The sequence below is a fragment of the Rutidosis leptorrhynchoides genome, chromosome 5 (assembly GCF_046630445.1).
Source record: "Rutidosis leptorrhynchoides isolate AG116_Rl617_1_P2 chromosome 5, CSIRO_AGI_Rlap_v1, whole genome shotgun sequence".
In the NCBI taxonomy this organism is placed as follows: Eukaryota; Viridiplantae; Streptophyta; class Magnoliopsida; order Asterales; family Asteraceae; genus Rutidosis; species Rutidosis leptorrhynchoides.
Genome location: NC_092337.1, coordinates 191661463 through 191733551, shown reverse-complemented (window position 1 = coordinate 191733551; position 72089 = coordinate 191661463).

Here is a 72089-nt window from a genome sequence, read left to right as displayed (position 1 = left end):
CACAAATATGCCCCTTTTAGTCTAGTAATCTATGAATTAGGGAACTGGCCCCTAATTGACGCGAATCCTAAAGATAGATCTATGGGCACTAACAAGCCCCAGTCAGAGAATTTTAACTGAATTAGTACTTCGAATTTATCATGTCCGAAGGGAGTCCCGGAATGATGGGGATATTCTATATGCATCTTGTTAAGGTCGATTACCACGTGTTCAACATATGAATGATTTTTATCTCTATGTATGGGATGTATATTTATGAGAAATGGAAATGAAAATCTTATGGTCTATTAAAAATGATGGAAATGAATATTGATGATAAACTAATGAACTCACCAACCTTTTGGTTGACACTTTAAAGCATGTATATTCTCAGGTATTAAAGAAATCTTCCACTGTCTATTTGCTCATTTTAAAGATATTACTTGGAGTCATTCATGGCATATTTCAAAAGACATTGCATTCAAGTCATTGAGTTCAATGAAGATTATTATTAAGTAAATGACAGATTAGGTTATTTATAGCTGGATATTATGAAATGGTATGCATGCCTGTCAACTTATAATGAAATGAAAGTTTGTCTTTTCAAAACGAATGCAATTTTTTAAAAATGTATCATATAGAGGTCAAATACCTCGCAATATAATCATATGTTATTGTATTCATCCTTATGGATTAGAACGGGTCGTCTCAGCTTCTTGATTAACAATTAGAACATTAACTTGTGGTTCTGCCATTGGTAGTATCTTAACAAACTGAAACATCAACAGAGAAGTTAGAACCAGAAACCATATATCATAAATCATCAAAGCATTCGTAACAAAGTGTCATAAACTCATTAACTGGATGAACGTGCGAGTAACACTGTCACACGTGTGGCTTAGACGTCAGTCGTACGAGTAACATGGTCACTCGTGTCACTGTTGACACATTTGGGCAAGAACATGGTTTCAGATAAGGTACACGGTTGAGGCAACATGTATAAGTGAGTGACAGTCAACCGTGTGGTGACTCGTGCGGTTAAGCACACATGTCAGCTCAGTCATACGAGTGAGAAACAAAAATAAACACAAGTAAAGTCAAACAACTGGGCTCAGGTGTTCACATGGTTAAGCCTTAACTGTGTACTGACTCCTTCGAGTCATGTCCCACGCGTGCGAGTGAGGGTCACTCGTGCATGTCTGATGAAACCATATTAAATGCTATTTTTAAATTAATGGGATTAAATGTTTGTGTGTTTTACGACCCGATTTACATCACGATATCAAGTGTAGATACAGTTTAACACAAAACAAGATCAAACTACAATTAAAACATAGTACAATTGCACAAAATTCGACTTAATACCCACTAGGGTTTCGACACATTCAAACAACAAATTAACTAGGTAAAACACAATGAAATCATACCTAATGAGTGGCGCTGTGATCGGCTTAGGATGCTTAACAAGTTCTACGGTGGAAATCATAAATGATGATGATTGAATTTTGAGAGTAAAAATGAGTGTGGGGTGTAAGTGTGAACAACCGTGCTCAACACTCCCTATTTATACTCTCGTGCTCAACCGTACGGTTGAGCACATGATTCACCTTCCAATCGCTCACTTCACAGTCACTCGTGTGATTGACCTAGAAAGCTATGGACAATTCTAGAACATGGTCACTCGTACGGTTAACCTCAGTCGTGTGGTAACTCGTACGGTTCACTCTTCAAACGTACGAGTGAGCCACTTTGGCAATTTCAAATTTTCACAAACTTAGGATTTCGACTCATTTGACAATCTTAGAATTAACTAGCACCTTCAATTTGAGTCATAAATCACTAATCCATCAAGAAATAATCATTAACACTTAGGCAGTCCAAACATCTTAACCAAAATGAGATTATTACTCCAAGTAATCTGTTTCACAAGAGTAAGTCCTACAGTGTAATATCATCTTAATGTCACTAACACCTTAAATCATTAAAAATCCTTCAAACAATCCCAAGCTCTACAAATTTCTATCTCATGGATTTGTTGGCCAAGAATATCTTGATCTCAACAAGGTTCTTTCAGATGTCATTGTGTATTCAGAGGATAATCAGAAAACAAAGGAAAAATAAAATCTTTATGAATTTTCTGAGATATAATGTCATGCAACTAAAAATATGCAAATGAAAGACATTCTATCATGAAATGCAATAACATGCAAACCAAAATCTTTTTGTTGTTTTACAGTTTTCAATGCAAACTATTTAACAAACAGACAAGCAAAAAATACAAATCCACATTCTTTTTGAGAGCAAGATGATTAACAATTTTAAAAATGGATCAGAACTGACATATTGAATCAACTTCTGTTGTTCATTCCTAATTGTCTAGCCTATGTCTATTATCATGTAATTACTGATATGAATCCTCATTAAACATGAACATATTCCTTCCGGACACTTCGACAATCAAGTTGGCATTAATTGCTTGAACATTAAAGAGCAATGATTTTTGAGATCACGCTAAGTTCATTAATCCTTGATTATTTCATCACTTATGATTGTGCGTTTTTATTAGGTGGTCAATTCATTACATGTAACTTTCCGTTATCTCTATCCATGTACTTCATTCAAATTGAACAGGATGCTTCTCACGGGCATTTTAAATAACCCTTTCAGCCTTTGGCTTCTACCAATATGTTGACAATCTTTAATCTAGTTGGTCGGCAGATATCAGATTATATTGGATTATCCGAATAGGCACATTATTTACCGGGGGATTGGTCTACAGTTAAACCAAACTTGCCTTATGACCAGTCGTCACACGAAATAAATCTCAAGGCCCTTAACTTCTTTATGTTCAAGTTGACATGGAAAACGGAATCGGAAGATAAACTTTCATATTTTTGTATTTAGAGTATATCTAGGTAAGTATCTTCCCAACTTACAGCCTTAATGGGTATAACTCTAAATTAAACAATTCATGCTGCACGGGGGCGTCACACTAAGAATGATCTGAGTTCTTTATGAGCTCTTCATGAATCAGCATTCCTCATTCTTTCAACTTTCAGGACTTTGCCATCTTAATACTCCAATTATTTTTCACTTTGATTTTCTTTTGATATTTCTTTTTCAGCATATCATTGTCTTTTGATATATTGATTTTGAGCTGCATCATGAATGGATTTTCCATATTTATGCTTGAACTCATGTTTCTTTGTTTTGTGCTCAGATCACTCGAAGGTGTTCTCCCTTAAATGCTTGAACGGTCTGTAATAAAGAATTATACTTTTCGACCTTAAGCGAGAAGGGACACTTAATTCGACATAAACTAATTTTCTCAGCTATTTTCGGGGTTTAGTTTTGATTATTAACTCTTAGGCCCATGACGACATGGTATGTGTCATACCCCCAAAAATGGCCTGGGGTAAATATGACTTTTCCAATATCACCACATGGTTAAACAAATGAGAACGACTCTAAATGAGACGCTTAAATAATTCAATAATTCAATTGCAGCGGAAAATGAAATGTTTTACATGGTAAACCCAAAATTAATTAATGTTTAACAAATGATCAGAAATAATATATGCGGACTTCAATGCACCAAAACCGGATCAAGCATATTGACGAATGTTTTAGAAGTATGAATTAAGGAAGAAAATACAGAAGATAGGAGTTGTGGAAATCAGGAAACGAAGGAAGTGGATTTATAGTGAAATATCCGACAGGGCAATCGAAACAGATTATTGCATTTAACCAAAGAAGATTCTAATTTCCATAATTATCGAAGAACCAAATCTTATTATAAAGATTTTCTCTAAATTCCTTGAATTCCGTAAAATCCACCATGACTACGTCAAGATTTAAATCTCTATCTCAATCTTTTGTGATAGCTTCACTCGTACGCTTCGGAAAAAATAATTATTTTATCTGTATTACTCAATAATGATAAAAGTCTATCTTATCAATTCATATTTGTCATGAAAACATTTTTATTGTTAGCCATGACGACTTCACTCAAATTTCAGGGCAAAATTTCTTTAACGGGTAGGTACTGTCACGACCCGGAAAATTTTGACTAATTTTAAATCAAACTCTCGATACAATTTAATATCTTTGACACGATAAGCAAAGTCTGTTAGGTTGAGTCTCAAAAATTTTGAACTGTTTCATATATTCAATTGACCTTCGATCATTCCCGACGATTCACGAACCACTACTTGTAAATAGATACATATATATTTAAATATATGAATATATAATAATAATTTGAAATATTATATGATTTAATTATTAGAATTTATTATGTAAAATAAAATAAAATATGAAATTATAATTATTATTATTTAAAATATATCAATATATATAATTGACGTATATTATATATATATATATATATATATATATATATATATATATATATATATATATATATATATATATATATATATATATATATATATATATATATATATATATATATATATATATATGTGTGTGTGTGTGTGTGTGTGTGTGTGTGTGTGTGTGTGTGTGTGTGTGTGTGTGTGTGTGTGTGATTTCGAATTTATTTAGTAAACGACGGAGAACGAAAATTCAGTCCGTGAAAGGCGATGACTAACTTAATCAGACGTTTATTATTATTATTATATTATATATATTATCATATATGTTTCAGTCTCTTTTGATTGAATTAAAAGTGGATTTTACTGTTTTTCTTTCTTGACTAAATTTACCATGTTATTGTATCATATATGCATAATATGCATACACGCATCCACTAAATCAAATCCAAAAACCCACTTAATAAATCATCACCCATGTAATTCATATCATATTTCTGTTTTCTATCCGATTCATGAACCCCACAATATTCTCTTTCTCCTTTTCTTGTTTCTTGTCAAATTCATTCATCACTGTTTTTGTTTACAATCCATTCCACTATCTATCTAATATCTAAAGTTAAATATATTATTATTTGCTATATGTTATATCTATATATACAAACAAGATGGACTACTCACTTTCTGTTATCAATCCATATCTATCACTATCTCTCTTTATTTATATGTCTTCATCTATCTATGATATAGATATATACATACACATATAAACAATGAGACCACTACACTTCAATCATCACCACCAACTTAAACCTACTTGCTATTTATTTGGTTACTACTCGCGTGACTTATACTGGAGATCACAATTATTACTACTACTAAGTTGTACTCAATTTTACAACTCAAACAACACACCATCATTTAAACATCACCAAAAACCCAACGCTTCTTCCTTCTGTTCGTGATTCTTTTGCTCCACAATATCATACAAACCCATATACTAATCGTTGATCACTTCATGTCGTTATTACTTTCTGTTAAGAGAACCAACATCCACTACCGAATCACCAAATCATCCTCATCCACCTCCACACCCACGAAACCACTTTCTCTATACATATACATATATATAACCGGTCATCTCTTCTATTTTCTTGAACTCACCATAATAATCGCCACCACCCTCTTCCTCCTGACAACCACCATTTAAACTCCTGCAACCACTAGACACCACCATTGTTACCACCATAAACCATCACCACCATTCAATTGAAACTCAACCATCATCACCTCAAACCACAACTGCTCGTTGCGGCTATTCACGTTTCTAATCACTGCAACTCTCCTATTTTTGCAGCTGTGTACTACCACCAGTCACCTCCGTGAGCCACCACAACTGCCACCATGGTGAGACCACTGTTTCTAACTCCTGTTTCTTTTTGTTTTTCTGTCGAACTCAACCAAGAACCAAACCCACCACCACAACTTCTAATCGAACACCACCGGTACCTGCTGGTCTGGTCACTATAACACGTACCATTCAACAACCATTGGACAACACTCATTCTCCATGGTAACCGACGTCTATTATTGCTGTAAGTCGATATTAGAATAAAGAAGATGAAGAATATTTGATTTAGATTAGTCTATCTTGTTCCTGTTTTGCTTCTTTTCCGTTTGTGAACCCCCAAAACTATCATAAACCATCATCACTATAACACTAAACATCCAACCACCATTGGTACTTCTTATTGTTGCTACTACTGCATTTTTTCCTCTCTTTTTGTTTTGTTTCTATAATAAATGGTGAGCTGTAACAGCGAGCATGTTGATGATGAAAACAAAGAAAACGACTGATTGGTGTTTTTTTTTCCTTTCCTGGCTGACAATTACAAGGTAGGGTAACCGCACTTGTTTGTTAAAGAAAAAGGAAACCGAATCCTATGTTAATGAATGATTTTGGGCGGCCATTTAAGTTACCGGGCTGCTATTGGGCCTTTATGCTCTAAGTGGGTTGCAACATGGATTGAATTCTTACTTGGACTTCTTTAATTTAGTTGGATCAAGTTCATAAAACCAATAAGCGATATTGTTATATACATCTAGTTCGCTGGTAATCTGTCTGTTAGATTATGATGATTATTATATATGACGATAGAAGATAACTTTGATGATGATGATGTTAAAATGAAGAAGGAGACAGATACATTAGTTATATAGATGTTGTGTATGAGATAGAATAGAAATGGAGGAGCAGAGGGATGGTTAATTGTGTTGGTGGTAAACAAGAGGTCTTGGGTTCGATCCCAAGCAAAAGCAGTTATTTTTTTGAAGCTTTTTCTTGTGAGGTAGCATTTTTAATTACTTTTATTATTATTATTATTTTTACTATTTTTATTATATGATTATTTTTATTATTATGATTTGGTTAATATGTTGTTAATATTATTGCAATGAATATAAATTTTAAGTATACCTATTATTATTTAGTTTTTCTATTATTATGATTAAATGATATAAGTATTATTATTATTATTATTATTATTATTATTATTATTATTATTATTATTATTATTATTATTATTATTATTATTATTATTATTATTATTATTATTATTATTATTATTTTTATCATTATTATTATTACTATTAGTATTATTTCATTAATATTTTTATTATCTTTATTAACAAACATCATTACTATTATTATTAAAGTATTATCATTATCATTATTATCAATAGTAGTAAAATTATTATTATAGTTATTATTATTATCATTACTACCAAAAGTATCATTATTTTTAAATTTATCATTTTTATTAAAATTAGTATTATCTTTATTATTATTATTAGTATTATTAAATAAAGACTTTCTATATAAAAATATATTTACAACATAAACCATAACTATATTAATACTTTTGTAATAAATATTAATTATCTATTTAAAGTATATAAAAATAAACATATTTAATTAAGTTATTAATGAAACATATAATATATTAAAATAACAATTATATCACTAATAATATGTAAATTTGTTCGATTACAATTATATGTGTTAATATATATATAACTGATATAGGTTCGTGAATCCGAGGTCAACCATGCATTGTTCCGTTCCGTCGTATACATATTTTTACTACAAAATATCCTATCGTGAGTTTCATTTGCTCCCTTTTTAAATGCTTTTGCAATATATATTTTTGGGACTGAGAATACATGCGCTGCTTTTATAAATGTTTTATGAAATAGATAAAATTAATCGAAACTACATTCTATGGTTGGATTATCGAATCGAATATCACCCTTTTTAGTCTGGTAATCTCAGAATTAGGGAACAGAAACCCTAATTGACGTGAATCCTATAGATAGATCTATTCGGCCTAACAAACCCCATCTGGGTTACAGATGCTTTAGTACTTCGATTTTATCATGTCCGATGAGAGTCCCGGAATGATGGGGTTATTCTAGACGCGTTTTGTTAATGTCGATTACCAGGTGTTCACCATATGAATGATTTTTATCTTTATGCAGTTTGTACGAAATGCCTGATATGAGATGATGTTTATGAAAAATGAAAATAGAAATCTTGTGGTGTATTAAAATTATGGAAATGATTGATTACGATAAACTAATGAACTCACCAACTTTTTGGTTGACACTTGAAAGCATGTTTATTCTCAGGTATTAAAGAAATCTTCCGCTATGCATTTGCTCATTTTAAAGATATTACTTGGAGTCATTCCTAACATATTTCAAAAGACGTTGCATTCAAGTCATTGAGTTCAATAAAGATTATTATGAAATAAATGACAAATTAGGTCATTTATAGTTTGGATATTATGAAATGGTATGCATGCCTGTCAACTTACGATGAAATGAAAGTTTCACGTTTCAAAACGAATGCAATGTTTGTAAAATGTATCATATAGAGGTCAAATACCTCGCAATGTTACCATATGTTATTGTATTCGTCCTTATAGATTAGGACGGGTCATCTCATGTGGTATCAGAGCGGTGGTCTTAGCGAACCAGGTCTTGCATTAGTGTGTCTAACTGATAGTTGTTAGGATGTATTAGTGAGTCTGGACTTCAACCTTAGCTGCATGTCAAAGAGTTTTGCTTATCATTTCTTGTCGAAAATTACTTGCTTATCATTCTTAGCCTAGACACGTCTTACTGCATTGATTGCATGAATAGTGTATTGACAAAATTCATATCTTAGTTTATCTGCTAATTCATATCTTAGCGTATCTGTTACTGTAAAATTTGCCTGACATATTCCATAAATTCCCTCCATAATCTACGGGATCTTCTGTACTATATATAAGTATTCTATGTAATTAGAATACCATACGATAGCCGAAAATCTTTTCATATCGAAAAATTCTTTATTCAATCGTACAAAATGGAACTCGTAACTAGTTCAAGTTCCTCGAATTCCGATATGGAGTTTCACTCGAGCTCCGAAAGCAGTGTGACCGGAATGGATCAACCAAATAGCCATCATTTATTCTGGATGAATTGGAGATGGGTTCGTAGCCTACTTAATCATTGGAGACAAGAAGAAGGCGATCCCTTCCATTCACCACATTTCCCTCCTGGCGAAGAACCTGAAGCACTTACTGGCGAACCTGTTCGTAATACTATTTTCTCTCTCATTTCCAGAGTATCTCGACACGACTATATATTATCACAAATTCTAGATCTTATTCATCCGCTCGTCCGAACCGACAATCATCCCGGTGTAATAGGAGAAGTCAACGAGCTTCGCGCTCGCGTAGTGGCTTTGGAGAATATGGTGCAAAGGTTATAAGCACCAGCAGCAACAGTACCACCATCAACAACACCAACAGTAGCATCACCACCACCAACAGCAACATATGCATCTCACACCTCAACATCACAATCTGTACCTCGAGCATCAACGTCATACGCACCATAGATACCAAGGAGTACCAACAACAACAATCGATGAAGTATTAATCTATAACATCATTGGTGAAACATTCTGTGGCAATTATGTAATCTCCAAAGCCTTAGAGATTATTTATTCTAGCTCAAACCGGAAAGAAAATGAGATTAATATCATATTAACTCATTAAATCCATGATTACATCTGAAGAAAATATATATGTATATATGTTTTCATAAAGGTTGTAATTAAAAATTCTTTTGTACAAACTGTTAATGGTGAAAATATTTTGACGGTTAGGTAATACCAGAGGAATATTTAAATTTCAAATTAATAAGTTACACTGTACATTTTTCGAATCTGATTCAACAGTCATTTACTATCCTACTTACATCCACAGATATACGTATCCGTTCACCGCAGAATAACCATTTTCATTCAATTTCATATTTGGATTTTGACCTATCAGAATCCAACAAGTGGCATAATGAAGAAAACATTGGACAAAATAAAATTTGTTAGAAAGAAACAAATTAACTATGAGAATTTTTTTTAAGAATCCACGCTAACAAAATCCTAGCTAACTGTTCCTAGCTAACTGTTAATTCCTTATTACATTTATTTATCGCAATTTATTTATCTCAATTTTAATTCTCGCTATTTTATTTATCGTCATTTAATTTCTGTTATTTATTTTACGCACTTTAAATATCATCGGATAAATCGGGACACATATACAATGTTTTGACATATCATATCGACGTCATATATATATTATTTGGAATAACCGTTAGTCACTTTATATTGCGGTAATGCTCGAGTTAGCATATAAAAGGTTGAGGTTGATTCTAAAATAATATATATACTTTGAGTTGTGATCGAGTCTGAGACATGTATACAATGGGTCACGACACGTATTAATTAATTCATATATAATATATTAAACTATATATGAATTATTGAACTACTAACTGTGGACTACTAACATTGGACAATTAAAATGAATTAAAATATTGATTATAACATATGAAACTAAACATATCTTCAAGTTTGCTACTTGATTTCATCTTAAACCTCATTTGTATCTTGACGATTACAATCTGCGTTCAAACCTTTCATGATTCTTGAAAACACCTCAATCGAGAGGATGAACCAACCGCACTTCATCTACAGAAGGAAAGATTTATGCATATAGTTATGCACCTAAAAAACTTTCGGAAACTGAGTAAACATTTAACACGTAGCTGTGCTAATTCCTTAGCGTTATTATTACCGAAAATAACTTTGCAACCCCTGTTCGAAATAGCCAGTTTTGTCACAGCTCCAGCAAGTCAACTTCAACTTTTCAGTCGGACTAGTCTTATTAAAACCTCGATATATACGTTGCTTTTCGCCATCGTTACCGGGGAATCTTTTATATTCCATCACATTATCAGCAGATGTACCAGCAACTTCGTTACTCTTTTGCGTAAGCCTCTCCGAAAAATCATTATATGTACTCATTGAAACCCCATCATCTACTCATCTGCATCTTGTAACGATAATTGCCATACCAATTACTGAGAATCAGCAATCAGTATTTCGAATCTCGTAGCAATTCTACGCCAACAGTTATATATATATACATATAACATTTATCTCATAGAATTCTAATCTTCAATTCTAAAATTCTAAAAAGCACCCAGTCTACGAATCAATACTTTGGATTTTGAAAATGCTGATGAAGCAGCAAAAACTTTAAACAACTTTAACAGTCAAAAGTTTGATGATAAAGTAGGATACGTTGGAAAAACTCAAAAGAAAATTGGTACTGAAAAACGGTTGAGCAAACCATGAAGGAGGCTGTGGACAAATCACAAAGACTAAATCTGCCTTCAAAGAACCCAAATGATTCAGTATCTACTGAAGTCATTAATGAATACCTTGCTCCTGACTCTAAACCCTTACGTACAATATTCTTCATCATCTTCTAATTTTAGATATTCTAAGATATCATCATATCTTTCATTATAAATATCTGAAATCACTTCTGAAGATATTTTCATAACTATTCTTATCTGAAATCACTTATCTCTTCGCAATATCTGCATTACATCATACAGGAAACTGTTTTAGTTTCTAAATTTTGAAAAATTCGAATTTAAAATATTAATGTTTTTGAAGTAGTGTTGGGAACTGAAGCATGAGTTAGTATAATATAATGACACTTGATCAACGTGATTATATTACAGTAAGTCATGATGAGTTTCTAATGGAACGTGATGATTCACAGACCATAACATCATCATGTGCCATGTTACACGACTCTTGTATTATATTTAATCCCTAAACATATCAAGAAAATATTTTCCTTGATGATTCGGCCTTTTCCGTGAGATTCTGCTAAATTGACAAATCAAGATCGTGCCATTACAATTTCTTTCTTAGAACATTTACTATGTTCATTCCGAAATTCATATCTACGAATTCTGGACCATTGCCTACTGTACTTAAAGTCGAGAAGAGAAAACAAAAGCACAAAGCTTCGAAATATAAAGGGCAGTACAAATCGCAGCAAATAGAAGAAATCATTAACTTCAGATGTCGATAATTATGGAAAGATAAATACAAAGGAAGAATTATGAAAATCACCACCCCAAGAGCGAAATAGAAGTAAACAGATTCCTCCGTTGGGAGTTAGAATAAAAGGATGATTGTTGCGATAGTTAGTAACATATCAAGGATCAGAACCGGATCAAGCATATTGACGAATGTTTTAGAAGTATGAATTAAGGAAGAAAATACAGAAGATGGGAGTTATGGAAATCAGGAAACGAAGGGAGTGGATTTATAGTGAAATATCCGACAGGGCAATCGAAACAGACTATTGCATTTAACCAAAGAAGATTCTAATTTCCATAATTATCGAAGAACCAAATCTTATTACGAAGATTTTCTCTAAATTCCTTGAATTCCGTAAAATCCACCATGACTACGTCAAAATTTAAATCTCTATCTCAATCTTTTGTGATAGCTTCACTCGTACGCTTCGGAAAAACGAATTGTTTTATCTGTATTACTCAATAATGATAAAATTCTATTTTATCAATTCATATTTGTCATGAAAACATTTTAATTGTTAGCCATGACGACCTCACTCAAATTTCGAGACGAAATTTCTTTAATGGGTAGGTACTGTCACGACCCGGAAAATTTCGACTAATTTTAAATCAAACTCTCGATACGATTTAATATCTTTGACACGATAAGCAAAGTCTGTTAGGTTGAGTCTCAAAAATTTTGAATTGTTTCATATATTCAATTGACCTTCGATCATTCCCGACGATTCACGAACCACTACTTGTAAATAGATACATATATATTTAAATATTTAAATATATGAATATATAATAATAATTTGAAATATAATTTGAAATATTATATGATTTAATTATTAGAATTTATTATGTATAATAAAATAAAATATGATATTATAATTATTATTATTTAAAATATATCAATATATATAATTGACGTATATTTTATATATATATATATATATATATATATATATATATATATATATATATATATATATATATATATATATATATATATATATATATGATTTCGAATTTATTTAGTAAACGACGGAGAACGAAAATTCAGTCCGTGAAAGGCGATGACTAACTTAATCACATGTTTATTATTATTATTATATTATATATATTATTATATATGTTTCAGTCTCTTTTGATCGAATTAAAAGTGGATTTTACTGTTTTAATTTCTTGACTAAATTTACCATGTTATTGTATCATATATGCACAATATGCATACACTCGTCCACTAAATCAAATCCAAAAACCCACTTAATCAATCATCACCCATGTAATTCATATCATATTTCTGTTTTCTATCCTATTCATGAACCCCACAATATTCTCTTTCTCCCTTTCTTGTTTCCTGTCAAATTCATTCATCACTGTTTTTGTTTACAATCCATTCCACTATCTATCTAATATCTAAAGTTAAATATATTATTATTTGCTAGATGTTATATCTATATATACAAACAAGATGGACTACTCACTTTCTGTTATCAATCCATATCTATCACTATCTCTCTTTATTTATATGTCTTCATCTATCTATGATATAGATATATATATACATATATAAACAATGAGACCACTACACTTCAATCATCACCACCAACTTGAACCTATTTGCTTTTTATTTGGTTACTACTCTCGTGACTTATACTGGAGATCACAATTATTACTACTACTAAGTTGTACTCAATTTTACAACTCAAACATCACACCATCATTTAAACATCACCAAAAACCCAACGCTTCTTCCTTCTGTTCGTGATTCTTTTGCTCCACAATACCATATAAACCCATCTACTAATCGTTGATCACTTCATGTCGTTATTACTTTCGGTTGAGAGAACCAACATCCACTACCGAATCACCAAATCATCCTCATCCACCTCCACACCCACGAAGCTACTTTCTCTATACATATACATATATATAACCGGTCATCTCTTCTATTTTCTTGAACTCACCATAATAATCGCCACCACCCTCTTCCTCCTGACAACCGCCATTTAAACTCCTGCAACTACTAGACACCACCATCGTTACCACCATAAACCATTACCACCATTCAATCGAAACTCAACCATCATCACCTCAAACCATAACTGCTCGCTGCTGCTATTCACGTTTCTAATCACTGTAACTCTCCTGTTATTGCAGCTGCGTACCGCCACCAGTCACCTCCGTGAGCCACCACAAACGCCACCATGGTGAGACCACTGTTGCTAACTCCTGTTTCTTTTTGTTTTTCTGTCGAACTCAACCAAGAATCAAACCCACTACCACAACTTCTAATCAAACACCACCGGTACCTGCTGGTTTGGTCACAGTAACACGTACCATTCAACAACCATCGGACACCACTCATTCGCCATGGTAACCGACTTCTATTATTGCTGTAAGTCGCTATTAGAATAAAGAAGATGAAGAATAGTCGATTTAGATTAGTCTAGCTTGTTCTTGTTTTGCTTTTGTTCCGTTTGTGAACCACCAAAACTATCATAAACCATCATCACTATAACAGTAAACAATCAACCACCATTGGTACTTCTTATTGTTGCTGCTACTGCGTGTTTTCCTCTCTTTTTTTTGTTTCTATAATAAACGGTGAGCTGTAACAGCGAGCATGTTGATGATGAAAACAAAGAAGAATGATTAGATGTTGATGGTGTCACAAAGAATGATGAAGATGACACGCTTTAATTGTAAACGGCTGATTGGTGTTTTTTTTCCTTTCTTGGCCGACAATTACAAGGTAGGGTAACCGCACTTGTTTGTTAAAGAAAAAGGAAACCGAATCCTATGTTAATGAATGATTTTGGGCGGTCATTTAAGTTAACGGGCTGCTGTTGGGCCTTTATGCTCTAAGTGGGTTGCAACATGGATTGAATTCTTACTTGGACTTCTTTAATTTAGTGGGATCAGGTTCATAAAACTAATAAGCGATATTGTTATATACATCTAGTTTGCTGGTAATCTGTCTGTTAGATTATGATGATTATTATGTATGACGATAGAAGATAACTTTGATGACGATGATGTTAAAATGAAGAAGGAGACAGATACATTAGTTATATAGATGTTGTGTACGAGATATAACAGAAATGGAGGAGCAGAGGGATGGTTAATTGTGTTGGTGGTAAACAAGAGGTCTTGGGTTTGAGCCCAAGCAAAAGCAGTTATTTTTTTGAAGCTTTTCTTGTGAAGTAGCATTTTTAATTACTTCTATTATTATTATTATCACTATTTTTATTATATGATTATTTTTATTATTATGATTTGGTTAATATGTTGTTAATATTATTGTTATGAATATAAATTTTAAGTATACCTATTATTATTTAGTTTTGCTATTATTATGATTAAATGATATAATTATTATTATTATTTAATTATTATTTTTATCATTATTATTATTATTACTATTAGTATTATTTCATTAATATTTGTATTATCAATATTAACAAACATCATTACTATTATTATTAAAGTATTATCATTATCATTATTATCATTAGTAGTAAAATTATTATTATAGTTATTATTATTATCATTATTACTAAAAGTATCATTATTTTTAAATTTATCATTTTTATTAAAATTAGTATTATCTTTATTATTATTAGTATTATTAAATAAAGACTTTCTATATAAAAATATATTTACGACATAAACCATAACTATATTAATACTTTTGTAATAAATATTAATTATCTATTTAAAGTATATAAAAATAAACATATTTAATTAAGTTATTAATGAAACATATAATATATTAAAATAACAATTATATCACTAATAATATGTAAATTTGTTCGATTACAATTATACGTGTTAATATATATATAACTGATATAGGTTCGAGAATCCGAGGTCAACCCTGCATTGTTCCGTTCCGTCGTATGCATATTTTTACTACAAAATATCGTAACGTCAGTTTCATTTGCTCCCTTTTTAAATGCTTTTGCAATATATATTTTTGGAACTGAGAATACATGCGATGCTTTTATAAATGTTTTACAAAATAGACACAAGTAATCGAAACTACATTCTATGGTTGGATTATCGAATCGAATATCACCCTTTTTAGTCTGGTAATCTAATAATTAGGGAACAGAAACCCTAATTGACGCGAATCCTAAAGATAGATCTATTGGGCCTAACAAACTCTATCTGGGTTACAGATGCTTTAGTCGTTCGATTTTATCATGTCCGATGAGAGTCCGGGAATGATGGGGATATTCTAGACGCATTTTGTTAATGTCTATTACCAGGTGTTCACCATATGAATGATTTTTATCTCTATGCAGTTTGTGCGAAATGCCCGATATGAGATGATGTTTATGAAAAATGAAAATAGAAATCTTGTGGTGTATTAAAATTATGGAAATGATTGATTACGATAAACTAATGAACTCACTAACCTTTTGGTTGACACTTGAAAGCATGTTTATTCTCAGGTATTAAAGAAATCTTCCGCTGTGCATTTGCTCATTTTAAAGATATTACTTGGAGTCATTCCTGGCATATTTCAAAAGACGTTGCATTCAAGTCATTGAGTTCAATAAAGATTATTATGAAATAAATGACAGATTAAGTCATTTATAGTTTGGATATTATGAAATGGTATGCATGCCTGTCAACTTACGATGAAATGAAAGTTTGTCTTTTCAAAACGAATGCAATGTTTGTAAAATGTATCATATAGAGGTCAAATACCTCACAATGTAACCATATGTTATTGTATTCGTCCTTATGGATTAGGACGGGTCATCTCACCATGAGTTATTATATCGAGCTAAACATTAACCCATGACACTGCGCGTGTGTCGGTAATTATTATTATGTACCCCCTTGACGATCGGTCAATGGGTAGAGACGTCACTCTCAATAGGCCTACTCACAATAATTAAGCTTGCAACATTTCAATTCCACTAATTAACGATATTATGGCAGGGATTTTGCATGTAAGAAATACAAGATAACAATAATCTCATGAAGTTTCATATCAAAAAGTTTAGGCACTTGTGTCTAAATTGTAATTCATTTAAAGCAAGCATGTGTCTCACCAAAAGACTTATAAAATATAATAAAATATGCAAAAAGCGGGGCTATGAGTTCACCTTAGTAGCACAGAAGAGATATTCCACAAGAGTAATGGATTGAACGGAAGAATATGATCGGAATATCAACCTAGAGATAGAATGTACGATCAGATATCGCCTAAAAGACTTAAGTAGATTAATTATACTAATAATGATGGCTTTCTAAATAAATTTCCATTTTTGGAAAAATACCATTTATGGAAAGTTTTCATTTATAGTATCCTTCTAATTATAGAAATTCGGGTTATAATCTATAATAAGACGTTGTACACCTTTACCCATACAAGTCACTTGAATGATCAGTTGTTACCGGGCGCCTAGGATTCTTGACCAGAATCTATGTCATGGCATTCGAAATCCACAAGCGGTTCCCATAAGGCAACAAGGAACACCCTAGGCCATATGTAGCGGTGAGTTTTGTATATAGTGCACTTTATCTTGATTATAACCTTCACACATATAGGTGTATAATCTTTTATTATATAGTTAAGTTGATTATATTTATATAATTATTATTAGTATTATATAACTATTAATATTTTTATAATTATACACGCATTATTACTTAAATCATAATTATTATCTTAGATTAATTAATATTTATAATATACTAATCATTATCTCATATTATAATATAATTAGTTACATTATTTATTACTTTGTTACAAGATACATATTAATATAGTACATAATTAATTCAATATATTCCATAATTAATTAAATACCTAATAATAATATAAATAATTTTTATAGTCTTATTTAATTATAAACATCAGTAGAAAAATTTAAGAAAATAATTTTATTAAAATTTTGTATTTAAATTCGTTTTTATTCCTAATTTAATCACAAATCAAGTTTAAATCTACAAAAAATAATAAATAAACATAAATAATTATTTTTAAAATTTTTATATGTTCCTTACAGTAAATAGACCTGTATAAAAATATTAAATAAAATATTTATTTAATTTTATAATTATTTCCTTATTTACTTCCTATTTACATTATAATAGTGTTTAATTATGTAATAATTATTAATTTGCCTCATAAATAAATTTTTATATGTTTCTCATATCTAAAAAATGTTTAAGAACTCAGAAACATTATTTATTATATTTTATTTACTGTTCATATTTTTATTACGAATTTCACTTAGTTTCTTTAATTAAATATTACATAATTCGAAATTAATTTTAATAAATTATATTCTGACCTAAATAATTAAGTTAAATATCATAATTTACTGGAAAAATATTTATATAGCTTAATTAGTCTTTTTCCTATTTTTTATAAATATATGTATGTATACCGTATATATATGTATATATAAAGTTTTTTAATTAAATAAAATATAAAAACACATTATAAATCAGAAAAATTATTTTTCCTAGATCTTATATTATTTATTGATATTTATCATGCATAATACATAACTTAATTAATTCAATACATAATTTATATATATATATATATATATATATATATATATATATATATATATATATATATATATATATATATATATATATATATATACTTCGGCCGAATGAAAACACAAAAAAAATTGATTAAAATTTTTAAATCTAATCAAAAATCTGTAAATTTAATTTTTATGTAACTTATTAATTATATAGCTAATTATCATTAGTTTAAAAAAATTTTATAAAGTTTAAAAACATTTATATGTTTTTGTTTTGGGGTTCGGCCGAAAAAAGAAAAAAAGAAACAGAAAAGTTGAAAAAGAAAAAAAAAAAAGAGAGAAAGACTTACAAAAACTAGGGTTTTGTGTGTGCTTCCAATTTTATGAATGAAAAATAATGAAGCCTTAGGTCTATATTTATAGAGATAAAATACTTGGTGATACAAATTAATTTAAAATTTTTTTTTCCTTTTTTTTGGGCCGAACTTAGGCCTTTTTTTTTTATTAAAAAGAACATTATAGATTATCTTGTATTTTATTTTCTTTATTTAATTAACATATATTATTATATATTTAATGATATTTTCAATATATATATATATATATATATATATATATAATATATATATATATATATATATATATATATATATACATATATTTTTATTTTTAAAAAATTACATTTATAACCCAATACTTAATTAATTTATATATATACTCATATTGATATTTTATTTATATTTTATTTACACTAATATGGAGTATATACATTTTAATACGTAATATATATACATTTAATAATAATAATAATAATAATAATAATAATAATAATAATTATTATTATTATTATTATAATTATAATAATAATAATAATAATTATTATTATTATTATAATTATTAGGGTTAGGGTTAGGGTTATAATAAATGATTAAGGTTTTAGAGTTTAGTTCATTAATTACGAATATTAATTACTCTATTTAATTCGTCCAGATAACAACCCTAACTAGTATGTCACAGAAATACAAAACAGCAATGAAACCCTAAGGGCACTATAGTCATTTCAGAGTGAAAAAATGAGGGTTGTTATAGTACCTCCCCGTTAATTTAAACTTCGTCCCGAAGTTTCAGAAAGACTTCTCTGATGTATCAGCGATTGGAAAAAGATGAGGATATTTCCGCTTCATCTGGTCTTCACGTTCCCAGGAATACTCGGGGCTTCTTCGTGAATTCCAACGGATCTTAACAATAGTAATTGAGCTTTGTTTCAAGCCTTTTACCTCATGATCCATAACCTCTATCGGTTCTTCAACGAAATGAATTTTATCATCTATGCGGATATCATCCAATTGAACAATAAGTGTATCGTCAACAAGACACTTTTTAAGATTTGAGACATGAAATACATCATGCACATTATTAAGCTCAGGGGGTAATTCCAATCGATACGACACAGGACCAACTCTTTCAATAATCTTGAAAGGTCCTACATAACGTGGACTTAATTTGCTTCGCTTACCAAAACGAATGACGCCCTTCCAAGGGGATACTTTCAACATGACTTTATCACCAACTTGGAATTCTAAATCCTTCCGATGATTATCAGCATAGCTCTTTTGTCAGCTGCGGGCAGTTTCTAATCGTTTCTTAATCTGAACGATCTTCTCGGTAGTTTCATGAATAATTTCGGTAACAGTTAAATGTCTGTCCTATAATTCATCCCAGCACAATGGGGATCTACATTTTCGTCCGTACAAGGCCTCAAAAAGTGCAGCCTTAATACTTGAGTGATAGCTGTTGTTATATGAAAATTCAACTAAAGGCAAGTGTCTATCCCAACCTTTCCCAAAATCAATTGCACAAGCATGTAGCATATCTTCCATTGTTTGAATAGTTCGCTCACTTTGACCATCAGTTTGAGGATGATAAGCTGTACTCATGTCGAGTTGAGTTCCAAGAACAGATTGTAAAGTTTTCCAGAATCTAGAGACAAATCGACTATCGCGATCCAAAATAATTGAGATAGGAACTCCATGACGTGAGACAATCTCTTTGATATAGAGTTGTGATAATTTCTCCATCTTGTCGGTTTCCTTGATCGGTAAGAAATGTGCAGATTTAGTAAGACGATCAACTATGACCCAAATAGTGTCATTATCGTTTGAAGTCTTTGGCAACTTAGTAACGAAATCCATAGTGATACATTCCCACTCCCACTGTGGAATATCTGGCTGTTGAAGTAAACCAGACAGCTTTTGATGCTCGGCCTTAACCTTCAGACAAGTAAGGCACTTTCTCACATAATCAGCAATGTCAGACTTTAGATTAGGCCACCAATAGAATTCTATCACATCGTGGTATATTTTACCGGAGCCCGGGTGAATAGAATACCTAGTCTTATGTGCTTCATCCAAGACTAGTTCTCGAAGATTTCAAAAAATTGGGACCCAAATTCGGTTATTGAAATACCTTGTTCTGTTTCCCTTGAGTTCGAGTTGCCTTTCGAGACCCTTCAGTCCCTCAAGTTCGGTTATTGATCTTCCTCCGTAATCTACGAAATCTTTTGTTATATATATATAGATATTCTATGTAATTAGAATACCATCCGATAACCTGAAATCAGTTCATATAAAAAAATCCTTTATTCAATCATACGAAATGGAATTCGCCACAAGTTCAAGTTCCTCAGATTCCAATATGGAGTTTCACTCGAGCTCCGAAAGCAGTGTGATCAGAATGGATCAACCAATAAGCCATCATCTATTCTGGATGAATTGGGGATGGGTTCGTAGCCTACTTAATCACTGGAGACAAGAAGAAGGTGATCCCTTCCATCCACCACATTGCCCTCTTGGCGATGAACCTGAAGCACTTACCGGCGAACCTGTTCGAGACACCATTTTCTCTCTCATTTCCAGGGTATCTCGTCATGATTATATACTATCTCAAATCCTAGATCTTATTCATCCACTCATTCGAATCGACAGTCATCCCGGTGTAATAGAAGAAGTCAACGAACTTCGCTCTCGGATAGTGGCTTTAGAGAATATGGTGCAAAGGTTACAAGCACCAGCAGCACCACCGGCATCAACAGTACCACCATCATCAATACCAACAGTACCATTACCACCATCAACAACAACATCCGTATCCCACACCTCAACAACATAATCTGTACCTCGAACATCAATATCATACGCACCGTAAATACCAAGGAGTACCAACAACAACAAACGATGAAGTATTGGTTCATAACTTTATCAAGGAAATATTCTGCAAAGAATATGTAGTTTCTAAAAGTTTTAGAGATTATTTATTCTAATTCTAATTATAAACCAGATGAGTGAGTGAAATGATGAAATGAAACCTTGACAAGAATGGTGCTTGATTTATAAGCTAGACTTGTTTTACCAACAACATCAACAGTACCGTCAACATCACCAGCACCGTCAGTACCGTCAGTATCGCCAGCATCAGCAGCACCTACAACATCACAAGCTCCACCAGATCTATAATCACCACGAATAACATCACAAATCAACAACGAGTATATCGTATCAACGAGTTATGAATTATTAACTCATTCCCTTTGAAGAATTTATATGTATATTTTATATATATGAATTTTAAACCCAATATATCTTTTCATATTAAGCTATTACGTGTGAATTTTATAGGGTAGATACTACTCGGTTAATTCATATCACTAATATGCTATGAGGTACATCCGTCGTTAACCACTTAACCATCGTTAACTACAATATCTGTCTCAAATCAATGAATTCCATTACATAATAAACCAAGTGTATTATTCAATTATATGTTTGATTTCTACACTTTCATTTTCGATATACTCGAAATTTTCTAGAAATCATCATTCGTATCTTGCGAAGTTCGCAAGAATTCCACAAGCACCAACACCATTCACCGTGGAAAATCAATAAAAATGAATAATGAAGTATTGATTCATAATTTCATTTACATTGAAGAGATAATCCACGAAGATTACGTAATTTCTAAAGGTTTTAGAGATTATTTAATTCTAGATCCAGCCAAAAATCAAATGAGTCAATATTACATTAACACATTAAATCTGTATTACGTTTGAAGAAAACATACATGCATTTTCATAAAGACTGTAATAAAATTCCCTTGTACAAGATATTACTTGTGAAACTTTTAACGGGTAGGTAATACCCGAGAAATACTTAGATTTCACATTAATATGTTACACTGTACATTCTTCAATTCTGACTCACCAATCACTAACTATATTCACTACTTTTACAGCGATACACATTCTTTCATAAAATCAGGACAACCATTTTCATAAATTACATACCCTGATTAAGAACAGAACAGAAATCCAAAGTCAAGATTTAGCAGAAAATATCACTCTTAGATCTCTACATCTTTCAAAGCTATACTTTGACTTCAAAACTGTGCTAGAACATCATTTTTATTCATAGAACCCAGAAAAGTATCTGTATCATTCAAAATCCTAGAACATCATATGAATATTAATGATTACAATCTATGTTCAAACCCCTCGAAATTCCTGAAGACACTTCAAATAATGAACAATCGAGATGATGATCCAACCACATGTTACCCACAGTCATGCACCTGAAAAACTCTCGTAACCAAAGTCATAGTATAACACGTACTCATCTGTAAAAATAACTTTGGCATTTATTAGCAAAAATAACTTTAAGATTCCTTTTCAAAGTAACAAATTCTATCACAGCTCCAACAAGTCAATTTCGATCTTTCATTCGGAGTAGCCTTATTATAACCCTGATAAATACGATTACCCTTTTGTTATCGGAGAACCTTTTATATTCCATCACATTATCAGCAGATGTACCATCAACTTTGGCTTCAGTCTCTATGAAAAATATCTATATTATCCATGAAAACCCATCATCTACTCATCTGCATCCTGTAATAATAATTGCCATACCAACTGTCGGGAATCATCAATCATTATTCTCGAATTTCACAGAAATTGTACGCCAAGAGTTATATATACATATAACGTCTATCTCCTAGACTTATATACTGCGAATGCGAAGTTTTTGAAAAAAAACCATAAACTGCGAACTAGTCCTCCGAATTTTTGGAAAAACACTGATGAAGCAGCAAAAACTGTAAACGACCTTAACAACCAAAAATTTGATGATAAAGATTAGCGTGTTGGCAAAGCTCAGAAAAAGAGAAGATTTGGTACTGGAAAACGGATTAAGCAAACCATGAAGGAGGATGTGGACAAATCACAAAGACTAAACCTGCCTTCAAAGAATCCAAATAATTCAGTGTCTGCTGAAATTATTATCGAATACCTTACTCCTGACTCTAAACCTTTACGGACAAATCTTCATCATCATCCATCGATGTTAGAAATTCTAGGATATCATCATATCTTTCATTATAAATATCTTCGATGTTCCTGAAGATATCTTCATAACTATTGTTACTCGAAATTATTTACCTATTCACACTATCTGTATTACAACATAAAAGAAACTATTTTAGTTTCTAAATTCTAAAAAATTCGAATTTAAAATATGAATGCTTTTGAAGTAGTGTTGAGAACTGAAGCATGAGTTAGTGTAATATAATGACACATGATCAACGTGATTATATTACAGTAAGTCATGCTGAGTTTCTAAATGGAACGTGATGATTCACAGATCATAACGTCATAATGTGCCATGTTACACGACTCTTGTATTCTACTTAACCTCTAAACATATTAAGAAAATATTTTTCTTGATGATTCGGTCTTTTCCGAGGTATTCTGGTAATTTGACAAATCAAGATCGTGCCATTACAATTTCCTTCTTAGAAAATTAACTATGTTCATTCTGAAATTCATATCTGCGAATTCTGGACCATTACATGCGTGCTAAATGACAAGAAGAGAAAACAAAAGAATGAAGCTCTGAAATAGAAATTGAGGTATAAATCGCAGTAAATCGGAGAAAACATTAACTGTGGATGATAATGATTATAGAAGACAGAAGCAGGGAGTTTGAAATATAAGGGAAGATATAAAGCCCAACGACAACCCAGAAATTATAAACCATATATATCCATACATATAGCTATATAAAGTCACGGAAGAACTAAAAACACTATAAAACCAAGAGTATAGTAGAAGTAAATAGATTCTTTCGGCGACAGATGAAAAAGAAGAATGACATATATGAAAGTTAGGAGTATATCAAGAATTAAAACTGGATGAAGCATATTGAAGAATGTTTTAGAAGTATGAATTGGGAAAGAAAGTATAGAAGATGGGAGTATGGAAATAAGGAAACGAAGGGAGTGGATTTATAGCGAAGAATCCGACAGAGCAATCAAGATGGACCATCGAATTTAACCATAGAGGATCCTAATTTCTCTAATTACCGAAGAATCAAATCTTATTACGAGGATTTTCTCCAAATTCCTTGAACTCTGGAAATCAATCCTGTCTACGTCAAAAGATATGACGAATCTACATTTACTCATTTCACTCTATTGTGATAACTTCGCTTGTACTCTTCACATAAACAAGTTGTTTTATCATTGATGATAAACTCTAATTTACAACTCATATGAGTCATGAAAACATGCGTATTGTCAGCCATGACCATCCCAATCAAATTTCGGGACGAAATTTCTTTAACGGGTAGGTACTGTGATAACCCGGAAATTTTTGATCAAATTTAAACTTAATCTTTAAATGATTTAATATTTCTGACATGATAAGCAAAGTCTGTAATGTTGAAATCTCAAAAACTTTGAACTGAGTTCATATATTCATTTACCATTCGACTATGCTTGACGATTCACGAACATTTATGTGTATATAGATATGTATATACAATATATATGTTATAGTAATTGAAAACGTTAACAAAGTATTAGATGTATAATACTTTACATGAACGTATTTATTTCAATATATGTTTAACGTATTTCTTTTTAATGGTATTCAGAATAATTAGTAAAGTAATCTACCATTGAGAACAAAGTGTCAAATAACGAGAATTAGACAAAAGTTAGTGGAAGACTAAATTTCATAATAATTGATTGATTTAGTTTCAAATGAACGAAAATGTTTTTCGATATAACAGAACTTGATTATTTAAAATGTCTTTGTTTAAATAACGTGAGTTGGGTATATAAATAAATTGCAACGTATATTTAAAACGTGTTTAGACATATTAAATATACATGATTTCAAATTAATTAATAAACAATAGTAACACTCACTTAGTGATCTATTAATATTTAGATATGTTAATTAGTACATTTAAGAAGTTAAAATAAACGTTAGTACATAAATGAACTATATCTAGTTAAGTTTTAAAAGGAAAACATTATATGATATAATGATTTTCTATTATGTAAATGATCTAAATTATACTTTGAAATATAGTTAGCATTTTAAAAACTAATTATTATATTATTGAGTAAATATTTCTAATATATATAAATTAATATTTCTAAATGAACATGTATATATATATATATATATATATATATATATATATATATATATATATATATATATATATATATATATATATATATATATATTTTATAAAATGATAAAATATAATATTAACCTTAAAATATAAACGTTTTGATTTAAAAATACTATTTTATATATATGTATATATATCGAAACAATGATTTAAAGAAGCAAATCACCAAAACACTCAAATGAATAAGTTATACTTTGAGTGGATTATTTTTCATTGATTTGAGTCTTGTTATGTATAAATGAACATTACGCGAAACATAAAGTACTAGTTTTCTAAGCGTACAAAAATGCGTTCGAGAAACCGAAACAGGGACATAAGTCGAGTGACAACGTACGAGTAATCGGAACAAAAATTACAAGATAACTATGCATGTAAATATAATATAATATATAATTAATTATATAAATTAAATATATTATATATATAATAATATAAAAAACTGTCGGCAACCCACTTTTTCAATCATGGGTGAACTGGGACAGGAACCTCCCCGATTGCGAAGGTGTATGCTTGAAAAGTACCACGATCGCGGAGCTCCACAGACCAAAAATTCCTTTAAATATCGAACGCGTTTTGGATTCAATTCATAATTCATATATCGATCAATTTCTCTGATCTCTATATTACTCCAAATTTATTTTATTTATTTTATTATTTATATTAATTATTATTATTAATCCAAATATTATTATTAATAGTATTAATATTATTATTAGTATTATACATAAAATATTAAGACGAGGTCATGAGCGAGTTATTTCAAAATGGGTTTTTCGAGCGGGATAGAGCTAAGGAAATTATGGGTTATAGCTATGGAGGTTATGGGTAATATTCATGGGTATGCTCGTGAGGTCAAACTAGTGTTTATCATCTCCGTTGCTTCTACGTACTTTTCTTTCAATATTGAATCACAATATTGATACGTGAGCACCCATAACTTAACTTTTATATATTGATAGTGTATCCCTGACTAGTGCTCGAGTATATAGGATTATGCATGCTTGTATGCTTAATATTGTCGTTAGATAGTTTATGATGAATCACAAATTTGATACATATGAGACTCAGATAAGGTATAAAATATGCATGTCGTTGGAAAGCTGACAAAAAATTAATAACTTTTCATTTAGAAAGCGTATGATTTCGATTAAAGGATTAAAAGATATCGTCAATTAAATTATCTATAATTTTAAGTATTATTGTTAAAATGATTATTATTATTATTATTATCATTATCGTTATCGTTATCGTTATTATCGTCATTATTATTAATATCTAATAATCAATATTATTATTATTATAATTATTATTATTATTATTATTATTATTATTATTATTATAATTATTAACATTGATATTATAACTGAAATTATCGTTATTATTAAAAATTAACATTTTTATAAAAACTCTCATTTTATTATTTTTATCATTATTATTATTAAAAGCATCATTAATATTAATATTAGCACTTTTATTAAAATTATCATTTTTAATAGAAATATCATTTTTATTATAAAATATTATCATTATTATCATATTAGGATTATTGTTATTAAAAATTATCATTTTTGATAGAATTATTTTTATAACATATTATTATTCTTATTCTTATTATGAAAATTATTATATATAATAAATATTATTATTAAGATAAATTATATTTTTACTAATATTAAAGTATCGATACTATCAATTATCATTTAAAATTTATCATTTTTATTAAAACTATCATTCTATTAAAAATTACTATTATTATTAAAAATTATCATTTTTATTATAATATATTATCATTAAAAAGTATAGAATTTAAAACTATCGTTTTATTTAAAAATATCGTTACTATCAATTTTATTAGTATTATTAATATCATCATTATTATTACCATTATTATTTATATTAAAATACTTTTAATAACATTATCGTTATTATTATTATCATTATTATTAATATAAAATAATACAAATTTTACTCATTATTATTATTATTATCAATATTATCAAACAAATATGTGATAAAAAGATATTTTTACCACACGTAACATAATTACATTAATAATACATACTACTATATTTTTATGATATGAAGTGAACTTTATTACTTGAGATATATAAAAGTATATTTTTATCATATATAAATTTTAATATAAATTTTATTTATTAATAAATGACTTGTATTATTTACTCTAATAAAATCTGATAAATATATTTAAATATATAAAACGACTATATTTAAGTTATATAATAAACATGTATAGATTTTGTAAATCATTTTGGGTCAAATTGACTTTTGTTGACTTTTGCATATCGATCTCGAGCATTAGGATTGTGATACACTACGACTTGACCTAAATTGTTAAACAGATATTGACCAACATATAAATATATATATACTTAATATAGGTTCGTGAATCCGAGGCCAACCCTGCACTTGTTCAGTGCCGTCATATGCTTAATTGCTACGAAATACAGTATTATGAGTTTCATTACTCCCTTTATATATATATTTTTGGGACTGAGAATTCATGCGCTGCTTTTATAACTGTTTTACGAAATAGACACAAGTACTTGAAACTACATTCTATGGTTGAATTATTATACTGGATATCAGCCTTTTAGCTTGGTAGCCTAAGAATTTGGGAACAGACCCCCAAATTGACGCGAATCCTGAAGATAGATCTATGGACTTTGACACGTCCCATCCGGGTTACGGATGCTTTAGTACTTCAATTTTATATACAGATAAGTGTACCTGTATATTGGGGATATTCTAGATGCATTTGTTAATGTCGGTTACCAGGTGTTCACCATATGAATAATTTTTAATTCACAGGTTATGCGTACTATTTTGTACTCAGGTTACGTGTACAATTAGATATCTGAAATCTTGTGGTCTATTAAAATGATGGACAAGAATGTTTATGATAAACTAATGAACTCACCAACCTTTTGGTTAGAACTTGAAAGCATGTTTATTCTCAGGTTTGAAAGAAATCTTCCGCTGTGTATTTGCTCATTTTAGAGATATTACTGGGAGTCATTCATGGCATATTTCAAAAGACGTTGTATTCGAGTCGTTGAGTTCAACAAGATTATTATTAAGTAATTTATAGTTCGAATATATTATGGAATGGTATGCATGCCTGTCAACTTTTGAGGATATGAAAGTTTGTCTTTTAAAAAAGAATGCAATATTTGTAAAATGTATCATTTAGAGGTCAAGTACCTCACGATGTAACCATATGTTATTGTAGTCGTCCTTATGGATTAGGACGCGTCATTTCAATGGTTACATCATGCTTGTGTATTTTAGCTAGCAAATGACGATATCTTTCGACCAATTTGTAATAGATTCTTCAACTTGCAGTGAAAACGATCAAACTCAGCTTTCAACTCTAAACCTTGTCTAGTTCTTTTAGATGTATTTCCTTCATTGAAAGTATGGAGTGCTTCCCAAATCTTGAACGAATTATCATGAAATAGGAATTGATGGAAAATCAGACCATCAAGAGAACTTGTCAAGTTACAGTACATCTTCTTCTCCAAGTTATACTTTTCACGTTCTTTCGAAGGCAGATTATGCAACATATACAAATCATTCGTAACTGGTGAACGTGGCCATTCAAATTCGGTTTCAATGTACTTCCAAAGCTTCATGTCCTGACCATCAGACCAAATTTTAAATCTTGACTTCTAAGTGGAGCAGTTATCCATATTCATCAATCTTGGACATTTCATACCACTTTCGAATTTACTCTCAGCAAGGAGTAATCGTTGAGTCGTATTCGTGATACTCTGAACTAACGGTGCAGCTAACGCATAATCATTCGAATTAAACATCTTGACAATGTTACCAAACAGGTAAACCGTGCGGTTCAATATCTCAGGCGTACGAGTCACAATCTCAAATGTACATGTCACAGACTCAGTCGTACGTGTCACAACTTAGTCGTACGTATGACCTTAACAACCAAAAGTACCAACACTAAACCTCAAACGTAGGATCAACCGTATGATCACTCGTACGTGTCACAGTCAACCGTATGATCACTCGTGTGATCATACTGTAGTCATTTAACCTAACTAAGGTTATGCTAAACCGTGCGGATGAGTTCACGAGTGAGGCTCAGCCACGCGAGTGAGGTATTTTCACTGACCCACTCGTGTGACCTGCTGTTTACCCTAAATCACTCTAAAACCCTAGAAAATGATGTTAAACCACAATTTATTCTTCCACAAGCTGGATTAGCACTAAACTAACATAAACACACTCTCTAATTACAATTACACACGTAAAGATGATTCCTTTTTGATCAAAATCACTCGAAACTCAAAAACCCAAAATAATAAACTCTTTAATCACCAAAAATCACTAGGATGATGTTGAAATCACAACCAAAGCTCTGATACCAATGATGAAACATGACTAGCAACTTCAAAATCAACAGGTTTAACTCATACAAAGGCGGAATTAGTGAATCAAACCCTCTAGTGAATATGAAGATGCTTTTTGAGATTAATTTAGTCAAACCATAATAATGATTGAGTGATTAGATTAATAACTAGAGCTATTATTCACCTTTTACAAGGATTTGGGTTGAGAGAGAATCAGACAAGTTACCAGATCTGAGTGAATGTGTGTAATGAGAGGCTTATATACCCCTGCTGTTGAGTCAACCGCGCGTGTCAGGTCTCACTCGTACGAGTGGACTGGCTCAGCTGTACGGTTGATCACTCACTCATGTATGTGTAAACAGATTAGGTTTGTTAGTCAGCTCAGCACACTCGTGCATATGAGCTTGTCAGCCGTACGAGTGATCATGGTAACCCACAAACTGAATGTGATGACCCGGAAATTTCCGATCAAATTTAAACTTTAATCTTTATATGTTTCCGACACGATAAGCAAAATCTGTAATGTTGAGTCTCGAAAGTTTTGAAATCTATATTCATGTAATCAATTACCCTTTGACTATGCTCAACGATTCACGAACATTTATGTGTATATTGATATGTATATATAATATATACTTATTAGTTGAAAACGTTAACAAAGTATTAGACATATAATACTTTACATGAACGTATTTTGTTTCAATATAAGTTAATATAGTTATTGACGAAATTAAAAGATAATATCATATGATTGAATTATCAGATACATTGAATTATGATTACGAGTCTCTGTTATGAGGTCCACGTTGATTTGAGAAATCGTTTGTTTTCAACGGTATTCGGAATAAATGATAAAGTGATTTTCAAATGAAAACAAAGTATCACTTATCTAGTGTCAGACAAATGTTAGTGGAGAATTGAATTTCATATTACTTGATTGCTCTATTTACAAACGTGCGAAAACGTTTTCCAATGTAATATAACTTGGTTATTAAAATGTCTTTGTTAGATAACGTAAGTTGAATATTAATTGTTAAGATATATTTAAATAACTTGCAACGTGTATTTAAAACGTGTTTATGTATATTAAATACATATCTGATTACAAATTATTTATGTAAACGATAGCAACACTTGTTATTTGATTTGATCGATATTAAGATATATTATTTAGAAAGTTTAAGGAAATTAAACTAAACGTTGGCGCATAAATGAATCATATCAAATTAAGTTTAAAGTATAAACGTTACGTGTTATAAGATTTTCTAAACAAATTTAAAATAAACTTTTGAACTATTATTAGTTTTGAAAAACTAAATATTATATTATTACATTAATATTTCCATTATATACGGTATGTACAAGTTTATATTTTAAATGAAAATATATTTTTATTTTACAAAGTGATGAATAATAATATCAAATTAGTCATAAAACGTTTTGATTTAATATTATTAAATATGCTTTGATAAATAACGAGACTATGATTTATAGAAGTAAATAACCAAAACACTCAAAAGATTAAGTTACACTTTGAGTGGGTTAGTTTTCCATTAATTTAAGTTTAATTATTAATAAAGGTACAATTCGCGAAATGTAAGGTATCAGTTTTCTAAGCATACGAAAATGCGTTCGAGAAATCGGAACCGGGACGTAAGACGGGTGACAACGTACAAATTATTAGAAACTAATACAATTTATTATTATTAACACTAATAGTATTATTATTATCATTTTTATGAATTTTGTATCATTAGTACTTATATAATAATTATTATTATTAATATATTATCAATTATTAATATTAATTTAATTATAAAAAAAAAAAAAGAATCAAGAACTAGTACCATTCAGTTTCACATCCACATCCCTACTGTTTATGATTTTTGTATCTGTCGGAGTTTGTTATGAGTCTGCTTCAATCACAATTCAAAACAGAAATCCTTTGCTATATATTGTCTATTGCATTCAGTGATTGAATAAAACTGAAAAACCCAGAAAATAAGCTCCACACTCTGTACATTTATCTTTTTCATCATATTTTGATTTTGAATGAATTTTCAAAATGTAATAATACAGTCTTGTTAGGAATCATCTATCTAAACTATCTGTAAGTTTTCAATCCTCAATTCTTTCTATTAATCTCTAATTTTGGAGTCAAAGTTTTGGTTTTAAAAGTCAACTAAGTGTTCTTGAATCAAATTCGAGTTTGTTTTGATATCTTCAGTTAATTTGATGATCCATAAAGATTATAGGAATGATTTGCAACACAATTCATGTTGTAATCATAACCTATAACACTCTTAATCTAAAAATCAATTTTTGAGTTCTTGAGTTCTTCACAGTAATATACACTAACGTAAATTCCAAACAAATTTCAAAAACTAAAAATGCAGAGTTGTTAGGAATCATTTACTTAAACTTCCTGCAAAATCTCAAGTTCCAATTCTTAATAACGAATTCGAATTTGCGAGTCAAAGTTAAATTGTCAAAAGTCAACTGTTTTGTTCTTGGAGAAATTAGAGCTTGTTTTGATGTTTTAAGTTAAATTGATGATTTTGATAGATTTTAGGAATGATTTGAAACATGTTTCATGTTGTAAAGATTGTCCAAAACGAACTCAAAATTGAAAACAAAATTTTTTTTTTTCTAGCTACGAGCAAGCAGTAGCATTTTTTGTGTTTTTTTTCCTCATTTTTTTTATATCATGAACACATTTTTTTTTTGTTTCATGTTGTTTACAAGTCATAAATGAAAACCCGTTCGATTGTTGTTGATTTTTTGCTCCCGTTTGATTTTAAACTTGGTGAAGAAGATGATGAACTAAGATGAAAGAAATACTAGATATATATGTTTGGGTTGCCTTATAAGTCAGAAAAACATGGATGGCAGAATGGTTAAGGGTGTTTGCGGGTGGGCGAGAGGTCTCGAGTTCGAGCCCTGTTTGGGGTAATTTTTTTTAGAAAAGCTCTTTGAAGGTAGTTCTCATTTCTAAAATTAATATTATTATTATTATTGTTATTATTAGCAGTAATATAATTATTACTATTATTATTACTAAAATAAGAATTTATGATCATTTAATAGTATTGTTATTATGATTGTTATTATTAGTATTATAAATATTATTATCACCATAAAAGTATGATAATCATTATTATCATTATTATTACTAGTATCATACTATTAGTATTATTATTATTACCCTTAGTCAGGTATTTCTACGATTATTAATTTTGCAAAACAAAAGATATATATGTAAATATATTATAACATAAAATATACTAATATTACATAAAAATTATGTTTCAACTAATATTATTGATATAACATTAATTAAATATCAAATAAGTATCATAATATATTATAAGAATAATTAATACATAACAAATATATAAACTTAATTGATTTATACTATAATGTGTTAATACTTGATATAGGTTCGTGAATCCGAGGCCAACCCTGCATTGTTCAATGGCGTCATATGTATTTTTACTACAAAATACATTATAGTGAGTTTCATTATTCCCTTTTTATATATATATTTTTGGGACTGAGAATACATGCACTGCTTTTATAACTGTTTTACGAAATAGACACAAGTAATCGAAACTACATTGTATGGTTGAATGATCAAATCGAATATGCCCCTATATAGTCTGGTAATCTAAGAATTAGGGAACAGACACCCTAATTGACGCGAATCCTAAAGATATATCTATCGGGCCCAACAAGCCCCATCCAAAGTACCGGATGCTTTAGTACTTCGAAATTTATATCATGTCCGAAGGAGGATCCCGGAATGATGGGGATATTCTTATATACATATTGTGAATGTCGGTTACCAGGTGTTCAATCCATATGAATGATATTTTTGTCTCTATGCATGGGACGTATGATTATGAGAAATGGAAGTATGAAATCTTGTGGTCTATTAAAATTAGGAAAGGATTATTTATGTTAAACTAATGAACTCACCAACCTTTTGGTTGACACTTTAAAGCATGTTTATTCTCAGGTATGAAAGAAATCTTCCGCTGTGCACTTGCTCATTTTAGAGACATTACTTGGAGTCATTCAGGACATATTTCAAAAGACGTTGCATTCGAGTCGTTGAGTTCACCAAGATTATTATTAAGTCAATTATAGTTAGATATATTATAAAATGGTATGCATGTCGTCAACTTTCAATGTAATGAAAGATTGTCTTTTCAAAAACGAATGCAATGTTTGTAAAATGTATCATATAGAGGTCTAGTACCTCGCAATGTAACCAAATGTAATGTATTCGTCCTTGTGGATTAGGACGGGTCGTTAGAGTTGGTATCAGAGCGGTGGTCTTAGCGAACCAGGTCTTGCATTAGTGAGTCTAACTGATAGTCGTTAGGATGCAATAGTGAGTCTGGACTTCGACCGTGTCTGCATGTCAAAAGTTTTGCTTATCATTTTTTGTCGAAAATCATCTATTTATCATCCTTAGGAAATTACCTGCTTATCATTCTTAGTCTAGACACATCTTACTGCAATGATTGCATGAATAGTGTATAGACAAAATTCGTATCTTAGCGTATCTGCTAATTCATATCTTAGCATATCTTGTACTGTAGACTTTGTCTGACAACTTCCGTAGATTCCTCCGTAACATATGGGATTTTAGTATTGTATACGCATATGTGAATTATGTATTGCAGGGTACTAATCTACATCCTATAATCTGTTTCTTATCAAAAATACTTCATCTGATCGTACGAGATGAATCCCTCAACCAGTTCGAGTCCCTCAGACTTCGATAGCTAATCTGATAGTTATTCCGACAGCTATTCCGACACGGATGTTCACCTAAGCTCCGGAGGCAATGTCACCAGAATGAATCAACCAATCAATCATCCCCAATTCATCTGATGGGTTCGTAGTCGACTTAACCGATGGAGATGAGAGGAAGGTGATCCTTTCCACCCACCAACCGAATTTACCTCTTGGAAATGAACCTGAAGCACTTACCGGCGAACCAGTCTGAAACACCATTTTCACCCCCATTTCCCAAATATCTCACCACGATTGTATTCTATCTAAAATACTAAACCTTATTCATCTGCTCGTACCGACCGACAATCATCCCGGAATAATAGAAGAAGTCAATGAACTTTGCGCTCGAGTAATCAATCTGGAGAATATGGTGCAAAAATTACCAGCTTCAACAACATCACCGGCATCAACAGTACCATCAATAACAACACCAGTGCCATCAACAACCCATGCCTCGACGTCTCATTCTATACCTTGAGTATAATTATCGTTCTACGTATCGTTCTACATCATTTATCTTCGTTCAACATGGCGATTATGTAATCTCTAATGTTTTAGAGATTATATATTCTTGTTCCAACGGTAAATCAAATGAGTTTAATATCATATTGACTCATTAATTCCATGATTACATCTGAAGAAGATATATATGTATATATATTTTCATAAAGATTGTAAATAAAAAAAAAAAAATTCATGTGTACAAACTGTTAATGGTGAAAATATTTTAACAGGTAGGTAATACCCGAGAAATATTTAGATTTCACATTAATAAGTTACATTGTACATTCTTCGAATCTAATTCAACAGTCGTTTACTATCCTACTTACGTCCACCGATATACAAATCCGTTCACCACAGAATAACCACATTCATCTAATTTCATATTTGGATTTTGATTTATCATAATCCAACAAGTGGCATAATGAAGAAATAATGGACACAATAAAAATTGATTAGAAACAGACTAATTAACAATATGAAATTTTGTTAAGAAATCACACTAACAAGATCCTAGCTAACTGTTCCTAGCTAACTGGTTACATTTTATTTATCGCAATTTAATTATCGCAATTTACATTCTCGCAATTTTATTTATCGTCATTTAATTTCTGTTATTTATTTTACGCACTTTATTTATCGTCATTCTGTTATTTACGCATTTTAAATATCGGGACACGTATACAATGTTTTGACATATCATATCGGCCCATCTATATATATATATACTTTGAGTTGTGATCGAGTCTGAGACGAATACGGGTCACGATACGTATTAATTAATTCGAATATTATATATTAAACTATATATGAATCAGTGGATTGTTAACTGTGGACTATCGACTGTGGACTAAAAACATTGGACAATTAAAATGAATTAAAATATTGATTATAACCTATGAAACTAAACAATTCTTCAAGTTGCCACTTGATTTCATCTTAAACCTCATTTGTATCTTGACGATTCCAATCTGCGTTCAAACATTTCATATTTCTTGAAAACACCTCAATTGAGAGGATGAACCAACCGCACTTCGTCTACGAAAGAAAAGATTGATGCGTATAGTTATGCACCTGAAAACTCTCGAAAACTGAGTAAACATTTAACACGTAGCTGTGCTAATTCCTTTAATGTTGTTATTGCTGAAAATAACTTTGCAATCTCTTTCCCAATTAGCAAATTTTGTCACAGCTCCAGCAAGTCAACTTCGACTTTCATTCGGATTAGCCTTATTATAGCCTTGATATATAAACATGCCTTTCGCCATCGTTGTTGGGGAACCTTTTATATTCCGCCACATTAGCAGTAAACTTACCAGCAACTTCATTACACGTTGTCTTAAGTCCCTTCGAAGAACCATTATATCTGTTCATTAAAACCTTATCATATATTCGTCTGCATCTTGTAACGAGTATTGTCATACCAATTACCGGGAATCAGCAATCAGTATTTTGAATCCCGTAACAATTCTACAACAACAGTTATAGGTATACATATAACCTTTATCTCTTAGAATTATGACCTTCCATTCTGAAATTATGAAAAGCACCCAGTCTACGAATCAATACTCAAAATGTTGAAAAAGCTGAATGAAGCAGTAAAAACTGTAACGATCTTAACAGCCAGAAGTTTGATAATAAAGAATAGCATGTTGGAAAAGCTCAGAAAAGTTAGAACTGGAAAACGGATTGAGCTAACCATGAAGGAGGCCAAGGACAAATACAAGGACCAAACCCTATATTCAAAGAATCCAGATAATTCTGTATCCAATGAAATCTTTAGAGAAAACCTTGCTCTATACTCATATTAAATCTTGTGGAAAATCTTTCTTCATCAACCTTCGATCTTAGAAATTCTGAAAATATCATCATAAATATCTTTGATATTTCTAAGGATATTTTCAAAACTCTTCTTATCCGAAATTGGTTATCTCTTCGTGTTATCTGTGTTACATCATAAAAGAAACTATTTTAGTTTCTAAATTCTAAAACCTTCGAGTAGAAAATATAAATGATTTTGAAGTAATGTTGGGAGCTGAAGCATGAGTTAGTATAATATAATGACATTTGATCAACTTTGATTATATTACAGTAAGTCATGCTGAGTTTCTAATGGAACGTGATAATTCACAGAACATATCGTCATCATGTGCCATTTGCACGACTCTTACATTCTACCCAATCTCTAAACATATTAAGAACATATCTTCTTGATAGTTCTATCTTTCCGGATATTCTGGTAATTTATCAAATTAAGATCGTACCATTACGATTTTCTTCTTAGAACATTAACAATGTTCATTCCGAAATTCATATCTGCAAATTCTGGACCATTACAAGCGGTGCTTAATCACAAGAAGAAGAAACGAAAGGACAAAACTCTAAAATAGAAATTGGGGTATAAATCGCAACAAATAGGAGAGAGCATTAACAATGGATGACAATGATTAGGGGAGACAGAAGTAGGGACATCGAAATATAAGAAAAGATATAAAACCCAACAACCACCCAGAATTTATAAACCGTATATATCGATGCATATAGCAATATAAAGACACGGGAGAACTAAGAACACTATAAAACACAGAGTATATTATAAGTGAATAGATTCTTCCGGCGGTAGATGGAAAAGAAGAATGATAGATATGAAAGTTAAGAGTATATCAAGAATCAAAATGGGATGGAGCATATTGACGAATGTTTTAAAGTATGAATTGAGGAGAAAGAATAAAAGTTGTGAGTTGTGAAAATAAGGAAACAAAGGGGATGGATTTATAGTAAAATATCCGACAGAGCGATCGCAACAAATTATTGCATTTAAACAAAGAAGATCCAAATTTCCTTAATTACCGAAGAACCAAATCTTATCGCAAAGATTTTCTTTAAATTCCATGAAATCCGGAAACAAATCATAACTACGTCATCGGTTAAAACGAATATACAGTTACTCATTTCACTCTCCTGCGATAGCTTCCCTTATACTCTTCACGTAATCAAATTGTTTTATCTATATTACTCAATGATGATAAAACTCTATTCATCGACTCATATTCGTCATGAAGACATTTTTATAGTTAGCATGACGACCTCGATCAAATTTCGGGACGAAATTTCTTTAACAGGTAGGTACTGTGATGACCCGGAAATTTCCGATCAAATTTAAACTTTAAACTTTATATGTTTCCGACACGATAAGCAAACTCTGTAATGTTGAGTCTCGAAAGTTTTGAAATCTATATTCATGTAATCAATTACCCTTTGACTATGCTCAACGATTCATGAACATTTATGTGTATATTGATATGTATATATAATATATACTTATTAGTTGAAAACGTTAACAAAGTATTAGACATATAATACTTTACATGAACGTATTTTGTTTCAATATAAGTTAATATAGTTATTGACGAAATTAAAAGATAATATCATATGATTGAATTATCAGATACATTGAATTATGATTACGAGTCTCTGTTATGAGGTCCACGTTGATTTGAGAAATCGTTTGTTTTCAACGGTATTCGGAATAAATGATAAAGTGATTTTCAAATGAAAACAAAGTATCACTTATCTAGTGTCAGACAAATGTTAGTGGAGAATTGAATTTCATATTATTTGATTGATCTATTTACAAACGTGCGAAAATGTTTTCCAATGTAATATAACTTGGTTATTAAAATGTCTTTGTTAGATAACGTAAGTTGAATATTAATTGTTAAGATATATTTAAATAACTTGCAACGTGTATTTAAAACGTGTTTATGTATATTAAATACATATCTGATTACAAATTATTTATGTAAACGATAGCAACACTTGTTATTTGATTTGATCGATATTAAGATATATTATTTAGAAAGTTTAAGGAAATTAAACTAAACGTTGGAGCATAAATGAATCATATCAAATTAAGTTTAAAGTATAAACGTTACGTGTTATAAGATTTTCTAAACGAATTTAAAATAAACTTTTGAACTATTATTAGTTTTGAAAAACTAAATATTATATTATTACATTAATATTTCCATTATATACGGTATGTACAAGTTTATATTTTAAATGAAAATATATTTTTATTTTATAAAGTGATGAATAATAATATCAAATTAGTCATAAAACGTTTTGATTTAATATTATTAAATATGCTTTGATAAATAACGAGACTATGATTTATAGAAGTAAATAACCAAAACACTCAAAAGATTAAGTTACACTTTGAGTGGGTTAGTTTTCCATTAATTTAAGTCTAATTATTAATAAAGGTACAATTCGCGAAATGTAAGGTATCAGTTTTCTAAGCATACGAAAATGCGTTCGAGAAATCAGAACCGGGACGTAAGACGGGTGACAACGTACAAATTATTAGAAACTAATACAATTTATTATTATTAACACTAATAGTATTATTATTATCATTTTTATGAATTTTGTATCATTAGTACTTATATAATAATTATTATTATTAATATATTATTAATTATTAATATTAATTTAATTATAAAAAAAAAAAAAGAATCAAGAACTAGTACCATTCAGTTTCACATCCACATCCCTACTGTATATGATCTTTGTATCTGTCTTAGTTTGTTATGAATCTGCTTCAATCACAATTCAAAACAGAAATCCTTTGCTATATATTGTCTATTGCATTCAGTGATTGAATAAAACTGAAAAACCCAGAAAATAAGCTCCACACTCTGTACATTTATCTTTTTCATCATATTTTGATTTTGAATGAATTTTCAAAATGTAATAATACAGTCTTGTTAGGAATCATCTATCTAAACTATCTGTAAGTTTTCAATCCTCAATTCTTTCTATTAATCTCTAATTTTGGAGTCAAAGTTTTGGTTTTAAAAGTCAACTAAGTGTTCTTGAATCAAATTCGAGTTTGTTTTGATATCTCCAGTTAATTTGATGATCCATAACGATTATAGGAATGATTTGCAACACAATTCATGTTGTAATCATAACCTATAACACTCTTAATCTAAAAATCAATTTTTGAGTTCTTGAGTTCTTCACAGTAATATACACTAACGTAAATTCGAAACAAATTTCAAAAACTAAAAATGCAGAGTTGTTAGGAATAATTTACTTAAACTTCCTGCAAAATCTCAAGTTCCAATTCTTAATAACGAATTCGAATTTGCGAGTCAAAGTTAAATTGTCAAAAGTCAACTGTTTTGTTCTTGGAGAAATTAGAGCTTGTTTTGATGTTTTAAGTTAAATTGATGATTTTGATAGATTTTAGGAATGATTTGAAACATGTTTCATGTTGTAAAGATTGTCCAAAACGAACTCAAAATTGAAAACAAAATTTTTTTTTTTCTAGCTACTAGCAAGCAGTAGCATTTTTTGTGTTTTTTTTTCTCATTTTTTTTATATCATGAACACATTTTTTTTTGTTTCATGTTGTTTACAAGTCATAAATGAAAACCCGTTCGATTGTTGTTGAGTTTTTGCTCCCGTTTGATTTTAAACTTGGTGAAGAAGATGATGAACTAAGATGAAAGAAATACTAGATATATATGTTTGGGTTGCCTTATAAGTCAGAAAAACATGGATGGCAGAATGGTTAAGGGTGTTTGCGGGTGGGCGAGAGGTCTCGAGTTCGAGCTCTGTTTGGGGCAGTTTTTTTTTAGAAAAGCTCTTTGAAGGTAGTTCTCATTTCTAAAATTAATATTATTATTATTATTGTTATTATTAGTAGTAATATAATTATTACTATTATTATTACTAAAATAAGAATTTATGATCATTTAATAGTATTGTTATTATGATTGTTATTATTAGTATTATAAATATTATTATCACCATATAAGTATGATAATCATTATTATCATTATTATTACTAGTATCATACTATTAGTATTATTATTATTACCCTTAGTCAGGTATTTCTACGATTATTAATTTTGCAAAACAAAATATATATATGTAAATGTATTATAACATAAAATATACTAATATTACATAAAAATTATGTTTCAACTAATATTATTGATATAACATTAATTAAATATCAAATAAGTATCATAATATATTATAAGAATAATTAATACATAACAAATATATAAACTTAATTGATTTATATTATAATGTGTTAATACTTGATATAGGTTCGTGAATCCGAGGCCAATCCTACATTGTTCAATGGCGTCATATGTATTTTTACTACAAAATACATTATAGTGAGTTTCATTATTCCCTTTTTATATATATATTTTTGGGACTGAGAATACATGCGCTGCTTTTATAACTGTTTTACGAAATAGACACAAGTAATCGAAACTACATTGTATGGTTGAATGATCGAATCGAATATGCCCCTATATAGTCTGGTAATCTAAGAATTAGGGAACAGACACCCTAATTAACGCGAATCCTAAAGATAGATCTATCGGGCCCAACAAGCCCCATCCAAAGTACCGGATGCTTTAGTACTTCAAAATTTATATCATGTCCGAAGGAGGATCCCGGAATGATGGGGATATTCTTATATGCATATTGTGAATGTCGGTTACCAGGTGTTCAATCCATATGAATGATATTTTTGTCTCTATGCATGGGACGTATGATTATGAGAAATGGAAGTATGAAATCTTGTGGTCTATTAAAATTAGGAAAGGATTATTTATGTTAAACTAATGAACTCACCAACCTTTTGGTTGACACTTTAAAGCATGTTTATTCTCAGGTATGAAAGAAATCTTCCGCTGTGCACTTGCTCATTTTAGAGACATTACTTGGAGTCATTCAGGACATATTTCAAAAGACGTTGCATTCGAGTCGTTGAGTTCACCAAGATTATTATTAAGTCAATTATAGTTAGATATATTATAAAATGGTATGCATGTCGTCAACTTTCGATGTAATGAAAGATTGTCTTTTCAAAAACGAATGCAATGTTTGTAAAATGTATCATATAGAGGTCTAGTACCTCGCAATGTAACCAAATGTAATGTATTCGTCCTTGTGGATTAGGACGGGTCGTTAGACTGAAGTACTAATCACAAACGTGCAGTAGATGTCTAGGGACTTACATAAAAAGTTCAGTAGATGTCTAGGGACTTACATAAAATGCATCAACAAACGGAATACAAGTTGATCCAACAAAGATTGAAACGGTTAAGAGTTGGGAAACTCCAAAGACACCAACTCAGATCCGACAATTTCTATGCCTAGCTTGTTACTACAGGAGATTCATTGAAGGATTCTCTATGATTGCCTGACCATTAACCGCATTGACTCATAAAGACAAGAAGTATGAGTGGTCAGAACCATAAGAAACTTCATTTCAGTTGTTGAAGGATAAGCTAACAACTGCACCAATATTATCTCTACCCGAGGGAAATAAAGACCTTGTTATTTATTGTGATGCCTCGCATCAAGGAATGGGTTACGTGCTAATGCAACGAAACAAGGTTATTGCTTACGGATCGCGACAGTAAAAGATTCACGAGCAGAACTATACTATGCACGATCTTGAACTACGAGTTGTAGTCTTTGACCTCAAAATGTGGAGACACTATTTGTATGGAACCAAGTTTACTATCTTTACCGACCATAAGAGTTTACGGCACATATATGATCAGAAGCAGCTTAACATGAGACAACGACGTTGGGTGGAATTGTTTAACAATTACGATTGTGAACTTCAATACCATCCTGGCAAAACGAATGTTGTAGCGGACGCTCTAAGCCGAAAAGAGGGAGAGAAACCTCCCAAGGTTAAAGCTCTTAACATAGTTGTACGTACGAACCTCGCGTCACAGATTCGTGATGCACAAATGGAGCCGTGAAATAAGAGAATGTTGATGTTGAATTTATCAAAGGGTTTGATAAGAAATTCGACATAAAAGAGGATGGAACGCGATATTTTCCTAATCGGATTTGGGTACCAAAATTTGGTGGATTGAGAGAACTGGTGTTGGAGGAAGCACACAATTCGAGGTACTTAAATCATCCTAGATCAGATAAAATGTAGCAAGATCTGAAGGCATTTTATTGGTGGCCAAATCTGAAAGTTGACATTGCTACCCATGTCAGAAAGTGCTTGACTTGTGCTAAGGTCAAGGCTGAACACCAGAAGCCATCAGGGCTACTGACTAAACCAGAGATTCCCCAGTGGAAATGAGAATGTATTGCAATGGACTTCATCACAAAAGTGCAAAAAACCGTGGGAGGCTACGACATCATTTGGGTTGTAGTGGATCGTCTCACTAAGTCTGCACACTTCTTACCAATAAGGGAAACTGACAAGATGGAGAAGTTGGCATAGGTTTACATAAAGGAAGTCAACTCTAGGCATGAAGTACCTGTATCCATTATATCCGATCGCGACAGCAGATTCACTTCAAGATTCTGGCAAACATTACAGAAAGCAATGGGGACTCGATTAGATATGAGTACATCATATCACCCTCAGATAGATGGCCAAAGTGAACGAACCATTCAAACTCTAAAAGACATGTTGCGAGTACGTGTCATTGATTTCGAAAATGGATGGGATAAGTATTTACCACTAGCTGAGTTTTCAAACAACAATAGCTACCATACGAGCATTAAAGCTGCACCTTTCGAAGCATTGTATGAAAGAAAGTGTAGATCTCCCGTATGCTGGAGCGAATTAGGGGATAGTCAATTGACAAGTCCCGAGATTATACAGGAGACAATAGAGAAAATTATATAGATTTAAGAACGATTGAAAACGACTCAAAGTCGTCAGAAAAGCTACGCTGATCTGAGAAGGCGACCTTTAGAATTCCAATTTGGCGACAAGGTCATGCTTAAGGTATCACCCTGGAAGGGTGTAGTACGGTTCGGAAAATGACGTAAATTGAGTCCTAGATATGTTGGACCATTCGAGATAACTAAAAGGGTTGGACCGGTGGCTTACAGATTGAAACTACCACAAGAACTCAGTGAAATACATGACACTTTCCATGTGCCTAACCTGAAAAATTGCCTAGCTGATGATTTAGAGGAACTGTGCATTGATAAGAAACTCCATTTTATTGAGGAACCCATTGAGATCATGGATCGTGAGGTTAAACGGTTAAAACAAAGCAACATCCCTATCGTTAAAGTTTGGTGGAATGCACGAAGAGGACCTGAATTCACGTGGGAATGTGAAGACCAAATGAATGAAAAGTATGTGCACCTATTTCAGGAAGGAACTACTTCAGCGGACGTTCACTAAAATTTCAAGACGAAATTTTCAATAATAGGTGGTAATGTAACAACCCTACTTTTTCCGTCACTTCCGTTCTGTTAATTATTTTAACAGTGATTACTTGACGTTATATGTGTTTAAGTGTATTAAATGCATATATGATCTCTGGTGGGTTATTTGAATTAATATGGGTTAATATTAATTGATAAACTTTTTTCGAATAATGAGATACGATAAAAACGAAACAGTTTGAATAACTGCAAAAACTACTTTTTGACTAATGAAACGCTCGGGTTTATTTTAATAATTATTTACTTTGAAAAATATTTAATTTATTAAGTGTTTTAATAATTTAGACTTATTGGTTGCGTTTTAACTATCGGTTTAGCATTCCGGGACTTCGGTACATTTAAACGGCACTTGAAACGGACAAGAGTACACGGAATTGGACAACGCGAGCCCGGGAACACCCGTTATGCCATGTTCGGCCGAATGGCCCACCCTCACCCCATTAAATTGTGTTTTGGGCTTAAAAATGTCTCTAGTGTTCATTAGGCCCTAATATAAAAATACTAGTAATTTAATCACCACTACATAATCTCTAAAACCTAACTGGCGATTTTCTTCTCCTCCTCTCTGCCTTCATAGTCCACCACCATAACCAATACATCACCATCAATTTTTGATTTTTAACTTTAACCTTCAACACAAAGATTGTAATTCCCATCGTTAGCTACACGTTGGAATAAGAAATTTGTTGATCAAAGGTATAATTCTATGAACCCTAATTTTTATAAATCCAATTTTGATGAAATTTCATAGTGATTGATGTCAATTGCTCAAGTCTATACGTGTATATGTAAATTGCTTGTGTTAATATGTTCGTTTGATGCTATTAGGGTTTAACCCGAATTTAAATTGTGTGATTACTGAAAATTGAATTTGATGAATGTTAAATATTATTACACATTCAGAATCCTCTCGAAAAACTAATAATTTTAGGCTTTGGAATTGCGTATTTTCATTACCGTATGTGCAAGTTATGTTCAATTGAAGTTTTGTTGCAAATCTGTTATATAATTCGAATTCTGGACAAATGAGTAATGAATTGAGCTATGAAATGATTTCCATTGTGTAGATAATTCAAAAACATTCAATTTATACTAGGATATCATGCTATTTGGAGTTGTAAAACTCATTTTATTCCTAAATGATTTTCTTGGTAAAACTAGTTTACTCGGTAGCATAAAACAGATTTTAAAAGCACTTTGAAATGTGTTCTTGAACAAAGTCTTTGCGTTTCGGTAAAATTCATATGTTGTAGAAAATTTTTCATCTAGGCCTTGTGATGATTGGATAAGTATAGCTTGCGTAATGTGCGTGCGAAAACGACTACCTGTATTCTGTCCGAATCTGCTAAGTATGCACCTTTAGCTCTATAAGTTATGTTGTGGATATTTTGAGGACTTAAACTTCTGGATATTCACTCTTTATATATTCTAGAACAAAAGTGTAGTTTATGTCAAACCTTGTAACCTGCTACATTATGCAAAATAAGGCCAAAGATTTGATAACTACTGAATTGGACTAAAACAGAACGTCTGACATGCCGGGATAAACTGTACCAATTAGCTAAACCAAATACCTCATCTTCTGATATGTGTTATTTTACTTGTCCTTGAAATTTATTCACTGACCTTACTTGGTTTTCATACTCCTAGCTCCGGTTATGCCCAATATAAAACTGATGCGCAGATTAAAATGGATTTCGTGCAATGTGTATTGTGAATGCGATTATGTGCTTCATGCTAGAGACATAATTTTGAACTTGTGAATGAATGTAGGTTGACTACTGAAAATTTACATGCCATAAATGAAACTTGATTGTCATATGTGTATATGTGTCTTTAGTGCACACTACTTAACATGCGGTATGACAACAAATTCAGAAATCGATAAAACTTGAAACTGAAACTGTAATGAATGACATAAACCAAGTTTGACAATTTGACCAACATTGAAATGAACCTACTGATGTGTTAACTTTAGTTGACCACTTTGACCAAGTTTGACTTTTGTTTGACCTTGGTTGACTTTTGTTGACTTGCATGAACTAGTTGACTATGTAACTTTAGCATTGAAATGAGTCGGTCTGAGAAATAGGACAACTTACTCTATGAAATATTTATTGTATTAGATACAAATATTGACCAACTTACATACGTATATCTAGGTTGCATTACTCGACCGTAATTCGTACAAGCTACTTGTTGCTTACTTTTCATATCGAGCTTTTCAAAGGTGAGTCTACAGTTCCGCTATTTACATATTTTCTGGGATGAGAATACATGCTGGTTACATTTACATTTTTACAAATGCTTTTACTTTTGACACGAGTACTATTGTACATATTGAGTTATTATTCACAAAGCCCCTAGCTTGAATACTTTAATTACCTTCGGGTAAGCACAAATTAGATGGACGGATCCGTTATGTTAGACAAACCTCACCCTACTATAACTATGGTGCATTTTGTAGTGACCCGAACTTTTTCATGTTTATATATATTAATTGAGATTGATATTTACATGATTAAATGTTTCCAACATGTTAAGCAATCAAACTTGTTAAGACTTGATTAATTGAAATATGTTTCATATAGACAATTGACCACCCAAGTTGACCGGTGATTCACGAACGTTAAAACTTGTAAAAACTATATGATGACATATATATGGTTATATATATAGTTAACATGATATTATGATAAGTAAACATATCATTAATTATATTAACAATGAACTACATATGTAAAAACAAGACTACTAACTTAATGATTTTGAAACGAGACATATATGTAACGATTATCGTTGTAACGACATTTAATGTATATATATCATATTAAGAGATATTCGTACATCATAATATCATGATAATATAATAATTTAAAATCTCTTTTGATATTATAAACATTGGGTTAACAACATTTAACAAGATCGTTAACCTAAAAGTTTCAAAACAACATTTACATGTAACGACTAACGATGACTTAACGACTCAGTTAAAATGTATATACATGTAGTGTTTTAATATGTATTCATACACTTTTGAAAGACTTCAAGACACTTATTAAAATACTTCTACTTAACAAAAATGCTTACAATTACATCCTCGTTCAGTTTCATCAACAATTCTACTCGTATGCACCCGTATTCGTACTCGTACAATACACAGCTTTTAGATGTATGTACTATTGGTATATACACTCCAATGATCAGCTCTTAGCAGCCCATGTGAGTCACCTAACACATGTGGGAACCATCATTTGGCAACTAGCATGAAATATCTCATAAAATTACAAAAATATGAGTAATCATTCATGACTTATTTACATGAAAACAAAATTACATATCCTTTATATCTAATCCATACACCAACGACAAAAAACACCTACAAACACTTTCATTCTTCAATTTTCTTCATCTAATTGATCTCTCTCAAGTTCTATCTTCAAGTTCTAAGTGTTCTTCATAAATTCTACAAGTTCTAGTTACATAAAATCAAGAATACTTTCAAGTTTGCTAGCTCACTTCCAATTTTGTAAGGTGATCATCCAACCTCAAGAAATCTTTGTTTCTTATAGTAGGTTATCATTCTAATACAAGGTAATAATCATATTCAAACTTTGGTTCAATTTCTATAACTATAACAATCTTATTTCAAGTGATGATCTTACTTGAACTTGTTTTCGTGTCATGATTCTGCTTCAAGAACTTCGAGCCATCCAAGGATCCATTGAAGCTAGATCCATTTTTCTCTTTTCCAGTAGGTTTATCCAAGGAACTTAAGGTAGTAATAATGTTCATAACATCATTCGATTCATACATATAAAGCTATCTTATTCGAAGGTTTAAACTTGTAATCACTAGAACATAGTTTAGTTAATTCTAAACTTGTTCGCAAACAAAAGTTAATCCTTCTAACTTGACTTTTAAAATAAACTAAACACATGTTATATATCTATATGATATGCTAACTTAATGATTTAAAACCTGGAAACACGAAAAACACCGTAAAACCGGATTTACGCCGTCGTAGTAACACCGCGGGCTGTTTTGGGTTAGTTAATTAAAAACTAAGATAAACTTTGATTTAAAAGTTGTTATTCTGAGAAAATGATTTTTATTATGAACATGAAACTATATCCAAAAATTATGGTTAAACTCAAAGTGGAAGTATGTTTTCTAAAATGGTCATCTAGACGTCGTTCTTTCGACTGAAATGACTACCTTTATAAAAACGACTTGTAACTTATTTTTCCGACTATAAACCTATAATTTTTCTGTTTAGATTCATAAAATAGGGTTCAATATGAAACCATAGCAATTTGATTCACTCAAAACGGATTTAAAATGAAGAAGTTATGGGTAAAACAAGATTGAATAATTTTTCTCATTTTAGCTACGTGAAAATTGGTAACAAGTCTATTCCAACCATAACTTAATCAACTTGTATTGTATATTATGTAATCTTGAGATACCATAGACACGTATACAATGTTTCGACCTATCATGTCGACACATCTATATATATTTCGGAACAACCATAGACACTCTATATGTGAATGTTAGAGTTAGCTATACAGGGTTGAGGTTGATTCCAAAATATATATAGTTTGAGTTGTGATCAATACTGAGATACGTATACACTGGGTCGTGGATTGATTCAAGATAATATTTATCGATTTATTTCTGTACATCTAACTGTGGACAACTAGTTGTAGGTTACTAACGAGGACAGCTGACTTAATAAACTTAAAACATCAAAATATATTAAAAGTGTTGTAAATATATTTTGAACATACTTTGATATATATGTATATATTGTTATAGGTTCGTGAATCAACCAGTGGCCAAATCTTACTTCCCGACGAAGTAAAAATCTGTGAAAGTGAGTTATAGTCCCACTTTTAAAATCTAATATTTTTGGGATGAGAATACATGCAGGTTTTATAAATGATTTACAAAATAGACACAAGTACGTGAAACTACATTCTATGGTTGAATTATCGAAATCGAATATGCCCCTTTTTATTAAGTCTGGTAATCTAAGAATTAGGGAATAGACACCCTAATTGACGCGAATCCTAAAGATAGATCTATTGGGCTTAACAAACCCCATCCAAAGTACCGGATGCTTTAGTACTTCGAAATTTATATCATATCCGAAGGGTGTCCCGGAATGATGGGGATATTCTTATATATGCATCTTGTTAATGTCGGTTACCAGGTGTTCACCATATGAATGATTTTTATCTCTATGTATGGGATGTGTATTGAAATATGAAATCTTGTGGTCTATTATTATGATTTGATATATATAGGTTAAACCTATAACTCACCAACATTTTTGTTGACGTTTTAAGTATGTTTATTCTCAGGTGATTATTAAGAGCTTCCGCTGTCGCATACTTAAATAAGGACGAGATTTGGAGTCCATGCTTGTATGATATTGTGTAAAAACTGCATTCAAGAAACTTATTTTGTTGTAACATATTTGTATTGTAAACCATTATGTAATGGTCGTGTGTAAACAAGATATTTTAGATTATCATCATTTGATAATCTACGTAAAGCTTTTTAAACCTTTATTGATGAAATAAAGGTTATGGTTTGTTTTAAAATGAATGCAGTCTTTCAAAAACGTCTCATATAGAGGTCAAAACCTCGCAACGAAATCAATTAATATGGAACGTTTTTAATCAATAAGAACGGGACATTTCAGTTGGTATCAGAGCGTTGGTCTTAGAGAACTAGAATTTTGCATTAGTGTGTCTTATCGAGTTTGTTAGGATGCATTAGTGAGTCTGGACTTCGACCGTGTTTACTTGAAAAATGATTGCTTAACAAATTTTGTTGGAAACTATATATTTTTAACATGTAAATATTATGTGATATATTAATCTCTTAACGCGTTTGATATTATGTGATAGATGTATACCTCTAGAACAAGTCCCATTGACTCACCTAATAATAATGAAGAGTCAAATGTAAATTGGAATGATTCGTGGACTGATTCACAAGTTCCCGAAGAGGAACCGGAAGAAGAGTCGGAACCGGAAGAAGAATCGGAACCGGAAGAAGAATCGGAACCGGATGAAGAAATAGAACCGGTGGGGGAAATAATAAAACGGTTAAGTAAAAGAAAATCCTCAACCAACCGACCAAGGTTAATTATGGTCAATGGTGTTTCCGCCATGGAAGCAAAATATTGGGAGGATTACCAATTCTCCGATGAATCGGATTCCGACGAGAATTCCGATGATGTTATAGAAATTACCCTAACTGAATTTAAAAAGGCAAAAGAAAATAATAAGGTAAAGGGCATAAAAATAGAGAAATCTAATTCCAACCCCGATGAACTTTATATGTATCGTCAACCCCCGAAGTCCTTAAGTTGTAACAATGACCCGGGAACCTCTAAACCACCAGGTTTTTCTAAACCAATGTGGATTACGATGGCTCGTATTAGGGGAACATCATATATCCCTAGAAACTTGGCAAAACGAACCAAAACCGAAGAAGAAGAAACAAGCGAGTCGGAATAAGATAGTTGTATTCGTGTGGTGTAATATATGTAATATAGAGTGCTTATGCTTTATGATATATGTAAAAATTGCTTGTATTAATAAGTATTTTTTTTATGAATCTAACTCTTGTCTATTTTACAGTATAAAAACAAAAAATGGATAGACAACCCAATATTTTAAGAGACCTACCCGGAGACATGATTGATGAAATCTTGTCTAGAGTCGGTCAGAATTCTTCGGCACAACTATTTAAGGCGAGATCAGTTTGTAAGACATTCGAAGAACGTTCCAAGAATGCCTTGGTTTATAAAAGGCTTTCATTCGAAAGATGGGGGATATCACATTGGGAAATCCATAAGTTACGATGTGTTTACTTTGACGCATATATTGCGGGGAACCCAAATGCTATTTTACGCAATGGGTTAAGAAATTATTTTGACTCAATATATCCGAATATTGGACTTCGTGATTTAGAAAAAGCGGCTAACATGCAACATAAAGAAGCATGTTATGCTTACGGATTAGTAATGTTCGCTTCTCACCAAAGTGAGAACAAGAACATCGGGCTACAACTATTAAACAAAATGTTCCCACAAGTGACGGAGTCGGTAATTGGGGTAAGAAATGAGGTTTTTAGATTGTTACGGGACTGTTGGACATTACGTAACCCTCGTCCCTTTGACGACGTTACAACACGCTGTCTTATCAACGGCCATAACGGTTATGTTCCATAAGACCAAGGATGGGAAGTAATCCTAGTAAAACCAGAATGCATGACTTGTTTCTGGACGTATGAATTACGTGTCATTATTGCCTTTGCTGAACGACTTGTGTACTAGCTAGAATTATCTTCACAACCATCTTGTATCAAATTTATTGTGTGCTATATTTCATGCTATATGTAAAATAAGCAGTATTGTAAGTTTGTAAAATATTGTGTAAAAGTTTGAACGCGAAATATTATTATAATCAGTTTTTCATATAGAATTGTAGTAGTTGAATTGTATATTAGCTACTAAGTATGAACTTAACGGGTAGGTACTACCCGAATTTAAACTTATAAAACGCTAATATGAAGAAAAAGCTTTTATAAATGAGTTCATATTATGCTACGAAATACTATTAACTACTCTTAATATTCTGTATGATTAACTTGTTCCATTTGACTATTTTGAAGGAAATGGCACCGACTACTCTACACACCGTGAATATGAATGAAGAGGAATTCCGTACTTTTCTAGCTTCAAACATAGCCGCAGTACAGGCTGCGCTACATACCAACAATAACCTTGGATCTAGCAGTACAGGAAATTGTGTAGGATGCACCTACAAAGAATTCACTGCCTGCAAACCTTTGGAATTTGATGGAACTGAAGGACCGATCGGATTGAAACGGTGGACGGAGAAGGTTGAATCGGTGTTTGCCATAAGTAAGTGTACTGAAGAGGACAAAGTGAAGTACGCTGCGCATACCTTCACAGGTTCTGCATTAACATGGTGGAATACCTATCTAGAGCAAGTGGGACAAGACGATGCGTACGCACTACCGTGGTCAGCATTCAAGCACTTGATGAACGAGAAGTACCGTCGCAGAACCGAGGTCAATAAGCTCAAGACAGAACTTAGAGGGTTACGAACCCAAGGATTTGATATTACCACGTACGAAAGAAGATTCACAGAATTGTGCCTATTGTGTCCGGGAGCATTCGAAGATGAGGAACAGAAGATCGACGCGTTTGTGTATGGATTACCGGAAAGAATCCAAGAAGATATAAGTTCACACGAGCCCGCCTCCATACAACAGGCATGTAGAATGGCTCACAAACTAGTGAACCAGATTGAGGGAAGAATTAAAGAACAGACGACTGAAGAGGCCAATGTGAAGCAAGTCAAAAGAAAGTGGGAGGAAAACGGTGATAAGAATCACCAATACAACAACAACAGCAATTACAACAATAATCGCAACAATTATCCCAACAATCGCAACATCAATCGCAACTACAACAAACGGCCCAACAACAACAACAACAACAACATCAACTACAACAATCATCCCAACAACAATAATAACCGCAACAACAACAACAATCAAAAGCAGCTATGCCAAAGGTGTGAAAAGTATCACTCGGGGTTCTGCACCAAATTTTGCAACAAGTGTAAAAGAAATGGTCATAGCGCGGCGAAGTGTGAGGTCTACGGACCAGGGGTTAATAGAACGAAAGGAACAAATGGTGTCGGAACGAGTAATGGCGGAGCAAGTAGTGTCGGAGCAAGTTATGCCAATGTAGTTTGTTATAAATGTGGAAAACCGGGCCACATTATTAGAAATTGCCTGAACCAGGAGAACACGAATGGACAAGGCCGCGGAAGAGTTTTCAATATTAATGCGGCAGAGGCACAGGAAGACTCGGAGCTTGTTACGGGTACGTTTCTTATTGACAATAAATATGCTTACGTTTTATTTGATTCGGGTGCGGATAGAAGCTATATGAGTAGAGATTTTTGTGCTAAATTAAGTTGTCCATTGACGCCTTTGGATAGTAAATTTTTACTCGAATTAGCAAATGGTAAATTAATTTCAGCAGATAATATATGTCGGAATCGAGAAATTAAACTGGTTAGCGAAACATTTAAGATTGATTTGATACCAGTAGAGTTAGGGAGTTTTGATGTGATAATCGGTATGGACTGGTTGAAAGAAGTGAAAGCAGAGATCGTTTGTTACAAAAATACAATTCGCATTATACGAGAAAAAGGAAAACCCTTAATGGTGTACGGAGAAAAGGGCAACACGAAGCTACATCTTATTAGTAATTTGAAGGCACAAAAACTAATAAGAAAAGGTTGCTATGCTGTTCTAGCACACGTCGAGAAAGTACAAACTGAAGAAAAGAGCATCAATGATGTTCCCATTGCAAAAGAATTTCCCGATGTATTTTCGAAAGAATTACCGGGATTACCCCCACATCGATCCGTTGAATTTCAAATAGATCTTGTACCAGGAGCTGCACCAATAGCTCGTGCTCCTTACAGACTCGCACCCAGTGAGATGAAAGAACTACAAAGCCAATTACAAGAACTTTTAGAGCGTGGTTTCATTCGACCAAGCACATCACCGTGGGGAGCTCCTATTTTGTTTGTCAAGAAGAAAGATGGTACATTCAGGTTGTGTATCGACTACCGAGAGTTGAACAAACTTACCATCCAGAACCGCTACCCACTACCGAGAATCGATGACTTATTTGATCAACTACAAGGCTCATCTGTTTATTCAAAGATTGACTTACGTTCCGGGTATCATCAAATGCGGGTGAAAGAAGATGATATTCCAAAGACTGCTTTTAGAACACGTTACGGTCATTACGAGTTTATGGTCATGCCGTTTGGTTTAACTAATGCACCAGCTGTGTTCATGGACCTTATGAACCGAGTGTGTGGACCATACCTTGACAAGTTTGTCATTGTTTTCATGGATGACATACTTATTTACTCAAAGAATGACCAAGAACACGGTGAACATTTGAGAAAGGTGTTAGAAGTATTGAGGACGGAAGAATTGTACGCTAAGTTTTCAAAGTGTGCATTTTGGTTGGAAGAAGTTCAATTCCTCGGTCACATAGTGAACAAAGAAGGTATTAAGGTGGATCCGGCAAAGATAGAAACTGTTGAAAAGTGGGAAACCCCGAAAACTCCGAAACACATACGCCAGTTTTTAGGACTAGCTGGTTACTACAGAAGGTTCATCCAAGACTTTTCCAGAATAGCAAAACCCTTAACTGCATTAACGCATAAAGGAAAGAAATTTGAATGGAATGATGAACAAGAGAAAGCGTTTCAGTTATTGAAGAAAAAGCTAACTACGGCACCTATATTGTCATTGCCTGAAGGGAATGATGATTTTGTGATTTATTGTGACGCATCAAAGCAAGGTCTCGGTTGTGTATTAATGCAACGAACGAAGGTGATTGCTTATGCGTCTAGACAATTGAAGATTCACGAACAAAATTATACGACGCATGATTTGGAATTAGGCGCAGTTGTTTTTGCATTAAAGACTTGGAGGCACTACTTATATGGGGTTAAAAGTATTATATATACCGACCACAAAAGTCTCCAACACATATTTAATCAGAAACAACTGAATATGAGGCAGCGTAGGTGGATTGAATTATTGAATGATTACGACTTTGAGATTCGTTACCACCCGGGGAAGGCAAATGTGGTAGCCGATGCCTTGAACAGGAAGGACAGAGAACCCATTCGAGTAAAATCTATGAATATAATAATTCATAATAACATTACTACTCAAATAAAGGAGGCGCAACAAGGAGTTTTAAAAGAGGGAAATTTAAAGGATGAAATACCCAAAGGATCGGAGAAGCATCTTAATATTCGGGAAGACGGAACCCGGTATAGGGCTGAAAGGATTCGGGTACCAAAATTTGGAGATATGAGAGAAATGGTACTTAGAGAAGCTCATAAAACTAGATACTCAATACATCCTGGAACGGGGAAGATGTACAAGGATCTCAAGAAACATTTTTGGTGGCCGGGTATGAAAGCCGATGTTGCTAAATACGTAGGAGAAAGTTTGACGTGTTCTAAGGTCAAAGCTGAGCATCAGAAACCATCAGGTCTACTTCAACAACCCGAAATCCCGGAATGGAAATGGGAAAACATTACCATGGATTTCATCACTAAATTGCCAAGGACTGCAAGTGGTTTTGATACTATTTGGGTAATAGTTGATCGTCTCACCAAATCAGCACACTTCCTGCCAATAAGAGAAGATGACAAGATGGAGAAGTTAGCACGATTGTATTTGAAGGAAGTCGTCTCCAGACATGGAATACCAATCTCTATTATCTCTGATAGGGATGGCAGATTTATTTCAAGATTCTGGAAGACATTACAGCAAGCATTAGGAACTCATCTAGACATGAGTACTGCCTATCATCCACAAACTGATGGGCAGAGCAAAAGGACGATACAAACGCTTGAAGACATGCTACGAGCATGTGTTATTGATTTCGGAAACAGTTGGGATCGACATCTACCGTTAGCAGAATTTTCCTACAACAACAGCTACCATTCAAGCATTGAGATGGCGCCGTTTGAAGCACTTTATGGTAGAAAGTGCAGGTCTCTGATTTGTTGGAGTGAAGTGGGGGATAGACAGATTACGGGTCCGGAGATTATACAAGAAACTACCGAGAAGATCATCCAAATTCAACAACGGTTGAAAACCGCCCAAAGTCGACAAAAGAGCTACGCTGACATTAAAAGAAAAGATATAGAATTTGAAATTGGAGAGATGGTCATGCTTAAAGTTGCACCTTGGAAAGGCGTTGTTCGATTTGGTAAACGAGGAAAATTAAATCCAAGGTATATTGGACCATTCAAGATTATTGATCGTGTCGGACCAGTAGCTTACCGACTTGAGTTACCTCAACAACTCGCAGCTGTACATAACACTTTCCAAATGTTTTGCTAAAGAAGATCTCACTATTCCGTTAGATGAAATCCAAATCAACGAAAAACTTCAATTCATCGAAGAACCCGTCGAAATAATGGATCGTGAGGTTAAAAGACTTAAGCAAAACAAGATACCAATTGTTAAGGTTTGATGGAATGCTCGTAGAGGACCCGAGTTCACCTGGGAGCGTGAAGATCAGATGAAGAAGAAATACCCGCATCTATTTCCAGAAGATTCGTCAACACCTTCAACAGCTTAAAATTTCGGGACGAAATTTATTTAACGGGTAGGTACTGTAGTGACCCGAACTTTTTCATGTTTATATATATTAATTGAGATTGATATTTACATGATTAAATGTTTCCAACATGTTAAGCAATCAAACTTGTTAAGACTTGATTAATTGAAATATGTTTCATATAGACAATTGACCACCCAAGTTGACCGGTGATTCACGAACGTTAAAACTTGTAAAAACTATATGATGACATATATATGGTTATATATATAGTTAACATGATATTATTATAAGTAAACATATCATTAATTATATTAACAATGAACTACATATGTAAAAACAAGACTACTAACTTAATGATTTTGAAACGAGACATATATGTAACGATTATCGTTGTAACGACATTTAATGTATATATATCATATTAAGAGATATTCGTACATCATAATATCATGATAATATAATAATTTAAAATCTCTTTTGATATTATAAACATTGGGTTAACAACATTTAACAAGATCGTTAACCTAAAAGTTTCAAAACAACATTTACATGTAACGACTAACGATGACTTAACGACTCAGTTAAAATGTATATACATGTAGTGTTTTAATATGTATTCATACACTTTTGAAAGACTTCAAGACACTTATCAAAATACTTCTACTTAACAAAAATGCTTACAATTACATCCTCGTTCAGTTTCATCAACAATTCTACTCGTATGCACCCGTATTCGTACTCGTACAATACACAGCTTTTAGATGTATGTACTATTGGTATATACACTCCAATGATTAGCTTTTAGCAGCCCATGTGAGTTACCTAACACATGTGGGAACCATCATTTGGCAACTAGCATGAAATATCTCATAAAATTACAAAAATATGAGTAATCATTCATGACTTATTTACATGAAAACAAAATTACATATCCTTTATATCTAATCCATACACCAACGACCAAAAACACCTACAAACACTTTCATTCTTCAATTTTCTTCATCTAATTGATCTCTCTCAAGTTCTATCTTCAAGTTCTAAGTGTTCTTCATAAATTCTACAAGTTCTAGTTACATAAAATCAAGAATACTTTCAAGTTTGCTAGCTCACTTCCAATCTTGTAAGGTGATCATCCAACCTCAAGAAATCTTTGTTTCTTACAGTAGGTTATCATTCTAATACAAGGTAATAATCATATTCAAACTTTGGTTCAATTTCTATAACTATAACAATCTTATTTCAAGTGATGATCTTACTTGAACTTGTTTTCGTGTCATGATTCTGCTTCAAGAACTTCGAGCCATCCAAGGATCCATTGAAGCTAGATCCATTTTTCTCTTTTCCAGTAGGTTTATCCAAGGAACTTAAGGTAGTAATGATGTTCATAACATCATTCGATTCATACATATAAAGCTATCTTATTCGAAGGTTTAAACTTGTAATCACTAGAACATAGTTTAGTTAATTCTAAACTTGTTCGCAAACAAAATTTAATCCTTCTAACTTGACTTTTAAAATCAACTAAACACATGTTCTATATCTATATGATATGCTAACTTAATGATTTAAAACCTGGAAACACGAAAAACACCGTAAAACCGGATTTACGCCGTCGTAGTAACACCGCGGGCTGTTTTGGGTTAGTTAATTAAAAACTATGATAAACTTTGATTTAAAAGTTGTTATTCTGAGAAAATGATTTTTATTATGAACATGAAACTATATCCAAAAATTATGGTTAAACTCAAAGTGGAAGTATGTTTTCTAAAATGGTCATCTAGACGTCGTTCTTTCGACTGAAATGACTACCTTTACAAAAACGACTTGTAACTTATTTTTCCGACTATAAACCTATACTTTTTCTGTTTAGATTCATAAAATAGAGTTCAATATGAAACCATAGCAATTTGATTCACTCAAAACGGATTTAAAATGAAGAAGTTATGGGTAAAACAAGATTGGATAATTTTTCTCATTTTAGCTACGTGAAAATTGGTAACAAATCTATTCCAACCATAACTTAATCAACTTGTATTGTATATTATGTAATCTTGAGATACCATAGACACGTATACAATGTTTCGACCTATCATGTCGACACATCTATATATATTTCGGAACAACCATAGACACTCTATATGTGAATGTTGGAGTTAGCTATACAGGGTTGAGGTTAATTCCAAAATATATATAGTTTGAGTTGTGATCAATACTGAGATACGTATACACTGGGTCGTGGATTGATTCAAGATAATATTTATCGATTTATTTCTGTACATCTAACTGTGGACAACTAGTTGTAGGTTACTAACGAGGACAGCTGACTTAATAAACTTAAAACATCAAAATATATTAAAAGTGTTGTAAATATATTTTGAACATACTTTGATATATATGTATATATTGTTATAGGTTCGTGAATCAACCAGTGGCCAAATCTTACTTCCCGACGAAGTAAAAATCTGTGAAAGTGAGTTATAGTCCCACTTTTAAAATCTAATATTTTTGGGATGAGAATACATGCAGGTTTTATAAATGATTTACAAAATAGACACAAGTACGTGAAACTACATTCTATGGTTGAATTATCAAAATCGAATATGCCCCTTTTTATTAAGTCTGGTAATCTAAGAATTAGGGAATAGACACCCTAATTGACGCGAATCCTAAAGATAGATCTATTGGGCTTAACAAACCCCATCCAAAGTACCGGATGCTTTAGTACTTCGAAATTTATATCATATCCGAAGGGTGTCCCGGAATGATGGGGATATTCTTATATATGCATCTTGTTAATGTCGGTTACCAGGTGTTCACCATATGAATGATTTTTATCTCTATGTATGGGATGTGTATTGAAATATGAAATCTTGTGGTCTATTATTATGATTTGATATATATAGGTTAAACCTATAACTCACCAACATTTTTGTTGACGTTTTAAGTATGTTTATTCTCAGGTGATTATTAAGAGCTTCCGCTGTCGCATACTTAAATAAGGATGTTATTTGGAGTCCATGCTTGTATGATATTGTGTAAAAACTGCATTCAAGAAACTTATTTTGTTGTAACATATTTGTATTGTAAACCATTATGTAATGGTCGTGTGTAAACAGGATATTTTAGATTATCATCATTTGATAATCTACGTAAAGCTTTTTAAACCTTTATTGATGAAATAAAGGTTATGGTTTGTTTTAAAATGAATGCAGTCTTTCCAAAACGTCTCATATAGAGGTCAAAACCTCGCAACGAAATCAATTAATATGGAACGTTTTTAATCAATAAGAACGGGACATTTCACATTTAGTTTAAACTATATGTACACTCGAATAAGTGTATACGATTTATGGGGTAAAGGATAAATGTAGTGTATACTATACGCAGGTCTTTATGCTAGTATTCAAGTGCACATGGTTGTATGTACATTTTTGCAACGTTTGGGTTATGCTTATTGAAATCTCGTGGTCAAATGCAAATGAACTATTTTTCTGAATAATATTTTTCAGATACTATTGTACGTTACTTAAAACTGTGGTTTACAAACAAGAGAAATAAAACTTGACATGGTATTGTTTACGAACATTTGAAACTTAATATGATATTGTCTATAAACATTTAAAACAGGACACAGTACTGTCTACAAACTTTAAATATGAAACCTTTGTGGCCTCATACATTGCAATTGGTTACTTAAACCTGTTTTTTACAAACAGGAGAAAAAAAACATTTTTGTATGTCATACACAGCTGAAACTTGATGTTCACAAGCAGGCTAAAACTTGACAAACGTTGTCTGCAAACTTTTAATATTAAACCTTGTTGGTCTTTCGCTTATAAATGTTTTCTAAAAATCGTTTCTTAAACATACTGTATTATTTACTTAAACCTGTAGATTCACTCAGCATTATTGTTGACCCATTTTTCGTATTATTTATCAGGTATTAATTGCTTCCCCTGTAGAACATTGTTGTTCCGTAGAATTCAAGCCAAGCACTAGGACCAGAGTTAACATTCCGTTAATATATTTTGACGGGGTGTTATATAAGTGTCCTGTTTTGACTTTTAAAAGTCAATCTTTCTGAAATTTGACTTTAAATACATTTGTTTATGTTATATAATATTTGATAAAAACTATATGAGTGGATTGGGTTTTAAATGTACCTTTTATTGATATTCGATGTTAAAGTTGAAAAGGTTAGACTTAAAAAAGTCAAAACATGACTCTTATTATGGCACGGAGGATGTTTGTACCCAACGGTGATATGTAACACGCATGAATGCTTATTGTAGTTAAAGATGTCTAATGAATTTATTATCAACTAAACCAACGTGAGGTTGATAATTGATCGTGACATCTTATATGCCCATTATTTTGGTGTTCATAATAGGTTTTATGTTTTACTAATATGCTTAACTTTACTCATTTATATCCCATTAATGTTTATTACCTTTATTTGAGCATACATTTAATTATCAATCTATTTCAGCATCTACCTCAACTTCCAATACAGGTTATTTATCCGGAATTGAACCTTGACTGGTACTAACTTCTCAACATGGAGAGATCTGGTGAAACTTACTCTTGGAGTTATGGATCTCGATCATGCGCTTCGTACTGATCCTCCTGCTGCACTTACTGATACTAGTACATCAGATCAGAAACATGCTTAGGAACAGTGGGAGCGATATAATCGTATGTCTCTCAAGATCATTAAGAACTCCATATTCGTTGCTATTCGAAGAGCCATTCCTAACTCTGAGAATACAAAGGTATACTTAACCTCCATAGAGGAACAATTTTAAAGGGACTTCAAAAGCCCATGCAAGTACTTTGATCCTCAAAATGTTGACTACCAACTATGATGGGGTTAGTGGAGAACGTGAGCATATTATTATGATTAGTGGATATTAGTGAAGGTTTCTTAGTTCATTTCATAATGACATCTCTCCCTACGTAATTTGGTCCTTTCAAGATCAATTTTAATACGCAAAAGGAGAAATGGATAATGAGCGAACTGATTGCCATGTGCGTGCAAGAGGAAGAACGCCTTAAAGTAGAAAACCCTGATGTCGCTCACATTGCTACTACAAACTCTAAAAAGAGAAAGGGCTCATGGAAGGGCAAAGGTTGAACTGGAGATAATCGTACTCCAGATAAAGTCCAAAAAATGGGTGCAAGTACTAGATCATTCTAGGACGGTCCAAAATGCAAATTTTGCCATAAGAATGGGCATATTCAAATGGACTGTTCGAAATTCAAGGAATGGTTAGCAAAGAAAGGTATATTTAAATATTTTATGATTAATGAAACTTTTAATGTTAATGTCCCTATTAATTCATGGTGGATTGACTCTGGATCCATGGTACACATTGTTATTCTTTACAGGGATTTCGTACAATCCGAAGATTGGAAAGAAACCAACAGACGGTTAAAGTCGGGAATCTAGTTGATTTAAATGTTGAATCTATAGGAACCCTTTCATTAATTTTGGAAGATGGCTTTTGTTTAAATCTTCATGGAACTCTTTATGTAACGAACATGACTTGAAACTTAATATCTATATCTAAACTAATTATTGATGACTTTGTATTTACGTTTGGATACAATAAAGTATATATTAGTTTAAATTCCCGTGTTATTGGAACAGGTTGTCTTGAGGGAAACCTCTTTAAGTTATGTTTAGATAATCAGTTTTCAGAATCTCGATTATCATTTAATGTTAATGAGAATGTAAGTCAAAGTAAGAGAAAAAAAGATCTCGAAACTTTATCGATGTTATTGCATCAACGTTTAGGTCATATATCATGAGACAGGATGACTAGACTCGTGAAAGATGAAGATCTACCTCATCTTGATTTCACTGACTTTGAAATTTGTTTAAAATGCATAAAGGGAAAAATGACCAAAGGAGATAAGAAAGGTGCAACACGAAGTACTGGATTATTAGAACTTGTACATACTGACATATGTGGACCTTTTCCTTCGGGCATTGGTGGTCATAAATCATTCACTACCTTCATTGATGATTACTCTCATTACATGTACCTGTTCTTAATCATTGAAAAATCTGAATCACTTGAAATGTTCAAAATGTTTAAAGCGGAAATTGAAAATCAGCTTGAATGGAAAATTAAAGTGGTGAGATCGGATAAGGGAGGTGATTATTATGGTAGACATACAGATGTTGGTCAAGATCCTGGGTCTTTCTTTGACTTTTGCAAAGATCATGGAATTATTAACAAATATACCATGTCAGGTACCCCTAAGCAAAATGGTGTTGCTGAGAGGAGAAATCGCACCCTTATGGACATGGTTCGAAGTATGTTAGCAAATTCAAACCTTCCCGAATTTCTTTGGACTGAGGCATTGAAAATGGCTGTTCACATCCTTAATAGAGTTCCTTCAAAGTCTGTCCAAAAAACACAATATGAAATTTGGACAGGAAAGAAACCTAGCTTACGATATTTACGAGTTTACGGATGTCTGGTCGAAGCAAAGATTTACAATCCTCAATCACAAAACTAAACTTTCAAACTATTAGGTACTTCTTCATTGGATACCCAGAATGATCAAAGGGTTACCGATTTTATTGTCCGTCTCACGATACCCGAATTGTTGAGATACGCCATGCTGAGTTTCCTGAGAATGCTAAAAATAGTGGATGCGGTTCATATAGAAGAATTGAGCTTCAAGAGGCTCGAGATGAGACACCAATAATTCGTGTGCCCATCCTGATTCATACGCCACTTGACATCTCAAATGATCACTTATCTTCTGATCATCATCCAAATAATTTTGAGGAAAATGAACCAAACCCCGTGACTAATGTTGAACCACAAGAAACTCAACAGTTGTTGCATAGGTCACAACAATAAAGGCAGCCCACGAATTTTGACAATTACTATACCTATTTGAATGAGGCTGATTTTGACTTAGAGAAATGCAATGACCCTGATTCATAGGAAGAAGCCATTACTTGTGACCAATTTGCTCATTGGAGGGAAGCAATGAATGATGAGTTAAACTCAATGAGCAAAAATGACGTTTGGGAACTTAGTGAACTACCAAAGAGTTCACAACCCGTTGGATGCAAGTGGGTCTTTAAGATTAAACTTTACTCAAATGGAAATGTCGAGCGTTACAAAGCTCATTTGGTTGCGAAAGGGTATACTAAAAAAGAGGGCATTGATTACAAAGAAACCTTTTCTCCTGTATTGAGAAAAGACTCCCTAAGGATCGTAATGGCCTTAGTAGCTCATTTTGACTTGGAGTTACACCAAATAGACGTCAAAACGACATTTCTTAATGGAGATTTACATGAAGATGTGATCATGGCTCAACCTCAAGGTTTTATATCCGAAGGGGAAGAACACTTAATTTGTAAACTCAAGAAATCTATTTATGGGCTTAAACAAGCTTCTAATTAGTGGTACTTAAAATTTGATGAAGTGATGAAGAAACCCAACTTCATAAAAAATCAGGAAGATCAATGTGTGTACCTCAAGATGAGTGAGAGCAACTTTATTGTACTAGTTCTTTATGTTGATGATATCCCTTTAGCAAGTAATAATATTAATTTGTTTCATGAGTCAAAGCATTTTCTTTAAAGAAACTTTGACATGAATGACGTCGGTGAAGCATCTTATGTTATAGGAATTGAAATACATCGAGATCGAGCCAATGGAACATTAGGATTGTCTCAAAAGGTATATATCGAACGTGTACTCAATAGGTTCAGTATGAAACATTGCTCCCCCACGGTTGCTCAGGGTGATGTGTTCGGATCTCATCAATGTCCGAAAACTGAGGTTGAAAATGAGGAAATGAAGCGCATTCCTTATGCTTCTGTAGTAGGAAGCTTAACGTATGCTCAAGTTTGTACTCGACCAGATATCGCATATATATGTGGCATGTTAGGAAGGTTTCAATCTAATCCTAGCCTGCATTATTGGAAAGCTGCTAAGAAAGTATGCAAAATCTTCAAGGAACGAAGGAGTACAAACTAACCTACACTAGATTCGAAAATCTTGAAGTTGGATTTAGACTTTGCAAAATGTAAAGACACTAGGAGGTCGACTATGGTATATATTTTCATGTTGTCGGGTGGGCCTATTTCTTGGAAGAGTCAGAAGCAAGTGCTAACGACGACCTCAACGATGATGGCTGAGTATGTTGCAGTTTATAATGCGACATGTCAAGCAATGTTGTTAAAAAACTTGAGCACTGGACTCAAAATTGTTAATTCCATCTCAAGGCCATTTAAGATTTACTACGATTGTGATGACCCGGAAATTTCTGATCAAATTTAAACTAAATCTTTATGTATTTCTGACACGATAAGCAATGTCTGTTAGGTTGAGTCTCAAAATTTTTGAACTGTTTATATGGATTCAGTTAACCTTCGACTATTCCCGACGATCCACGAACGATTATTTTTAAATAGATGTGTGTGTATATATATATATATATATATATATATATATATATATATATATATATATATATATATATATATATATATATATATATATATATATATATATATATATATATATATATATATATATATATATATATATATATGAATTCTATACATAAATAATATTGTAATCAATAACAATTAAAGATTCAATATATTAATTACTAAACAGGATAAAATTAATAAATTGTATTACGAGTTTGAATATAAATGTTATATTAATATTATATTCATTACTTTCATTATTTTTATTATTATTAATATTAATATTAATATTAATATTAATAGTGTATCATTAATATTATTATATAAAATATATATACATATATATAAATTTGATATATATATACAAATTGTTATAGTATTGTTATTACTAATATTATTATTATCATTAATAATATTAGAATTAGTACAATTAGTATTATTATTAATATTAATATCAGTATTAGTAATATTATTATTTCCAATATACAATATATAAATATGAAAATTTGATATGTATGATTTGTTATATTTATTAATTATTATTAAACTTATTCTTTTATTTATAAATCCTTAATAATATTACCTATTATTATTATTAATAATATTATTAACGCTATTATTAACAATTATCAATATACTTGATATTAAGAATTTGTATTATTAATTTTAGTATTATTTATAATATTAGAAGTAATTATTATTATTAATTTACTTTTATATTTATTTAATTACATAAAAATATATAAAGAAATTAACAGAGGGTACGATATTGTTACACATAACTATCATACTATATCTGATTTACAAAATTCGTACAATCAAGGATCCAATCACTGAACGCATCCAAATTCTATTAGCTATCAACTTCCCCTTTTAACTTTCTAATATATTTTGGTACTGAGCGAATGATTCTTGTCGAGTTTGTTAAGCTACAAAACAAACGGGTCGTATCATCTTTACAGCTTCAAATATTCGATTACAATACATAATGTTAACCATTACTGAAATTTGAATGGAGGAGGAGAAGAATCAAACAAATGAATACAAAATTTGTTACATATCAATATCCATAGTACGAATCTATTTCCTTTCACTATCTGCTTTAACTCTGCACTCTTTTGCATTCTTCCTGAGATGCTGTCTACCACCAACACTACCCAACAATTCAATAGACTGCTTACTATTTGAAATCTACTGTTCGCCCTGCTTTTTATTTGTCAGAGAATCTCATTCTCTATATACATATACTTAAAAATATAGATTGAAGATACAAGAGATATACATACATGTTACATTACAGATAGGGAGATAGAGAGTTATAGATTTACATTCACCTTCACCTTTAATCATCCTCTTCATTAATCACCATGGAACCATATTCATCATCATCTCGCTAATCATCGACCACCTATATTGAACACCATAATAACGGCACTCACTTAATCACATGAACGAGATCACAACCACCAACTTAACTACATTATATACATCGAGATAGAAGTGTTTTTCTTGTTTAGTTCAATAATACAACCCAAACAACCACCATATTACCTTTCTGTTTCTTTTCTTTTTGATGTATTCAAACCACCAGGCCATTTTCTCCTTTCAACACCATCAACAAACCATCACGATCATCATTTTTTTTTGTTTCTGTACGGACACACTCAGCTCCCACCACCATCTCAATATGTCTCTCATCTATCTCGCTCATGTTTCGGTTGTATACCACGACACCATTATTCAACCACCTCTCTTTATTTTTCTATTTCAAGTACAAACCTTCACCATCTTAAGTAGAATTAAATTGCATATGTTTCTTGTTTGAGTCTACAACCCACCATTGGCTCTTTTGGTCCTTTCTACTAATAGCTTCTTTTATTACGCAAATTGATGATGATGAGGAATCTGTGAGCATGATAGAGGTGGTGGGATATTAACATGATAATGATAATAGAAACATGCTAATATAAAGAGGACGAGTGGTTTAAATCACGACCCACCCAAATGATACAGTTGTCGAAATATTAAAATCTCTTTACGCAAGTGGGCTGATTGCAATGTCAACAGTAGAGTTAGTTGAAATGCTAATCATTGGAACTAATTGGAAAAGCATGTTGACATTCAAACCACTTGTATTGCTCGTTTGAACCCCTTTTGCTTTACTTTTGTTTTGATGGACGAACTCAAAATAAAAGCTAACAGGCCGAGCTGTATTTGTCTAATGGGCCGAGCTTTATTTGTCTATTGGGCTGAAGATATAATTATAGAGAAATATGATGATGTTTATGTTAAGTGATCATGATCAATGGGTGTTTAAGATAATGATGATGATCGATGTAAAAGTTGATGAAACGAGTCTTAATAATGATATATGGATTTATGACGATGATGGTCATAACTATGTAATGATGATTAACGCACGATGCTGATGATGTTGGAAAATGATGATAGATGTTAGGATATGACGTTAATGAAATGATGGTTATGATAATGATAGTAAAGAAGATGGAAACAGAAAATTTCGGGTTAAATAGATTTAAGTTAGGAATTATTCGCGAAATAACAAAACAGCTCAATGGTTAAGGATGTTATCGGGTTAGCGGGACGTCGCGGGTTCAAACCCGGACTTGGGCATATTGTTAAGGGCTACTTCTCTTTGAGGTAGTTTACTTATCACTTAATATTATTATTATTATTATTATTATTATTATTATTATTATTATTATTATTATTATTATTATTATTATTATTATTATTATTATTATTACGAATGTTAAAAATATAAATATTAGTATCATTATTATTATTAGTAAAATCATTATTTTTATAGTTACTATTATTACTATTCATTATTATTAAAAAAATTAACATTTTTAAAGTATCATATCTAACTCTATTATCATTTTTATCATTACTAATATTATTATAATTTTAATAAACAAACAATATATATATATATATATATATATATATATATATATATATATATATATATATATATATATATATATATATATATATATATATATATATATATATATATATATATAAAGATATACTTAATAAACATAACATAATAAAAGTAATATTTTTATTTTAAATATATAAAGAGAATATATGAAACATATAGATTATTAATATAAAAATGATATAACTAATAAATTTATATATATATAAATTTGTGCGATTACGATTATATGTGTTAATATATATACTGGATATAGGTTCGTGAATCCGAAGTTCGCCCTGCATTGTTCAGTTCTGTCGTATCCATATTTTTGCTACAAAATATCGTACAGTGAGTTCATTTGATTCCCTTTTACTCTTTATATTTTTGGAACTGAGAATACATGCGCTGTTTTTACAACTGCTTTATTAAATGCTTTTAAAATATATTTTGAACTGCGAATACATGAAATGCTTTTATAAATGTTTGACGAGATAGACACAAGCAAAACATTCCTCGAATGAATTATGTGGACATGATAATTGCCACCGTTGAATTATGTGGACATGATAATTGCCACCGTTGAATTATGTGGACATGATAATTGCCACTGTTGAATTATGTGGACATGATAATTGCCACCATTGAATTATGTGAACATGATAATTGCCACCATTGAATTATGTGGACATGATAATTACCACCATTGAATTATGTGAACATGATAATTGCCACCAATTGATGTGAATGTTATGTATCGAGAGAATGATTTTTATACATAGCTTATGTGTATTAGTTTTTGTGCACGAGATATGTGCACGGTTACTAAGATTTATGAAAAATGGATTTTGTACACGAGAAAGGTGTACTGTATTTAAAAGATATCGCATGTACATTACAGGTGGGTGTAGGATTCGGGCCCATTTGTACCATGCAACATTTAAATATGGTGGTCTATCAAAATGATGAATTTTATTGTTTACGATAAACTTATGAACTCACCAACCTTTTGGTTGACACTTTAAAGCATGTTTATTCTCAGGTATGAAAGAAATCTCCCGTTGTGCATTTGCTCATTTTAGAGACATTACTTGGAGTCGATCATCGCAATGGGACCAGATGTTGGGGACTTCGTCCAGATGGATTAGGACGGGGTATGACAACGATAATAGCGTAGTCGTGAGCTTCTTGAACAGTAACAGTTTGACTGGAGCTGGTTTATACCTCGATACAATTATTCGTACCTGAAAGAGTGGAGGAACAACGTATATGTATCGAGCACATTAGAACTCATGAAATGCTTGTGGATCCGCTAACTAAAGGTCTACCACCCAATGTATTTACAAGTTACGTGACTAAAATGGGTTTTCGTCAAGACCATACATGATGTTGTAGTTAGTGTACTATTTCATGATAACGTTTAATTCTCAATGAAAGCGCTTTATGATAATATCCTTCACAATAATGTCTTGTTTGTCTATACTTACTTCAAATGTGTACACTTAAGTTTTATTATAGGCAAACTAATGTTGTTTACCACGTTAAGCTCTTGTCATTTTGGCTTAAAGAAATCATACATCTTATATTAGTACAATTAGTATAATTGATTGGGGTCCCGTGTCAAATGCGACACGTAAGGCTGTATCTTTTTGCTTTGGTGCTATATGAAATTATAATAATTAAGATAAACTTGTTCAACCTAATTATTAATTTTATCTATAAATGGTAATTCGCCCAAGTGGGAGAATGTTAGACACGTCCCATAATTAAATGGACTATTTATCATTTGGAACTTTACCCCTTTATGTTTTCCTAAATTGACAATTTATACCCTAACTAAAATACAGTTACATGATAGAAATAACTGCAATAACAAGATATAAATATTATGGTTTGTGGTCTCTTCCTACATTCTGTCATTACGTATTTTCTCTCATAAGAACACCAAATAATTTAGAGAGAAGAATCCTTCAATCGGATTGGTGAGACAACACCAAGTTGTGCTGACTCAACAGAAGACACAACATAGGATTGTGCTGACCAAAGAAGACACATCACTTTAATTGTGTAGATCCAAAGGAGAGGTTGCAGGAAAATCTACTGACTCAATGTAGACTCGGCAATGAAAAGTTTCTTACTAAACATAGAGACAATAAAAAAGAGCCTTGGTGGCCACTAAGAAGCAGCAGGAATGCTCCGCTAGCTTAAAATAGCACAGCTGATGCTGATTTTACTTTACTTAACAAACGAAGATTTTAAAAGAAAGATTTTCAAAAAACATCCTAAACCTAGTTTGTAAGACATGCTACCACTTTCATATCTCAAAGAATCCTGAAAAACCTAACATGCTTAGAATTTATTTTCAAGTCTTGAACAAAATAATCCTATCCCGACATAATGTTTTAGTCTTTATCTTAAACTCAAGTAATTAACAAAATGGTCATACAAGTACCAGGAGTTTCTCTCTCTCATTCTAGGATTAAACACTAAACACGTTTGTATTTAGTACGTATATTATGTATTGTTGATTACTCTCATGTGCCCTTTCTTTGCGCCTGAAGGGAGTTATGTCATTTGAGTTGACTTACTAACTAGTCCCTTTTCTGTCCGGTCCTGAAGACGAGCCAGGCTTATCTAAAGCTATGTAGGTAAATCAGATTGACCTCCTCTTTCGGGGTCCTTTTCAAGTTGAAAAACAAATGAGATTATCAAGTTCCCATATCGAAAGCAGCCTTTTCAACCCTCAGTATGTATAGAGATTGCATTTCCTATTGAGCTAGTTTAAATTCTAGCGCCTTTTCTTCCAAATCAACTTCAAAAAACGTAATCGTATGGAATGAATATGGTAAGCCCACACACGTTCCAATAACTTGACCAATGTATGATGTTACCTCAACAAATAACTTGAACTTATGATGTGTATAAATCGAGAAAAAGATGCTTACTTGTTTGGTAAAGACCTTGTCTACATCAAAACGTGTGGCTCAAGATAAAGTAAAGATATATCAAGAAAACCAAGCATGTATTTATAAGTCACAAGCTTTTTTAGGTGTCCATACTAGGAAAAAAAGCAAGTAAAAGGCTATAATTGAATTTGAAACATTGTGGTTTGTGTTAAACGATCAAATTTGAATTCTAACAGGAACAATTTAAAGTCACCTCAACATGATCATCTGAAGGGATAATTAAAGATTGATCGTGAGAAGAATTCCTAGCAATCTCTCTCCATATATAAAAGGAAGATACCATCAAACATTGAAGAATTGGCCTCACCATTCCAAAATACAAATATCATAGTTATCTACCGAATTTTAATTCATATATTCAAGAAGGTGATCATCAAGGAAAAAAAGATTCTATTTCTATAATGGAACTATTATAAACTCAAGACATTAATTTATATCTTGTATGAGTTTATATTGAAAAGTACTTGCTATGAATTGATCAAAGAAGTAGTATTACTCTCATTGGAGATTTAGTAATTGTGTGATCGGTTGATAAGAGAACTACTTAGTAACCCAACACTCCATTCAGAAATAGGTTCTTGTACGAGGGTAGGAAAAGTGTGATCTAAGTAACACATATTTCAAAGGGACATCAAGATTATTTCAG